Source organism: Falco cherrug, chromosome 9 (genome assembly GCF_023634085.1).
Source record: "Falco cherrug isolate bFalChe1 chromosome 9, bFalChe1.pri, whole genome shotgun sequence".
In the NCBI taxonomy this organism is placed as follows: Eukaryota; Metazoa; Chordata; class Aves; order Falconiformes; family Falconidae; genus Falco; species Falco cherrug.
In genome coordinates this window covers 21,102,272-21,167,907 of record NC_073705.1, presented here as the reverse complement: position 1 = coordinate 21,167,907, position 65,636 = coordinate 21,102,272, and the positions used below count along the sequence as shown (strand labels likewise).

The following is a 65,636-nucleotide window of genomic DNA, read 5'->3' as shown; positions in this document are numbered from 1 at the left end:
GTTAACACCTGACATGCTAACAAACTGCCCCATTTTATCTACTGGGAATCTTCTCATTTAACAAAGGGCAGACCCCTTCTATGCTACGCACCAGGAAGGAACATAAATGTCCTGGTATGTACAGAAGAATAGAAGAACTGGTACGTGGACCCGTTAAAAACCTTTCTGTTGAGGGATTGTGTAAGAAATGTACACAAACAAGTTTCCCATTAAACTTCTCTAGCAAAGTCAGTAAGTATCCAAAGCTTTATATCACAAACTTTATATTCTGACTCATGATCACTTCACCATGTCATACATATCCTTTCATTAATTTATAAATGTCTGTATAGAAGTAGTTCAGGTCCCTGCCTCCATGACCTTGTCTGGAAAGCAGTTCCAGAGCTTTGCACAGATTACCAAGAACCTTCTTTTAAATTTCTAATTTATTCATAATTGTTTGTAAGTATCTGATCTTGAAATAGTGTTATCCTTTAACCTAAAAGTCTTCTTCCCTCACGTCTACCCCCACACATACTTATAAAGATATAACCATATGCCCTTTCAAGCGTTGTTTTGCCAGATAAGCTATTTACATCACAGCTGAGAAAATAGGTACTCCTTTTCCCCTAACCATCCCACTCTGCACCTGCTGTGAATCAATGTGGGTCATGAGAACTGTAAACAACATTCTGAGAGTTGTCTTACCAATGCCTTGTAAAGCAGTATTAACACTTTATTGTCTTCACTGAAAATCATTCATGTAATATATTCTGAAACTGCCTCACGGCCATGGCATAATGATGGTTCATAATCACCATACAGCGGAGTAATGCGCTATACCTCTTCCCTTTACTATTGCCAGCAATTATCAAGACATTACCTTACTCCAAAAGAATACAATGTTAATTCCCAATCACCCAGCTCTACTTTCCATACTATTACGTTTCCATTTTGTCAGTCCATAAGGTCATTTATTTTTTTCTGATATGCTATTCATAGTCCAGTTTTGTGCCATCTCTCAATGCCGTATCTATTCCCCTACATTTACCAAGTTCAAAAATACTACTTAAATCAGTGCCGAGATCAGTCCTAGAGGAATTCTACTAGCAAACTCCTTTCATTTTGATGTTTCCATTTTTAACAGAACCATCTTTTAATATAACCCTTTACGCAGTTCCTCTTCCACCTTACAATTCTTTCATTAAAGCCCACCTTCTCCACCTTAAATAACTTCCCCCAAGGAACAATATAATGCCTTTTGTTGATCAAGGTAGATTAGGTTTACTGCATTACTCTTCTCTGGGACAATTATCTTATCAAAGAAAGATATTAAGTTAGTGTGATATGATCTGCCCTTGATAAAACCATGTTGTAGTTATTCCCACTCTCCATTTGCTCCAGGTCCTTGAAAATTTTTCCCTTCAGAATCTACTCAAAGTCCTTCCTTAGTGTTGAGGTCAAACTACCGCATCCACATTTTATTTGACCACCTCTTTTCCCTTTTATGAATACAGGGAATAACTTTATTATTCTTTAGTTGTATTGAGCTAGCCCTGAATTGAACAGATACACATAAAATCCCTGCAAATGCATTCTGTGCTAATCAGCATTTGTGGATACTTTCAGTGCCCTGAGATGGGTGTTGTTTAAACCTCTCTGTTTCATCACAGTAAGTAGGCTAGGTTTGGCTGATGGCTCGCTTACAGAAACTTAATTGATTTGCTTCATTCCCTTAAGCACCTTTTTACTATTCTTGTTCAATATATTATCCCCACTGAAAAATGAAACAAAGCATTCATTTGCTATTTCAATTGTACCTAGAATGTAGTTAACCTCCATTTAATTTCTGGTATTCTATGTTTCCTTACTTCTTACTTCTGTACTCCCTTTTACTAATCTGTTTGAAGAACCATTTCATATTTGGTTTAATTGGGCAAGCCATCTCATCTAAATTTTTGGCCATGCTGATATTTTTTTATCACTTTTGAGATCATCCGTTATGAACTAGGAAAGCGTGTGGTGTGTGATACAGAGAAGACTGACACATCTCTAACCCTTATCTCCTTTAGCACTCCCCAGAAAATTGAATTGTGCCTTCGTGCAAAATTACACTAACTTCAACAAGAAGTATGGAGTACTGACCACAACACGGAAATAATTTAGGTGTGTTCATGCTGATAGGACCTCATCCTTTTCAGCTTACAAATTTGCAGGAACCATTAAAAGATATTTCTGAATAGCTAGAGCCTGTCTTAAAAAATTCACCGAGGACTGGGAAGTTCCCAGAGAAATATGACATGCTAAACTTAGTGTTTGTCTTTATTCTCTGGCAGAATATTACACCAGACAGATTAAATTTTAAGAAAAGTACTAGGACAAATTATTAAACAATTGAACTGCAGATACTTGGAAGAAAAATAAACAAATATAAAACACCATTCAACTTTGGTTTGTCATGAACCGATCATGTCACACTATTTAACTTACTTCTCTGATATGGCAGCTGGCCAGAAGGGTGAAAGTGATACAGTAAATGGGTTGTACCTTGACATTGATAAAGGACTTTGACACCGACACTGGATTTTCATAGTCTTGTGTCATATTCTCGTAAATAAACTATTTTCTAAATCCAGATTGTTGCAAAATAGAAGGTCATACTGGGGGAAGAGCCATCTCAAACCTATTTTTTTCTTACATTCCTTGGGCTTCTTCTGCTGGCCATTGTCACAGAGAGGCTGGGTACTCCTTTGGGCTGAGCTAGCAGAACCATCGCCCTGATCTCCCGCAAGGTCTGCAGTATTCACTGCTATCAAGAGTGCATAGCTGATTGAAAACTTGCTCTTGGTGAATAGCTTTTGATTATTTACTCTTCAGGACTTCACAAAAGGGATCCCACAGAAGTCTGAGCCAGATCCAACGTGGAGTTTTTACCATCTTGGAAGATGGAATAGAGAGTGTACTTACAAAATGTGCACAAGTCAGTGTATAGTATTGAGGAGGGGACAGACGCTGGGGAAGGGAAACAGAGTGTTTTGGAAGAAAGAATCAGAATTCAGAATACCGTGACACATGGGAAAGATTGTGTGGAAGATTCACTAAGGGCAAAAGCAACACAGTACATTTAACGACAATAAATCTAATGCACACATGAAGGATAAGGAATGCTTGACCAAGCAGCTGCCCAGCAGAAAAGGATCTAAGAACACCAAAAATGGTGAATATGGGGAAAGAAACAAGGGAAAGAGACTAAGAAAACATGACTGATGCATAAAGGGTTGAGGAACTGAGTGTGTTTACTCTGGCTAATAAGCACAGGACAGGGAGAGCCAGGCAGGACAGCCATCTGCCAGATCTTCCTGAAAAGCTCTGCCTGTGCAGAAGTTCGCTCTCCCCATGAGTCAGGGGTGCTTTTTCAGACCCAACTGTAGAGATAAAACAGACAATCCCATGCTATGCTTTCCAGCTCTCCTTGCCTATGAGTCTCGTGTCATCGACTCCGTGTGTCCTAGTGGATTAATCCTATAAATAAAGATTGCAAATATAAATATGTGTCTGCATCAGGCTCTTCATCATTAACTCCTTTGGTTAATGAACTTTTTTTTTTTTTCTTTTGGCAGCACTGGAAGATCTAACAGCATTCACAATCAACAATTGGTTCTAAACTGGTATTTAAGCTATGTGTATTGCTTTTAGCAATGGAAAAGGAGGGTTAAAACCACCATCGACAACAGCATAGTTATGATTTTTTTAAAAAGAAAGAGGCACAGGCCAAAACATATGTGAAAACACATATGAAAACACAATGTGTTATTCACTTTTATAAATTCTGCAGCTTCAACTATGTATATTAATTTTGTATTCAAAGAACTGACTTACTGAGAGTGTTTAAAATGTTCTGATTTAACTCTCAAAATAAGAAAAATGTCATTATTTTAAAGGAAGCAACATCTTTGCTATTTATTTTAATTCACTTTCCTTATGTTATCTTCTTTCTAAAAAGAGAAGCTGTAAAAAGACAAACCCACAAGAATTATTTACATACTTTTCACACAATCTGTAAATAGACTTCTGAAGAGAAGTCACTGTAATACAATGCAAATTATTATTTCATGAATGTGGCACAATTGATAATACATGCTTACTGCAGCTGTGATTTTCTACTGTACTTGAATTTAATGCTTTTATTATCCTGCCTAGGCACTGAGTCCTGGCATATGTATGCAGATGTGTGCTATGAAGCCTTTGAAAATTTCAGGATTAAAGATAACTAATCTCTCGAATCATCGGTGGGAAGGAATGTGGAAGGGATAGAAGCACAACTTCTATCTATAGGTTCTCATTTTTTATGTCATCTCTAAAAAACATTAAATTGTAGCATAACATCTGTATCAATAGGCAGTTAAGTTTATATAGTGTTATTTATCATTGTTAAGTCTTCATTAAATATGTTCCTCTGCCCACAAAGGGCTGTACAGAAAACAGAGGACACAGTTTTATAGAGATAAATTTATTAGATTGGATTTTACAAAGCAGCTTTTAAAACACGCAGGTAGAACATACTTTTTCCACAATATTCCAGACGAAAGTAGTATTCTGAAAACTGTTCAGATTATTTGGAATTAGTAGGGACAACAGCTTTTTTTCCCTGAATAAATAATTAGAATTCGAAACTTTCTTACAAAACAGTTTGTCACTGAAAAATACCTACCATCTGGCCCAATTTTGGTGAGAGGATCTATGAGACCATGCAGTTTCAATAGTTATGTTAAAAGCAGTCTTTCAGATTCAGGGTAAATGTTTTAGTCAAACTGAGTTAGCCTTTCCTCAAATAGGCAGTACTTCCTTGGTTTGGGCACTTGCATGGAATGGGGAATAATCTCTATTGCTGCCTAATTGAGGCCATGGGCATGTATCCAAGCCTTCCAAATGTCTAAGGAAACTGTTATATCTGTTATATTTTTAAGCAGGAACATGGATGGAACTGTAAAATTAATCTTATGAAAACCATTAGCAGAGAAGCCTAAAAGTGTAATGGATGACCCTTAGTTTCGTATGAGGGTTCTTATCAGCATGCAGAGAAACTCATTTGGCTTTAAAGCATACAGCACAAGTATAACAATCTAACCTAGCACTAAATGATGCCTCCTGTTATGAATAAAGACAATAAAGCAGTTCCATTTTAGTCATCTACACATTTTTCCTACAATTGCAGCATCAAGTAGAAACAGAGCTTAAAGAACAAATATAAACATTTTAAAATCTCCTGAAATACTTTAGAAGAAATAATGACAGCTGCTCATCCAATAATTTAGCAGCATTGTGTATGAACTTCTGAGAATCAATTGAAATGGAAATATATTTTTTTTTACTTTGATGAACTAACTTTAAAATTATTACTTTTTATGTTTCATTGTTCATTCAGATTTTTCTATGATTAAGATAAAATGTATGTGACAAAAAGAGATAAGCTAGCGTACTGGCATTATATGGTTATAGGAAAAATACCATACTTGATTAAAATGAAGTATTTTCAACAGATTGTTTAATGCATTTTAATCTAAGATTACATCTTTTGCATGAAAGTCCCAGTTCTCAAAATGTTTCTTTAACAGCCCTTTATTCAGAAGATTTAACGGCACCCATCTTCTCATAAGACATTACAACATAATGGATAACTCATTTACATTTCTGCTAATAAAAAAATTTTAAAAATCTCTTTTATAAATGGAAGATACAAACAATTACATTCTAAATAGTGTTTTTTTCACTGTGCTGTAGATTCCACTGGGTGCCAACTTAGTAATAACAGTATTGATGTAAAGCAAACTGCAGTTTTCCAGCCAAATTAAAAAAAATTACTACAAAAATGTAAAGCCAAGGCAGTATTTTGTACTGTGATATGCACTCCAGATCTGAAAAGCTCTTTCTCCATTAGAGAAGTTACTACCATTATGCCAAGATAAATAAGAGTCTGATAAATGTTTCAAAATGAGCACCTCATTTGTCGCTTATCCAAATACTACAGAACAGCAAAGTAAAGAAGTGTTAGGAAAGATGCAGTAAAAGAGATGACTAAAATACGTGTAAGACTCTAAAAGACTACAGAGGAACAACTTGGACAACTATATAACAGCACAGTTACCAATCAGCAGAGAAAGCAGGTGTTGCGTGATTATAACAAAAGGCAATAGAAAACTTATATTTAAAAACATGAAAGATTAATCTTTGCTTTTGTAATCCAGAGGGATCCAATGAAGCCTTTCCAGATGGAATTAAACAAAATCTTGGATACAAGACTCAAACGGAGATATCACAATGCAAACAGCAGGCTCTGTCCTTATAAAGAACATCTGTTGTGAAGTTGTTTACATTCCTACCAAAGTGGAAAAGAGTATAGTTAATTTTCCATTGCAGCCAGACATGTTAAGGGGAGTACAAAGTTACTTAGTGTGTTTTTTAATTAACACACCCAGCTTTTCACTAACTCACAATTCTGTCACCTGAAGAAACAGACAGATAGGGATTTCAGGCACAGAGAAACGTTTTGTATTCATTTGCATATAATTTGTCAGGGATTTATTTCTACATTTTCCATTATTTTATATTTTATTATATGAATTTTTGTAGGTCATTCCCTCCCCGTTACAAGAAGGAAACAGGGTTTTCATTCGTGAGTCCCTTGCTGAGCAGTCTACTAGAAATGGAGAGCTTCCAGTCTGTGGGTTAGTGGTTTGCTCTCTCTTCCAGAGATAACTACTAGACTGCATTTAACCTGAGTTCCTCAGGGATTTAGAGATAGATCATAAATTATAGGTTATTACTGCATTTTAATGTTCCTCTTCTCTGCTGTCTTGCTGTAGTTTTGCAGAAGTAGCTGAGTTCCTTCTTGTTCTTTCTTTTTCTCTTTTTCTTTTCTTTTTATTACTAGGAACTCAAATATATTCAAGCAGAGACCACCAAGTGCTTGTTCTGCTGTTCCTGCGCTCCCCACTTTCCACCCAGCCTGGGCAGGAGACAGGCAATGGAAGAGACATAACAGCTCCATCCTCCCCTGTGGTGCAATGGGTGGCCAGCACGAGGGGGAAAACAACCACACAAAATGCTCTTGATTTGCATTAAAACCACTTTATTACATATTACCATTTTACACTGCTTGCTGTATTTTAACAATGAGTTTTTAAATAGTAGAGCTAATGCTTTGATTTTAAAAAACATATTATGAAATTAATTTTGAATAAGTCTGCTATTTTTTATGCTTACTTACACCAAATAATTACTGGGTGCACATGTGCCCGCACACGCACACACGCGCACGGCTTTATTCCTTCATATAAGGCAGAAAAATGTTAGTGCAAAAATAGATGGTAAATATAAAGCACACCAAGAGCAAAGAAAGACCAAAGCAATGTAGGTTGAGAAGGTTTGCTATAAATACAGCTTTTCGAAAGTAAGCAGTATAGCTTGCATATGGAAAAAATAACATTAACAGTGCTTAAGGACAAAGCAACTACAATCCTCTAATTTCTAGCTTCTAATATATATATATTCAGGGTGAAGACTGTATAACATCCTCTATTTTTTACCCTGCCACTTCTTTACCTTTTCTTCTTTCATTTTTGGCTTTCAGATAAACAATTTTTGAAACAATCTGAGCATATATGATTTAGAAATAAATTACAATAATAAATATTTTTATAGTGACTTGAAATTACAAACAAAATTTTTCTTTTCTTCTTCCTACACAAACTAGAGAAAAAACTTGTAGAAGAAACTTTACTATTAGCACAGCAGCCTGATTACAAAGGCCAATTACTAATTTTGAAGTACACTAGAAAGACATGACCTGATTACAGCACAGTGATTAAGATACAGATATAGATTAAGATTAGGATGTACTGATATGACTGACAGAATAAAATTAAAGTCACCTTTCTAACAGCTAGTGATTTACAAAGATCTTATACTTTGCAAAAGTTGGAGTCAAACAAAGGCAGTTCACATTTTACTCTTATTCTGAAACATTTAGGTTCACACCATCTCATCCATTTCATGGGAGCCAGGCAACTGCATGCCTTTGAAGTAATGGCCTTGATCCCGATTCTGAAAGCACTTGTATGTGTTTCATATGCACGGTCCCTTTATACAATCCTGAGTTGTTATTGTGAGTTATTTACCATGTAAAAAGCAAGCACATGGCAAATAGCTGCAGGAGTCAAAAGCTATGAAGTTTTAATGTCAAATACTTGTACTGCTTTGAATTTTTTCAGTCTCTGAAGGAATCTTCTCCAGAATTGTTAATCACTCTGAATGGTCATTCTCAGACAGTGAGAAAGTACAGTTGGAGCCAGACTCTTCTTTCTAGGGAGAGCAGTTCCTTTGCCATAATTAGAGGCACTGAAGCACCCTCCACAAAACACAGTCATTTCTTTAATAAGTGACACTGAACACTATCCCAGCCTACAGAAGCTTTCTAGTTTGAAACACAAAAGCAGTCAAGTCTCAAAAACTTCAAAGAAAGCTTTTCATTTATTTTCTCCTTGATCCACTGATAGAGCAGTTAATTTTCTAGAATTTTTTTAAATTACTTTTTCACTCATCAGACCTGTGTAACAAATCACTGTCTCAATCACCAAATGTTCCCATTTGACTCATCTGCTTTCCCTTTGGCCTTTGGTTAGAAAGCTTCATTTCTGAAACACTTTTTAAATTCACTTTTGTGAACTCTTCTCCTTTAGTTGCAATTTGTTCTATTAAAAAAAAATAAAAATTTACATTTCCTGCAACATAATGTGCTAGGTTCAGGTTTTTAAATTTCATCAGATCCCACATTTTCTTTCTTAAATAGAGCAATGTCTTTTCTTTAAAAAGCACTATTTTATAGCACACTATAAGCTGTAACATGGTGCCTTTTAAGCAGTAAATGTTATAACAAAATATTTTTCCAGAATTCTCAGACTCATTCTTAGAACTTAGAATGGCTTTTTCACTAATTAGACATTTGTACTCTCATATATATTGTTTTGCATTTTACAAAGATTTTCTCTATCTAATTTCTGAACTTTGCTGCTGCCTATCTATTCTAAGACAGACCTCTTCTGAGGAAAACTCTAACAAGACAGGACTGTCAATAATCCTAATCTTTTTCAGTGTTAAAAAGGCTGGAAGGCTATAAGGTTCCACTCCTCCAGGCTTTTTCTGCCCTAAAGCAAACAGGCCAACTTCACACAGGTATTCCCTGCAGGAAATGTAGTTAATAATTTTCAAGATGTAGGAACAAACCCTGGAATACGAATTACATTTTTAACTGGGTATTTACATTCCTAGGCATACCATCCAGTAATGTGCAAACTAGAAAGTTGCAGAAGCTCAGAGCACAGTAAATTCGTACACAAGTATGCTCCAGAAGAGTGTACAATGGGCTGTCTTATGATCTTTGCTTACTGGGACCAACTGGAACGGAAACACTGTCATTTTACATTAGTGGTGAAACGCAGCTGAGTTGGGTCTGATCAGCGCTACTTAAGTTTGATGTAGTCATGCTTACCATCTTCTTCTGCATGAGAGCAGATTTTAGCCTACTTCCTTAGCATCTAAGGTTAGATATCGATCTTCAAAAGACAAATAAATCTGAGCAGATATAATATTTTAAAAGGATGGTGTTCATGCCATTAAAAAAAAAGGAATAGAAAAAGCAGCTTCTGAGCAGCACAAAACCAGTATAAAGTGTGTGGTCCTAGAGGAATAAAGCCATAGCTGTTTGATCCAAACTCTGCAGACTCCATGTCGGAACCAGCATTTCACAGATGAGCACAAGTTCCCATCTCCTGTGTTTCCCGTGTGGGCTCCCCGGGCCAGTCATTCATGTTTCCCTCTGCCCAAGTTCACCCTCACCCCCCTACCCTCTGCAGCCCACATGTCTCACCCATCCTCTTCCTCCTCTGCCGCATCCAATCTTCTGGGGTTGCTTCCCTCTGTGGTTTGGGGTTTATTTCCTGACCCCAGGGAGGCAGAGGCCAGAGGGGAGAGCCAAGTGTGCCGAGCCCTGAGGGATGGGGCTGTGGCTGGGCCCAGCCTCACCTTCCTCCAGGGCATCCTGGCTTCAACCAACCAACCCCCTGCAAAGGCAGCAAGGCCCAGAGAGCCCACAGATTCCACGAGAAGACAAGAAATGAACCTGGATGCTTTGTTCCAGCAAATAGAGCTCACAGAGAAGCAGGCGAGGGAGAAAAGGCACCTCATCCAGCAAGGTCTGCCTGATGGCCGCCATTCTGTGGGGCCGGGGTCAGCACTGACCACACTTCATGGCCCCTCCATGTCCTGGGGCAAGGGCAGGGTGGCCCCATGGTTCTGTCATGAGGGGACCTTTGTTGGTGAAAGCTTGGCATCAGCCAGGCTGGCTGCTTCTTGCCAATGGCATGGGTTTATAAGAATGTAACTTTTACAAACCCAAAGTGTTTTCTTACAGATTTTTGTTGTGTTGCAGTTAAATTCAACATAAATAAGAGTTATGAAAAAATTAACCAAATAAAAGAAGAGCTGAGCACTGCAAAAATGAAATTAGAAACCAAGGTAAGCAGGCACGTTTATAGTACACATAATAATGAAATATATTGTTTATAAACACGTGACCTATTCTTTCAGGTACATTCATTAACATTTTCAAGGAGTTTGCTTTACCTACTGAATAACACATCACTGAGAAAACGTAGACCGTGTGTTTCTGTGGTGAAAAAAAGATCTGTCAAGGTCTTTCCCCTCTCACAGAGCTCACCTTTCAGGCTGGCCTCTGGCTGTGTTCAGGGGCTCGCTCACCTCAGGGGTATCACCTCAGATAATGCTTCCAAGGTCTGGAAACACTGGTGATGGCACAAGTGCATGTGGAAGTCACCCCTGTCCTGCAGGCAGCGCTTGGCAGGGAGCCCACCATGGTGCCAGGGCGGTCCGAGCCCAGGACGCAGCCCCAGGCATGGGCCACAGGCAGGCCCGCTGTCCAGGAGCCATGGGAGAATTTCTCCTAACAGCCCTGGCGCTTGTCAGCCTTCCCTTTGGAGGCTGGGAAGCCATCCCTCTGTTGCCCACTGCCCTTCACTACAGGCCTTTCACGGAAAACACACAGAAACATTCCCTGTGTTTACTTCACAGGATCTGGAGTGGCATGCTGAAGATCCCCCTGTGAGCCTGGGCTCACAGTTAGCGCTCGTAAGGCCTAGGAGTTTTTCTAGGGATGCTGAAGACAGAGAAAAGTTTCCGAATCTATTTAGTGTTTTTAAGATTTTATTACGCTTTCCATTTAACCAAACTGCAGATGTCTTTTCAGATTAAGCTTCCAATTTTGCAGAGCTTTTCACCATTAATACTTGTGGTTACCAATGATTTAAAAAAACATTTGCTTATGCCTGAAAATAAAGTCTAAATATCATCCCTTGTGCTCTTAAGTGTCTGTGCTGGCAGAATGTTTGTGCACAACAGGAAAGCATATGGAGCCTCCTTTGAAGTAGGAACTGTTGTATCCTATCGCTTAAATAAACATCTTCAAGAACCTTTAGAGGATTGCCTTAACTAGTTCTGAAAAGAAATGTTTGGGGCATGATTTTCATCCTTCCAAAACCAGACTTTTCTGCCTTTTGTAAAAGACTATGTAATACGTATAGTAAATATCAACATTACTGCAAGGGGGTCAGTATAAAAGAGAACTCTTTTACAAATAATTACTGGTTGCAGATTGAGACTCTAATCACACAAGCAGTTATTCTCAATCTCAAAGCCCCAAAGTGCTTTAAAATAGCAACTTATTTAACCAACGCAGATTATATCTGGATGTTGCTTGTTAGGTAATGTCCTTTGTAGGCTTGCTCATAAATTTATTTATGAACATCACAATTTTATGTTTATAATACTTATTTGTTATTGATGCATTGTGATTTATAATCAGGGTTTATGTGGTAGGTACAGAAGGTCCCAAGCGTAGAGCCATTACTGTAAATGACTAATGGGAAGAGCTGAAGAACTATTCCTAATTAAATCTTATGTGCTTTACCCATCAGGATTAACAATATACTCACTGATGTTCACAAAAAATATATTTTACTTGCTTGCTTAGTGTGACTTTGATTCATTTATAGATAGAAAATGATACAGAAAACAAGTGGAATGGGAAAATGCATTTCAGTCAGACTGTATTTAGGTTTAAAGGTTATATAGCTGTTGAAAGTATTTCAAGTGATCTGTTTTTCAGTACAGGAATTAAGTTTACATATGTCTACAATAGTTTATGTAATTCAAATAATACTAAACAATGCTGTCAGCTCATGCTGTTCAATGCATCCCACACCAAACAACTGCACTTTTGTGTAAGTATTACATATCCAAGCACATGCACGCAGAGCAGCTTACGCCTGACCAAGCAGATGAGACTGAGTTCAAAAGTGTTTTGACATCTATTTCACAGAGGCTGCCTGTGGTCAATCAAAGATTCCTAGGAAACGTTACTTTTTTACTCTGTCCTGTAAAATCAGGTAGCATGTAATTAGAACCCGAATTGTAGCATTTTGCTTTTCATGGCTCAGTGATTTCTTCAAAAAAACCTGTTGCAAATGCATAGATTAAGTTTTGTTCAGTAGTGTAATACAGCAATGTAAAACCATCTACTCTCTCTGAATTAATATGTAAAAATAAAATATTTCTGAGGCAAGCACTTCCTGGACGCTTAGCATGCCGGACATACCAGAGATAAGGAAAAAATCTGGTCCTTTCCTTTCTGACTCTCACATTCTAGTCTTAGGTCATTTGATTCCACTATCCTCCTCCTTTTTTGAACAGATGCACTTCATCTGCACCCTCTCCGAAATCATCTGTATTATTTCATTTTACAAACTTTTCATTTTTACCTCTGTAATATCACTCTTACTTGGTCTTTTCTGCTTCTGCACACACAAACAGTCATGCATCAGCCTGATTATTCAATTTACTTCCCAATACTTACCCTGTGCCTTTACAGTCTGTGGGCAATTCTGCTAACTTTACTTTCCCTACTCATTGTTCTGAGCATTATAGTCTGAGTCATTCTCTTAACCTCCTTTTCTCCATTTCATCAGATGAATGATTCTCATCCTTTAAGACTCTTCAGCGCTTAGCTCTTCCCTATTCATCTGCTGTTACAGTTTATCCCACCATATATCTTAACTTAGGTTAGACAGCGATACAGCAGATGTGCTGGAAAATTGAGAAGAACGCTTCAGCAAATTTTGAAAATGCAATGGTTAAACAGCATACCCTTCTATCAGATAAGCTACTGTTTTAAATTAATAAAACTAACAATAAAGCTGTATGCAAAATAGAATTTTGGGGCTGGGGGGTGGCAGGGGTTATGGTCAAACTGCCTTTAACCAATTTCCATTACACTTCCATGGCTAAGAATTCCAGAAATTGCTCAGAAAAATATCTTTCACATATGCAATATTAGCATTGCAGAGTTGATGATGTGTACAGCCACTCAGTCAAAACAATGATGTTGCACCTCTGTCCCTCTGATATTATTTTCTGATTTGGTATGTGATGAGATTTACACAATTAAATCGAGGACACTGTATTATGTTGGGTACAAGATCCCATGTAATCAATATTTTTCCTGGGTTTAACCTGGAAATATGTCTCCTAAACTGAGCTGACTTTAAAATGTCATTTTAGACAGATGGGCTAGCATTAAATGTGGCTTTTCAATAAAGGATGCTTTTCAAAACTTAGTAGTATATTGGAAGATTATTCAAGGAAAAAAGAGCTGCTGCGCTTTTACTAGTCCAGCAGCTATGCCAGCTGTGTTTTTACTGGACCAAGACCCTTATGTACAATATCAAAGTATATGAAACAATAAAACAATTACCTTACTCTACAATCTTTTTTTTTTTTTTTTTTTTTTCCTCTTGGCAGGTTCAGCAACTGTCTGAAAAACAATTCTACTTAGAAATTCTGAGGAAACGTGAAGACAGCTTAGAAAAACAGAAAGCTGAACTTACTAAGCAAAAGAGCACTCTTCTTAAAATCTTTGTATGTTTCCAGCTATGGTATTCAGACAATGTTTGTCTACTGTATGAGAGCAGTCAGCTTTAAAATTTGAATGTGGAAGTAATGTTTTAAAACTGGAAAATATTTGTATTTATTTATTCTAGCATACTTAATGTAAATGTAGATAAATTTTCACTTTTAACTTAAGCCCGTGATCTAAGATAATGTATGCTGCAGTTTATCTGGAAAGCTGATTTAACATTCTTGACTTCATTTTCTAACATGTGCTGTTGTATGACTGAACTCCAATTCTGACACATTATTTCCTTGATCAAAGAAAACAAACAAAGTCTGACCTTAAATTGGACTCGCTCATCCACAAAGCATATTGAGAAGTATCAAAGTTAAAACTCAGGGAGACCAACACCACATTTTAGGATCCCTGACATACCACACGATCTCATTGATGCTAGACACACCTAGCCACTTCTTAAAAGGTAGCTACTTGCAACATACACAGGCAAGCTTTTCAGTCCTCTCTTGTGCTAACCTGAATATTGCCTTCCTCTTACCTCATTGTGGATCCTTGGATCTCTAGACATCAAGAAGTGCCACAGATGAGTAGTCTTCTCTGCATAGGTATTTATGCCTTAAATTAACAGAGCTAAATTTTAAAGATTCAGCATGAATAACCTGTATTAACCCTAAATCTTTAGACAGATATTCTTTTAATTAAATATTTCTTCAGCTTCCAAAGTATTCCCAATCTTAAGTATACAAAGAAAAAAGGGAAAAATAAATATCATAGAAAAATCATTTAGCTATAAAAGCTGAATATCCTGTGAAGTGTGAAGTTTCTTTTAATTGTAACCAGTCAAGCTTGATGTAAAGGTTATAATTTCTTTCTTCCTGTGTATAAGGGTCATTTCATTTTATTTAATTTAGCAATCAGTTAAGATTTTTAAAAAGGAACTTAATAATGCCTTTCTCTTTAGAATATTTTTTCCAGGAAATGAAACAGTGACTTCCTATCAACTATAGCTTTCTTGGTAATTACTGAGGGAGTTAAAGTTAGTCTGCATTCTGCAGAGGTGTAAACACCACCTTTATTTCCTTTAATAACAATTTAAAAAAAGAGTGCCCATACTGTGCTACTGACTTTAAACAGAACTTTCTGCTAATTTCAATACAGAGTTGAACTGAAAAACTGCTGGCACAAGTCTGTAATATAACGTAGTGATTTTTAAAACATTTTTTTATTAAGAATATATCCTTCACTTTTTCAGAAGAAGGAAAGTTCAAACAACAGATAAAATTATAGACCTGTACACCATTTTCATATTCTAGTAAGTCAGGAAAAGTAAATATACTACATTTATACCACAAGTTTAAGGATAAACAACATTGTGTTTCAGTCTGCTTGGCTTAACAAAGATTTTTTTTCACCTGAACATTCAGTTTTCCCTTTCCTTTTGTCAGACAGATGCAAAGAGAAAAATGACTGAAGAGGAAGAGAATTTTACTAGGGAATTAACAGAGTTTAACAATGAATATGGACTAACAAGTAATAGAGACCTTCTGATTAAGAAAAAAGTCAAGACTGAAATAAATGATTTAGAGAATGAGGCAACTCTGTTGAAAAATGGTAAATCTTATATTAAACCATTTATCTTGAATTACCAGAGAATAAATATGTATCAGTAAAACATAACTGGGCAACACAATAATTCTAATTCCATTCCCTTGCTGTCTGGAACTTCCTCTTAGCAGTAAACTGGAAGTGTGATCTGTCAAACCATGTCACACAACAATAGTTAAAGCCTCTTCTGTTCCCTATCCCCTTCAGTCCTTTCTGACTATGAGTACCATGAGGGGAAGAAGCAGCCCTGCAGAAGTGTCTCCCAACGTCTAACGTTAGTTGGCACAGAGGTGCACTGTTACACACCGCATACTACATTAGGTTGGCACCGAGTATAATCACCTGTGGTTGAACTATGTAAATTTACTTAGCTTCCAAAGAATGATATGTACAAATGTCTTGTAGGACTGGTCTTTTACTGCCACAGTATAACTTTATCTTTGAGTTAAGACACAAAATACGAGATTTCTCAGAACAGTCAAACTAAAAGCAAGGAGATAGGAGTCACCATGGATCACAAGCTGAACATGAGACAATGACATCAGAAAGCCAACACTATACTGAGACATAAACATAATTCTGGCCTCTAAGACATGCAAAATGATCCTTTACTCTATTTGGGGCAGTTAAGCTCTTAGCTGGAGTACTGTGCATCTAGCTTTGGGTGTTACACTTCAGGAAAAAATGTGGATCAGCTGGAAAGAATCCACATGGGACCAGTGAGAGTGATCAGAGATGTGGACAATATAAGCAGTAAAAAAATGAAAGAATTTGGACTATTTAATCTATGAAGGAAAAGACTGATGGAAGATGGACATCAGTCTTCAAATTGTTAAAGGATTCTGTAAAAATGAAATCAATGTATTCTTCATACCTATATTGAACTGAATAAAAAGTAACTAGTGTAAACTACAGTAAGGGAGAGACTCACTGGCTGTTTAGAATTCTAAAAGCAGTGAACAACTGAAACGCTCTGCCATATGAGATTCCATTACCGAAGAAATTAGGAGTCTCCATTGCCAAAGGTCTTTAAAAATAAGTTAAACAAGCTTCTGTCAGAAATGACAGAGGTACAGATGATCCTGCCTTCAAAAGGCTGGATGCAATTAGATGACCCCTCAAAGTCCTTTCCAGTCTCATGATTCTATAATTCACCAAGTGCACAGGCATTTGAATTCCCAATATCTGATGTAAAGTTACTGAAATATGACTATCTATTTGAGATCATACTTGGTGGTGCCTTCTTTCTGTATTTCCTGTGGCTCTGATTCTGATCTACAACTGAAAAGAAGTCTTTATTTGGTGACACCTGTTACTTTTAATGATTAATTTTTACGTATTCAGTCAGATCTGATCAGTCAAATGATCAGTAGGACATGAAAGGTAGCTAACATTCTTCTCTAGGTTCAGTTGCTGTCTTGATTCCATCCTTTTAAATTGCACCTTTCTGGGGGTACAACTTGCCTGTCTTTCTGTCTGCTACAGCCCTGAACACACTGACAACACTAAAAAGAAAAGTTTAAGTAACTCATAACAAAGAAATTATGTAAGGACCTCCAGTTGTTAGAGATACAATCACAATTAATTCCAGATGCTGTCAATGGTCAGGTTCAAATGTACATAATGCTAAACTCAAAGAGGGGTTTTTTTCAGTCATGGTGAGAGATGTCTGCTGAGATGAGTCTCTTCACCACCTATTCATAAATCATCTTCCTTTATAGCCGAAGTAACTCTAAAGCAAAACAGTCTTTTTCATCCCCAGTCAACAAAATATGTCAAACATCTTAATAATAGTAAAAAACCATTTCCTTTCATAGTTATGAATACATTATATGACATAACTACCTGTGAACTGCGTTGTTGGGTTTTTTTATATCACTGATTTGAATTGAATTTAGGTTTATATTTAAGGTTCTTTCTGACTAGCTGAAGATTGCTAGAAGTAGTTAAGAATATTTAAGATTATATCAGGAAGACTAAAACTGCAATGCATTTTAATTTAAAAATACATTTTTTGTAGAAATGGAGTCAATGGAACATGAAAACGTTCAGTTAAATGCACTCCAGCTGCAGAAGAATGAATTAAAGCAGAATTTATTTACTCTCCAAAGCGAACTCAGAGGTACGCCTGAAAATCACTTGTTATGATAATTATTTGTGGCTTGACAAATGCTTCTGAAAAAATCTTCTCTGTCAACTTATTTTTCTCAAGAAAGATATCATCAAAACAAGATTTTAATATATTTTTACATTACGTAATGCATAATGTTTAAACATGTTTATAACAAATATTATGGATTTCAATAAGATTTATTTTAAATGCCAGTGGTACTGAGGTCTACACATTGGCTGAATCATAAGCTATAAATAAGAAAAAGAAATTTTTGCTTTTGCTGGTAAATCATATACTTAAATGGAGAATCTGGTGTTTCAAAGTGAATTTAACATAAATATTGTTTAAAAACCATTAACCTATAATTAAAGAAAGTCACTAAAATTCAAATGTTTAACAAGCAACATGGCTTGGACTGATAAAGGCAGATTTGGTCTAGGCAGTAGTTGTAAATTCTGAGTTTTAAATTGAACTATCATCATTTCTTTACTGACATTTGTGTGCTCAGGTAGGAAAGTTTGTGTGTAAAAAAAGTCTACAAAGCAAGCTGGGAAAAATGTGTCAAATACACAGGAAACCCTATAAAAGAAAAAACTAAAAAGACACAGAGGGAACCAAGAAAGGTTCTGTGTCAAAGGTGATCACAAGCAATAGGGAAGATTTTTAAATGTGGATTAAAAAATGTAATCTAGAAGTGGTTTAGTAACTTATTTACAAATGTGTAAATAACATGTCACTGAAGAAGAGCTAAGAAAGACAGGCTGTAAATATGGGCATAAATTGGGAAAAGGAACAAAATTTTCTGGAAGATTGTAATATGCATAACAAATACAATAATAAAATTAATCATGTTCTTTATTTAGATGCCTTTACCCTACAAACAGTTTCACAAAGAAATATGAAAAAAGTTAAATTTAGAAAATGTAGGAAGTTTTGAATATGGATGGTTAATGTATAACGCAATTGTTGTTTTATGTTTAGACCTAGAGAAAGTAATCAGGGAGGCTGAAAGAATGACAAAAGATTTAGAAGCAGAAAAAGTTCATGTCACTGGAAAACCTCAGGCTGATCCTGAATGTTTAAGGTAAGACTCAGATTAATAAGTTCCTATATTTAATTTTAGGCTTGAAACTGCAGACCAGTTTTGGTAGCAATGACTGTTTTACCTTTCCTGTACAATATTTCATTGAAATCAAGAGAATTTTCGAAAACCAAATGAAATCATCTGGTTTTATTACAGAACACAAATTCCTGTTGTTTATTTACAGCTTTTCACCCTTACATGCATACTCCAACAAACTAAAAACTGAAAGTGTTTGCAAGGAAATCAATCAAACTTGGAGGAAGAGCAAAAGACTGGTCCTTGGGTGGAAGGCCAGTTCTTAAGTTTTTGTAAAAACAGTGGTGACACACAAAGTACCGATGAACTACCCAGTGCTATACGTACTGCTGCTGACTGGCTGTACAGCCCTCCCCAGAGACCGACTGCAATGGAATGGATCAGCCACAATAACCTCCTTGGGTCAGGTGGGCTTTGTGTTGAAGCTACGGAATGTAGATTCATTTTCTCTATGAACTCTACCATCAGTTCTAGTTTGCCTTCTAATTAAGTTAATGTAGAACAGAATTTTGAAGATTTAACCAAGACAGAAGAATTGGCACAGTTTCCCTTAATAGTAAATATTGCTTCCCAGGAACTGAGTGGTAATGAGTCTTCTCTTCTCAGTTTGCTTAAGTGTGACATTTATGTTTTCACTATGCAGAAAATAATGTAATGTTTTCAACTGAAAATCTTCCAATCCAGAAAACCCCATATCACAGAATTAACCAACTTTTTCCTGTTTTATAGTGTTCCAGATGAAAATGTCCATAGATAACTAAAAATATTTAATAGGCAATGCAAAGGAACTCCTCCTAGAAAAGCCGGTCCAAAATATTCTGTAATAGAAATTGTTAGGGGGAACACGACTTTTGTTACCATCACATTTTTTTCCCCTATATATTTCTATGGTTTTGACAAAAATAAATAAATACAGTATTTTTTTTCTGAAAACTTCCAATGGAAAAATAAAATTTTGCAGAGAACCCTGATCATTTTCCTGAAATACAGTTTGGTAATGGCCCATTTTTTGCTGAATATAGGTTTTTGAAAGAAAATGATCTATCAGCCCTATTACTAACTCTTTTCAACCTCTTACATAGCGTTGAGACATGGCCAAAATTCCCTCAGCATTAAAATTAATTAGCTCACAATTGTGCATACAGTAGCAAAAACTTTGCATTCAACATATACCTAGAAGACAGTGTAAATAATAATAACAGCAGCAGCAATTCGTTAAGACAGCATGTTATAATTCACTCTTTTACATTATTCATTCCATTGTTATATATTAGGTTTTGTGATACATGAGGTTGTCAACTTCCTTCTAAATATCATGCTTCCCTTGGAATAGTTTACTGCCATGATGCCACTTAATATCCAAATTGGTGTAATTAGTTTTCTATAACAGGTTTCCCGTCTATAAGGTAAAGAAGTAGCCAACACCATATTACTTTAAATCCTCAGCTCTGCCACTGATTGCTATGAGATCCTAGGCAAATCATTCAAATCCATGTATGTCTGATTTTCTGCGTAGTGAAATTAACTCACAGTCCTGTGGAACGATATTTTGGTTTTATCTGGGTGTAAAACACAACAGCGGATAAAACATATTAAATTCTATTAACTAAAAGAAACAGCTAGTGGCATTTACAATCAAAGCAGGAAGGATGATGAGGTGGTTTTTTTATTTCATAAAATACCTCATTTTATGGTCAGGATAAGCTTACATTATTTGATAATTACATGTAGTGCCAAATATAAAGTGCTCCTACTGCCATTAATACTATCAAAAAAGCAAGTGCTCTTTGAGGTGTAATAATATATTGAAGAAATTTTCTTTACATTGAAATATTTTTTAATTTCAGATACTGAACAAAATTTAGGATAGCTTTGCCTAAATCGTACTTTTATGTTGCACTTGCTTTTGATCAGAAAACATCAATGCTTTATAGAGAGAGACAGCCCTGATTAAGTTAACTCAAATGCCAGGAGCAGCATAGCTATGTCATTGTACTTCCATGTTAGCACTAATAGGTTCTGCTTTTCAGTAGAGCCAAGCAGGTGATCCTTGTTTGTCTACTTCTGTATGTCATAGCGCTGTGCTGTTTAGAATTATACCAAACCTTCTCAGGCTCATACAACTCTATCAATTTTTTTTAAAACAAATCCTGCACATCACTTCTTGGTTGGGACTACTGAATTAAGAGAATGAAAGGGAATTTAAAGTAGTATATGCTTTTAATAGTGCAGTACATAAATAGTCCCTGTTGAGGTACCTGATTACCCTCCAGTACCTACAAGGATGTCATCAAGAAGATGGAGCCAGGATCTGCACAATGCTGTACAGCGGGTGAACAAAAGGCAAAAAGCAGAAGTTGAAACAAGAGGGGTTTAGAATAGATTTAAGGAAAATATGTGTATTGTAAGGATAGTATAGCCAATAAAAAGGTTGCCCAGAGAGGCTGAAGAGTTTTCATCCTCAGAAGTTTTCAGACTTCACTGGATAAAGCCCCAAGTAACCTTGTCTGACCTTGTAGCTGACCCTGCTTTGAGAAGGACACTGGGCTAGATGACCTCCTGACATCTCTCCAGTCTGAATTATCCAATGAACAAACTAACATTGTGGGTTGCACAGCCCATAGATCAATACATATGCATTGGCTTGTTCGTACACTGCTCAGAGGCAGCATTATCTGCAACAAACCAGTCATCTCCACACTGCCTAGCATTTGCGGACATCTTATCTGCTCTGGTCCCTTTGTAGTGTCTCTGTGATGTTAAGATATAACGTTGTGTATCTACACGTATTTTCCATCCAAAATCCATGACATACTGAAAGGAGTTATGTCCAATGCAGCAGAGTGCTGGTTCAAAATGAAAATACCTACCATGTGTGTTGCATGCCCTGTGATGTGCCACAGAAGGATTTGAGGGACCACGGCTGCTTACGCAGGGCTTGCCAATACTTCACTCAAAGATCTTCTCCAGAAAAACTACCCTGTCCGCTCCTGCAGATGCCTTCTGAATGGAATTGGAGAATAGAGAAGAATTCATGTAGTGTCAGTGAGAAAAACTGAAGTAGCAGGCACCTGAGGTGAACCAGGAAGACCTCCTGGCAGTCTAGATACACCTTTGACACTTGCAAAGGATCTTTTACAGCCAAAGAGCCGATTAATACAATATTACATATACTAGCATATATCTTAATATGAGTCCGTTTTGGTCATGTTAAAATCAATATGATTGAACTGACTGAAAAACAACCCTTTTTAGCCTAACAAGATAAGCCTTTTTCCCTCTACAGAATCTATTGCAAGAATAGTATTTTAGTTTTCATAGATATTAAATATGATTTTCAGTAAAAAGAAGAATATTTTGACACAAGGAATGTGAATCAAAAATAAGTTTTTTTCCCTATGAAATAAGCACAATTTTTTTTTCTTTTTTTACAGAGCAGGAAACCACAAGACTCATTTAGATGGCAAAAGTACCAATGTTTTCAATGCTTCCTTAAAACAAATGTGAGAGACAATCAGCATCAATAACCTGATATATGTAGCTCCCAGGTCACCCTGTATGTCTGCTATTGTATCACATACCTTGTCCCAGCTTAAAAATCAATATCAAAAGTAGCTGGCAAGGCAAGAATCTTCATTACAATTAGGTATATATCTTAAAGTAAATTGCATTTCAGCTGAAGAGTGTAGCCAGCTAATTCAAATTATAGCAATTCATCTTTGATCTGAGAAAAATGCCCTATACCATGTCTGCAGTTTCATAAAATTTCTCCCAAATCCATCAAAGAATTACAAAAGGTCACAAGAAGCACATACAAGTAATTCTAACCAGCTGTTGGTACTGCAGTTACAGGCTTGTTCTAATATACATCAAATACAGGAAAAAGCTAACCAAAATTTGAATGTTAAACACAGATATAGTTATGGATAAGACACGGTACCCTCTTACTCAAAGTAGGCACCCTGGAAACTGTCTCACTATACAGGTGAATAATTCAAAGAAATAAAGAAAAGAGGGAATTTTTCAGAAAATTTTAATTTTTAAACAGCTGTTCTGCCAGTGCCACCCCCAAACACAAAACAGCAGGAAAGAACTCTGGCATCAGCCGTCTTGAGTCACATTTCCCTGGCAGGTAGCAAGTTGCATCACATAAGTGGAACAATACAGGAGTCAGGCAGAAACTAACTGATACCAGTAAATTCTTAGCTAAATCATTTCACTATTCTATTCATTGTAATTACTTACTATATTAATTATCTTCTTTCACATTTTAATTTTAAATTTATATGTTGCCCTAAGTAAAGCAACCTAGAAATAATTTTAATTAAAGTTTATTTAGACTACTACCAGACACTTTTTACCTCCAATTGGTATTTTTCACACTGTTTTAAAGGTAGACTAAGGATAAAACTTTTCTTTGAAACCTGGATTTCTGTTCTACTTCAGAAAAAAAGTAGCAGAAGGGGAATACATGAAGTCAGCTTACTTTTTAAATAGTTCAAGGCTTTGATTACTTGCCTGATTCCTAAAAGTACAGTATTTCTTCTTGTACCTTATAAGACAGAAAAAGAATCTGTTACCAAAATTAGGAAGGAAAAAGCAATGCTTTCTTTCATACAAATCATACAGGAAACATGCATGGTTCTGGTGGTTTAAAAAAAATAATATATATTTGCAATTTAATTTTATGTTAAATTTTATAATCAGGAAATAGCAATCTCTGGACTAATATATGTGGTTCAAAATGAGGTTTTTAATGACAATCTCCTCATCGATTTTTTAAGCTTTTCTTTTTAATAGCAGTGCCTAGGGGAACTATTACAGTTTGAATTACGTTAAAATAGGTTTCCATTATAAATTGCAGTATGGATTTACAAAAAGTAGATCAAATCTGACTAATGATATCTTCCTTTGATAAGACAACCGATTGGTGAGACAAGAAAATGCAGATGCCATTTATCTATACATTAGTCAAGTATACTATGTTATCCTGCATGGGAAACTACTGGTAAACCTGGAGAAGACATATTAAAAATTTTAAGTAAGGAGATGACCAATAGTAACAGCAATAGGTCTGAAAAAAGAAATTTTGGGGCTTGAAGAAGGTAACTACAGTCACAGCCAGCCTTGCTTAGTGTTTTAAATAACAACTGTAGAATAGAAATCAAGACAATAGTATAAAACAATTGAAAAACTCTAGACTTTTTAGAGTGGAGTTGCTAAAAAAGTGGAGGAATACAACTATGCAAGTTCACGTACTTGTACAAAACTAAGGATTCCAATAATAGGTACCTGGAAGCAAAGGAAAAGAGAGGCCTGAGCATACTATGTAATCAAAGACAACTATAAACATCAAAAGTAAATATAGCTGTGGAAGAGGTAAAACCAAGAGGTATTTCCAACGAAAACCAGGAGAGCGTAAGAATACTGTGTACAAATCTCTGACCTACTTTTCAAGAAACATGCATTCAACCTGGAACACGAGCAGAGAATAGAGAGTCCACACTGCAGAAGGAAACAAGGATAATTCTAAATCCTTCTTACCTCTGAGAAGTTATACAGTATACATGAAACAAAGCAGTACAGAATAGAGATGCTAATTTCAGCAACAGGGTAGCCTTATTAATATATCCAAATTGAGATCTAATTTTCCATGCACAGTAGAAAAATGAAAATATTTGAACTAGAAGAATCATTGACCCATATTTATTTTCCCTGCCTTTCAATAGGAATCTTATTGACCTCTAGAAACATATTTCGGTTTTGATGTCTCTGATGCCTGTATGTTTAATATTTATTTTCCCATGTAACTTGTTCTTACAGTTCTATGGAAAGAAGTCATTATAACTTTGGTTTGCTATCTGCATAAAAGCAAATCTCATCCTAAATGTGCAGTTTAATTCAGTGTGCCTTAACCTTTCCATGTTTATTCATCTATAATAATACATTCCTGAAAGATTTCTTGTGATATTTTATGTATTTGGGGAATATAAATTCAAAAAAAAACCCAAGCAAACAAAAAAACCAACCCAGGCTTTTAAAGATCTGTAGCTAATTCTATAAATAATTACCTGATAGCATTTACAAAATGTAAGATTTAATCAATGATAATTATATATTTTACAATCAGCATTTGATCCAGAGCAGTAAAAGCTGAAATTTTTTTTGTTTTACCTAAGGTATTTCTATTTATTTTAATTTACATTTAATTCCCATTGTTATGTAGCCTAGTACCTTTGTTTGCTTTCATCTTGCAAGCATTTATTATTACTACTAAATCACTTTCTTAATTTTTATTCTATTTCTGCTCCATCAAGCACATACTATTATAATTTAACTGTTCAGCTCAAGTGCTTGAATTTATATTTTGGGATACTGAATTTCATTTAGGATTCATTTTCTCCCATCCTCTATCAATTGATAATAGTCTGAAATTTATTGACTTCTTCAGCTGTATCAATAGTATTTGGTTTTGTGGTGTCAGCAAATTGTAGATACCCAGCAAAATCTTGCTCTCACTATAGAAACATACACATTAATTTAGTCCCAGTACTGAACTGAGACTGAATGGCTCAGTGCATTAGCTCTTCCTTGGCTTGAGACAATTAACCAAAGTCTTCTATACTTTTCTTCAGTCTCAATAAAGTCTTCAAACCTTGATAAATATTTTTCCTGATATTTATGCTAAAAATTCAGGAAAATTGACATAGATACTCTCGTTTATATATAACTTCTCAGGGAACATAATTTTGTACCATAAATTCTATGCTTTGTATATCAGTGTAAAGCAATTCCATTTTATAATACACTCTAATGTTTTCCTTTGTATTTATGGTTAAAAAAATCAAATGGTGGTCATAAACAAGGCAACGACAAGAAGAAAAATACAAAAAAAATATTTTACTTGTCTCAGCAAAACATAACCAAGAGACAGTCTGCTGCTTCTGCAACTCCAGCAATAACCAGGTAGGGTTTTTCATTCCCACCTAGGAAAAAAAGGCTCTAAAATCACGTATTCACCCTGCCTTCTACTCCAACTATTTTTTCTTTGGGACATCTTTACATAAAATTATTCTTGGATATTCAGTAGCAAGTTTGGGCTGCTGAAGTCTTGATCCAGTAACCTGAATCTGTGGATTATTTTTTTGAAGAAACCTGTTAGGCAATAACATTATTTTCATCATAGTTCAATTCATAATACCAGCATGTATTGATTTCACCATTATTTTTCCTACTTGCTTCTGCATATGCAGCTGAAATTCAAGAAGAGTGTGTATCAGCCACAAACGCCAATGATATTTAATAGCTGTGCTCATTTTGAAGCTGCAAAATCAATGATCTTCAGTGACCTCCCCCTCCTTCATTTCTTTATCACTTCTGGCATTCAAGAGTAATGGAAAATGGACTACTGACAGCAGAGCTCAGCCTTGGGCAAGCCAGCATCCAAAACAATCCTGATGCTGTTGTCCCACCTACTTGATTTAAGGTTAGGTTTTGCCATCACTATTTGAACATTTTTCAAAGGAATAGTCAAACCTCCTTTCACAAATAATGGCATTTCAACTCCAGCTGTTCATTAGAGCCCATTACCTGTGATGCTGTAACTCACCAATACACTGCTAATCCAGTGCAATAACTTTTTAAAAAGATGAATTTTATGGTCATCAAGGAGACCAAAATGTTAAAAATAAAACAAAACCAAAAAAAAAAAAAAGGATATGCAAGGCCAAATGCTAATGTGGTTTTTCAGATATTTTCTTTTTAACAGATTTGCTTTTTATCATAGTTTTAAGAAGGGTATAGTTGTCATGTTAATCCTTGTTCTGACAAAAGGTACATCTCTTCCCATTTCCAAAGGTGACAGAAAACCTGCCCTCCATCTAGACAATATAGTTTCATTAATAATTGGTTTGCACATTCAATCTGATAGTGGAAAGATGAATATGAATATCCTGCTTATCTTAAATGTAAAATGAAAAAACTAAGTCTGCTTCCAGGTTAAGCATTTTTTTTTAATAGTTCCATTGTCTCACATTCCTTCTGGTAAAACTTCATCATTTATTCAGTAACTCAGGCGTCTCCAATGCATTAATTGTGTAGACTGTAACCTAACAGACAGCTCTTGTTTTGCGAGTATGATATTCCTGGCACATACTGTAATTATCTAGCTTCCAAATAGGAAGGAAGATCTGAAAGCAGAATCAATTGATTAATGTAAAATTTAAACATCACATTTGAATGAATGTCTTTTATCACCACTAACCCATGCTAAGTAAGAAGTTGTACTGTCACCACATTTAAAAGTTTTAAAAAATATTTTAAATAATATTTTAAAATCCATATGCAAAACATTACGGATTCAAAGCACATCATCCATAGTAATTAATTCACAATCCCAAGACACAGATAAGCAACTCCTACTGCTTATCTTCTAGTTGTTCTATCCTTAATGCACACCTAACATGGACTGGTATCATTCTTAGCTGACAACTAGCAAACAGACTATGCATCAATTTTACAATGTGGAAGACAATGAGAGAGCACTTTCTCTGAGATTAACGGAATATGTCTTTTCCTAAAGTAATTTAAGCAAAGGAGAGCTTTTGTTTGTCTTAAACAAATTAGGGTTGTAATATCACGCTAGCAGAGAACACAGAGCGTAAAAAGATGAGGAGGCAAGGCAATGATGTCAATTTAATCAAGATCAGAAACTGATCTTAGACCTTGACATGAACTTCTCTCAGTGAAAATGGTCTGTAAACTGGCAATGTACTACAGTACAGTGAATATATTGTTTCTTTAAGTGTAGTTCAAAATTTTCTTTTGTTTGAACACTTGTATGTATTTTGAATGCAGGAAGAATATTTCTGAAAGAAGAGGCATTTACTCCTTTGTAATACAAACACACAGATCCCATACTGTTTCCATATTGATGGTGAGATACTTATATTCTCCTCAGGAACAGCAAAATTAACTTACAGTCCAGCCTTATGCTGCTATTCTAATGCCACATGGTGACTAAGCTGCTCCTCTCATATGAAGCTATACCTTTTAATAAAGCCATTTTCTTGTCTTGAAAACAAACTCCAATGTAGTAGGACAGCTAAAGAGTGCACTGTCTGTATAATATGGTTAAATAATTTATTCCCTATTACAGTATATAAAAGAGAATGGTTGCTACCTTCTCTTAACTTCAGAAGAAACAAGGTCCTGCTTTGATGCATAAGTTTTGCTGTTTAATTAGAAGCAGAATATCTACTTTTCTTCCTTTTTTTCAGTCTGTCTATATGTCTCAGAATATTCACATTGTTTGCTGAAAATGTATTAAGGGCAAGCAACTTCAGCTTTCTCATTATGCTTTTCTTACGACAGCCATGGAAAGACTCAGTATAATCTCATCACCTTGTATTCACCAGACTACTAAAAGCTCTGGCATAGATAACTCTTGGCCTACCAAATATTAAAGTACTACAGTCACTGATGTGCAAAGTTTAGGTGTGTCCTTTTAGCAGAACTAATGCTTTTTTGAATGCAAAAATCACTATATTAAAATTAGTCCTAATTGTAGTAAATTTGGAGAATTCCTGGCTAAGACTATTGGGAAACAGTCTGTAAGCACTGAGGAATAATAGGAGCAGCGGGGAGAGAACAGCAGCAACAACAGTGGAGTATGTGCAGGGCATGGAGCAATGACAGCAGAGAAGTGGCTGCACAGGGCCAGGCAGAGGACCCATCTACTCCAACATTCTGTCTCCACCGGTGGCTACACATAGATACCCAGGGAAAGTCAGAACAGTAACAAATGGTACTTCCTAAGTATCAACATTCAAATTCCCATGTTTAAATAAGAAAATGATGACTAATGAGGCCATAAATCTTTCATGATTTATGAAAATGACATAGTCCAGAAATTTGTCTAAGTACTTATTCAAGTTATACTTTGTAAAAACCCATTTTCTGAAGTCCCTCATATTGCCGTCACAACTGCCAGTGCTGAATGAAATCCAGCCGTATGGTGGGAGAGCCACGTATTGGACTGCCAATTACAGAACTAAAATCCTGATCATGCAGATAGATCGATGAGGGTTTTCTCACATAAGTCAAACTGAAAATTGGGACAGAAGCTGCAAAAAAATAGTTACCCAAGCAGTGGTTCTCTGACTCAAAAATGTATTTTGTTTTGGACACAGGCTTAAGAAAGAATTGGAAAATTACAAAGATGATGATTGGGAAAGTATCTGTGAGACTCTTCGAACAGAAATTGAAATTCTGCAAATGGTATGCCATTTTTGTTATGTGTTTTAAGTGTTTGAGAATTTTAGCTTTAAAAGTGTAATTTAAGATGATTAGCAGTGGTTTTAGATAAGCAGCGTTTCATACTATGTACACAGCCAAACAACCTTGCATTGCAGGTGCACTCCAATTCTTATGTTTGTGCCTGTTATATCCAATTGTCCAGGAGTACCATTTCTCACAGAAAAGCGAAGCATAGAAATGAATTTAAAGATGAAGATTTTTAGCACAACAAATACCTATTTGGGGGACTAGTACTAATCATTAGTTTCTTAAAAGCTGCAAAAGATTATGCATTTAGGAGCTAAATTAATCTTTACCTCCAGCTGTCAGTTAAACAGAAAGTAGGAATATGGAGAAACAGAATGATGATAACATCCTTTTATGTAATATTTTATTTTCTCTACTCACAAATTCCTTACAAAAACTTATTAAAGTGTGTTTTTTTCTAAATGTCAATCCTCACTTCGAATTTCTTGATTGTCAGTCTGTGTAACAATACAAAGAGAAAAAGTATTTTGAAGTCCCATTTTTTGAAATACAGGGGTTTTAAAGGTTCCTTTCAGAGTCCCTGATCAAGCTGTATGAAGATGCAGCTGCCACTAGCATCAATAGCAGAATAACAGTCATGGGAAATTTGTATTACTTTTATGATAAGTTTCAAGTTTCTGTTGGAGGAGTGTAACTTACTTATACTTTATCTGTTAATTTTATCATGCTTGTCAAACTTCAGAAACATAAAATACAGCTCAATGTTTAGAAACTTCTCTGTAAAGAACACACTGAACTCATTAGATTTAATTTTCTGTAATTCAATTCCTTTTCTTTTCCAGAATCTATCACAAAAAAAGTCTTCAGACAAGTGAATAACATGTGGCATATGATACAGAGTGTCATAGAAGCTAGTCTTTGAGTACTTTAAAACCATTTTACACAGGCTTTATCAGGTTTGCTTCTATTTTTTCTGATTAAACCACAGTTTGTATCTGCCTTTACTTTTCATTAAGATAAAAAGTTTATTCATTTAAAAGTGGTGGTTTTGTGTTTTATCCTCAAGTTCAATAGCTATCCATCTTTAGTTTCCTCTTTGTTGCCCATGAATGGGCAGTACATAGTCCGGAACATATACAGCTGAGTTCCTGTATTACTAGCGTTATGTACTATTTTTTAGAATGAACACTCGCCTATTTTTAAGGTAGTGATGTGATCTTATTTGAAAGAAAGACTGCTGTTAACATCAAGGAATACTTAACAGGAGCTGTGGCTATTTACTTTATACTTTGACAATGCAATTCTGTAACAAGCCCTCTGAAATAGCTCAGCTCCAGCAATGATACGATTGCTGATGATATGATATCCTGCATGATAGTCCGGAATGGTTTCCAAATCTACTGAGCTGTAGATGCCTCCATTGGTGGTAAGCCAGGCCATTACTTAGCGCTTGTCTTCTGATCACATGAGAAGACGTCTTTTCTTCCTCTCCCACAACCCACAAAATACCGAGTGCTACCTTCAGCACTTGACAGCAAAGATAAAACCGTAATCTAAATGAAAAGTCCCCATTCTAGAGAACTGGTGAAGAATTTCCACTGAATAAGGAACTATATTCATTCAAGCATGTAAGATCTGTAACTGGTACAGCAGTTCCCAACGCCACAGTAGGAACTGACTTTATGATTCAGGTGCTTACAGTAGGACAGTGTAAAAACATTCACTCTGCTCAGCCTCAGTCCACTCTGTGGTCATCATCTCGTCACATCCAATTGTGTGTGGAAATAATTTTCAATCTGCTTCCTACCTGGCTGGTGGGATGGATAATTGCTCAGCACTAGTTTTTATACACCCAGAGCTCTCCAAGCCCCAGAGAGTGTCTGTCACACATATAACCGCAAGAGATGTTTTATTAAGAAGGAAGGAATAAATCACTCTTGGAAGCTGACCAAATTCTGCCTGTGATGGAGAGTTTCTCCCCTTGGGACACAGCTGCAGTTTGAAGTCTGGCAAGGTTTGATCTGCAGCACTGGTATCAAAGAGTATTCTGATCCACTGGGTTAACTAGGATAATTCCAAGAGGTTGAAATTATTCTTAATAACCAGTGCTGTTGGAGCTGATAACCTTATAAGGTGGGGTTTTTTTTCTCTCTTCCCTAAGAGAGACAGATCCTCTTAGGATGTTCTTAATTCTAAACAACTGGGTCCCTCTGATTTCTATGAGACTGTCTGACTCTTAAGGTTAGGCAACTGCTTTTGGGTTTTGATCAATTCCAGGGCACACTGCAAAATGATACAGTTGCGTATCAGAGTGCCTGCAGACAGGTAAAGCAGTACTATTTCTGGGTTTAATTGCTGGAAACAGATATAAATTTGGGATTTGCTAGGATGGCTGAGTTTATCCTGATCATTTTATTCACTTAAGGGAGCTTGCTTATGTTAAGTGTATTGGTTAATCAACCAGGAAAATCCTACTTTTAATTTTTAGGTTTATCCACTTATATTTGCTTTTATTTACAAAAATTCTCACATCTCTATTGAAATGGTCTCATATTTGTATAGTTGTTTGGTCCATATAGATTAAATACTCAGATATGACATGAAATATAACTTATTGGCTTATACCAGCATTCTACATACACATTTCAGTTAAGTGGAATGAGCAATAGCATCCAATAACTATCAATTAATAATATAAATTAATGCCCCTAAGTCACCTAAAAAAAATCTGAGAAAAGAAATATGGCAAGCCTTTTTCAGAGATACTTCAGATTCCAGGAAACCAGCTGCAAGTTCAGTTTTTGGGAGGGGGTTTATTTGTTTTTTGGGGAGCTGTTCGGTTTTTAATAGCTGTGAAGGTCTAAGGTCTTGATTATTGTAGTAGAATTACAGCATAAATATAGAAAAACTTGTAATAACTCAAATGGCTAAAGCTCTCAGAATCAATACAACAACAAAACAAGAATAAAGCTCACAAAAAAAAAGTGAAAACGAAATCAATACAAATCCTGTTGGGCTAAACAAATCCCTCAACAGCTCTGAAAAAAGTATAATGCCAGACTAAACCAGCTGTTGCAGGCTGAATGTAAAACACACTAATTTCTCCAAGTGTAAAAATACATTTGTCACCACTATCTTATGAATAATGTAATTTGGGACCAATATGATATTGCTGTTCAGAATACACTAAGAATTAAGCAGAAGTTTGTGTTTTGTGGATTTTATTTACAGTTCTCAAACCAGGGAGAAGTAATCTTTTAACTAATCAGTGCAAAAGAACCAAATCTTTTGTCACATTTAATAAACATGTTAAAGAACAGAACATTGCCAAATTTTCATTAAAATACAGAGTTGTTGTGAATAATTTATTTCACAGATGACATAATAAGAATTTTTTTTTTAAAGGACAGATTATATGTTATATGCCTTGCATATGAGAATCTAACAGAACCTCTGAGGCCAGAGGAAGTAGTTGTCCCTTTTCATGACCAAAAAAGATGAATCAGAGCCATAGAAATACTTGAAGCAATTAGTGAGAAATAGGAAGACAGTGCAAGAAAAAGGTTATTATTCTAGAGAAAAAAAAAATCTGAGGGAAAACCAGCCATGCTTCCCTATTGGACCTGGGAACAGTTGCTTTTAAGGATCAACAGATAAAAGCTCCCTCATTTTTAAAGGGAGACAAATACTTTCGATTGCTAAATTTACCTTTTACCTGGTAAGGTTTGACAAGCATCAAGTCCTACATCCTTCACAAAAGACTTGATGAATTGCAGCTTTATCTCAGGCTTACACTGACACCGTAGTGCCTCTCCTCTGCTGTGACCACATTCCTAAAACAGAGCTGAACAGCCTGATTTTTTCTCATCATCAAATCACAGTTCCCAGACATGCTTTGTAAAAGGCACTTCCCAGTAGCAGCCTAATACAAAGAGACTGCTGCAATGGAAAATCCAAGATCTATTTGAAAAAAAATCTTATAGGAAAATAATTGAGCCAGGCAATGGACATGAAAAGGCTTGGGGAAAATCACTGAACTTTCAGAAAGAGTTTACCAGCCATGGTGAGTAAGGTCTGACCACAGAGACCCAAAAGAGAAAGCCTGTTGAACCCTGAATCCACAAGTTTATGGGTTTACAAGTCAGCCTTAACAAGTTGTGAGGTAAAGCAAGGACAAACCAAGCTCAGGAGCCAAAGAAACTGGGACACACACTATGCCAAAGTCATGGTCAGACCTCAATACCCCAACAGGCAAGGAGAGAGCACAAACCACAGCAAAGATACAGCTTAACTGCATAAAAAGTGCCCCCAGGACCTAATGTTACTTACACAGATACGTACCTGCTCTTGAAGCAAGGATCAGCTACCACTGGAGGGGTGGGGCATGGCAAAATGCAATTACTTTCTTTCTTATAAAAGGATTTAATCTACCACACTTTCATGTTCTTTTATTTATTAATAGCTGATTCAAAGACTACCAAGAAAACCAATGCAGTATCTGACCACAATAAAATTACTGTTAGCTAATGCAACAGAACCCACATAAATTGTCTCTAACTGGTTGATGTAAATATAATTGAATTGGTAATAGTGCCAAACTAATGTTATAAAATGAAGAACAGCAAGAAAAAAAAAAAAGTCACACTGAAAAAAGTACCTGTACCTGAATGGCAGGCTGAGTCAGTGAGAAAAAAATTGTATGTATGACACAGCAGGCAAACTATCAGTTGAGATCACATGTTGTTCAGCTGATCTAGCTTGTGGGGTCCTCAGTCACTGAGGCAACTGACGGTCTCCAGCTACAGGGCTGGTTGCCTGTGTAGAGCTTGACGGTCTGGCAGTTGACTAATCTATAAAAATTAGATACCAAGGGAAAGGAATATTTGTCTTTAAGACCTGTAACTGAATTACATGCATAGATCAAAAATGGATAAGAAAAGTACCTGCAAGGCCAACCCCTGCCACAAAGGTGTAGTGGTGAACCTGTGAGCACGTATCCTACAAAAATGATAGCAAAGGAAGACCAGAAAGAAAAGGCGTGCTCCAGCACCGTCTCCCTGCTGAAGGATGCCATACCTGACCAGCACTCCCACCTATCTGTAGCACATCCTCCTTGTCCTTCAACAGAAAAAACAGCACTGCTCTTGGATTTGCCATTCACTACATTTCTGCTGCAGAGTCAATCAGATGTAGAATACTCTATCTTCCTATGTAATAGGAGTTACAGACATTAATATTTAGAATAGCTTTGTGTGTGTACCTGTGTGTGTATGTACTAGTTTGCGTCTTTCTGCTCTGATACCTAGCATCCAGTCAATATGAATTTGGATGCAAAAATGGGTATCTATATTGTCATGTTGGTCCAGGTTTAAACTCATACTAACTTAGTACACTAGCTCTGGTGTAGCAAGCCAACAGGCTTACCATAGTCAGCTTTGGTTTGACAGCAATTTGTAACATGAGGAAGGATTTTACCACTGACTGAGCTGAAGTAATAGATGTGGACCTGTCCTGAAGCTTATAGTAAGATAAAACACCTCCACGTGATTTCCATGAAAAAGATATCAGGTTTAATAGGTGTGCTGCACACCCATTTCCAAGGATGACAATCAAATAAACAGATACTGGGTAAAGAGGACTAGCAAAATAGTTCCAGTCCTCTGCTGAACTTAAATGAGCTACTACAGTATGTTAAGTGGGTAAAGGATGAAATTGACTGTCTAACAACTATGCCTTGCTTGTCAATAGAGTAGTTGAGTAAGCAGTAATAGTAGCTCTGGTGCTTTTACTGATTGGAGCTGACATGCAGTGCTTATACAGTCTAGTGATAGCCCAAACTTCCAAATTCCCATCGTTCTTATTGTGTCTGCTAGGATTTGTCAGCCCCCTATTCAAATGACTTTTGTAATTATTTGGTTGTTGATTGGTGAATTTTGGGGACTGCATTTATCAAGTTTTTAGATTTTTTTTATATATTCTTGATACATGGCTGCTGTTAATAGCCCTTTGTGTAGCAAAGCATCTTGAATATGGGCTGAAAAACAATAAACTTTAGTAATACCTTCATCTACAGGACAGTTCTCACCTGGCTCACTGGTAGATCTCCTAAAGCCCCAACTGTCAAAAACACTTACAGACTTTGAGTTCCAAGCAAAGTAGCTGCTAGCTCTGATTCTCTGAAGGGCCAAACTCAAGGCACATCCATCCATCCACATCACCTCCCGTCACTCTGCTGATACACATGAGATTGGGATGTGTTTTCAGCATGAGATTGTCATTAGCAGCAAGCATGTATTTCATTTATTTTTTGACTGAAATTGTATCAGAAAGTATAATACTGCATGACTTTCAATTTTGAAACACTAGATATGTTACACTTAACTATATACCTTCTGCATTTCTTCAGCCAAGTGACTCCCAGACGCGGTTAGTTTCACTACCCCTGTGATTGCTCCCTTCAGCATCAGTCTGTCAACCTGAATAGCTGAGGAACTTAAAAATTTCTTTGTAAGTGTGGAAAATGTGAAGAAGGAGCTGATTTCTTTCTTCCCACTTAATGTCTTGAGTATTTAAAGACAACGCCTATTTGTTTGGAAGGAACAGCTCTACGGTGATCAGTTTTACATATATGTAATTTATCAGGTAGATGAAGTGCCAGAAAAGAGTCTTTATAAGTACACAGCGTATTTCTTGGGGTTTACAGTAATTCTTGCTATTGTGTGCTAATAAACTTCCAGGCAGTTCTGTTGCCATGCCCTACTCGGAGAGGAGCCCATAGCCTCTATTTCACTTTAAAATAGGAAAATGCTGTAATTTATTTAACTAAATTTACTCTAGTGGGAAGAGAACAAGGCCTAGCCAGAAATCAAACTATGGATTGGAATGGTGTTCAGTTCTGTATTCTAAGGAGCATTTGATATAATTTGGTACTGATTAAGTTCCCTTAAACAAAGTCTCCATTTAAGTGCATAAAGATAATTCAGATAACCATAAACTAAACAGTGAACAGTATATTGTGCACAATAAACAGAAAGAAAGAAAATCACCCTGTCTAATATCAGAATTTTATGTCCTTGGATTCTTCATGCTATGGTTCATAAATTCCTTTTACTCTTGATTAAAAGATTTGGATAATCAGGCTATCAGTCAAAAGTGAAAGGATTTGTAAAGGGATGTTTCAGTGCCATCTAGTGGGTTTTTTCATATTAATAAAAAAAAAAGTTCCCTCTTGTATGACAATTAACATTTTATAATTGCAATCAGAAAACATTTTTTGCTGGTGCTATATGCTTCATTTTTCCTCAGTTTTATACACAGTGAGTTTGGAAATATTACCATTAACATACTTGCATCATCTATGTCTAAGCCCACACTACTTCTGTGCAAAAATAGAATAAATATCGTGCAGTGTGGGAATATAATAAACTATATTGCATATGAGGAGGAGGAATCATACTGTGAGCCTGAGACCAACAATCTAGCCAGGTAAAACCCCATCTTTTGGAAAGGAACACAGCTTCTGTTTGAAGATTCCAACACCAGAGATGCATCACAAGTGTTCTGCTGACAAATTGGCATGCTAATCTTTGTCTAATTGATAGTTTGGATGTGTTGGTGGTAGCTTCTAGTCCTTGGTTTTTCTTATTTCTTAAAAAAGTCTTTAAATACATGGTATATTCTCCCTGCATTAGTACTTCCGTGCTACAATCAAGTTACCTTTCAGGCTCTTCTTGGATAAGCTTAACAAATTGCATTCTTTCTGTCCTTCACAGTAAGGCATTTTTCCAGTGCTCAGATAATCTTTGTGGCTTTCTTCTTACACCTTCTCCATTTCTCCCACTGTTAGAAGCACTGACACCTGACCTGTAAGCAATATTCTAGTACTGGCTTCATCAGTGCTTATATAAATGTAAAATTGCCTTCCTACTCCTACACACTGCCTTCCTGAATAGATTTACAAAATCTTGTTAATCCTTTTTACCTCACATATCACTTTAGAAGTCTGTGTTGACTCAGTTGTTCAAGATGATTTATAAGCACTCTCCAAAGTTGCTGTTTTCAAGGATGCTGTCCTCTCCTCTATACTTATAGACTAGATTATTTTCAGACACATAGCTCCACGTGTGAATATATTAAACCAGTAGCTAATTGCATGGGTTTGTTCTGTTTACTAAACTATCCATGATACTCTGTGCAATTTCAGTATCATTATCTATCATGCTGTCAACCCCTGTGTCATCTGTGTATTTTATCCGTGGCAATTTTCTATTTTGGTCCAGTTTATGCATAAAACTGCTGCATCACTTGGGTTTGAACGCCCTTCTTTGGAAGACACAATTATAAACAGCCTCACTGGATGATTATTCCTCACTGGCATTATTTTCAAAGCCATCAGTTTCAGATTTTAATTTGTTGCTTATAGACTGTATGTGCTACAGAGCCAGCTATTGTAAATGAACAGTAGTACATTGTGCTAACTGAACGTCTTCCAGCAGTTAAAGTGTATGGCATCTACACAGCATGATTACATTTGTAATCTCTTGAAGAGTTAAATCAGGCTTATTTCCTATAAAAATGTGCTGATTAGCATTAATTGTATTCCTATAATTTAATTCTTTATTACTAAGATTCTTTGCCATTTCCCACTATTTCACCTGGCATTCATGTCAGGTTAACAGGCCATTTAGCTACAAGTTCTTTTCAAGTACTTGTAAGCTATTCACAGCTTTCGGGCTCCTGCAATTTCCCCAGCACTCCAAAATTAATTTCAAAAGCTGGTTGGTGTGTGTGAAGTGTCTCAGTCAAAGGTGTTTTCTTTATGGACTTTCAGGTGTGAATGATCCAGACTTGATCATCTTAAAAAAACCTTATCCCTAGCAGACACATACTCTTTTTTCTTTTCTTGTTAATGAATTCAGCGGAATGGGTGCATTAACATGCTTCTTTCCAAACACAATATATTGAAGCTCTTTGCCCTTTCTGCATCATTTTAAATGCTGCAATATTAATCAACCCGAGGGGTCCATTTGAAGTGTGTATTTGGGATCACTGCCCCAAAATCTTAGAGAAAATCCACCCGGAGTTGTAAGACCATCAGTCATAATCTTTCACTCCTCTCAAGCTCCTAACGTAAATCTATAGCCACAGCTGCCTGCCATGGAAGCCTGATAACAAAAGTAAAACCAGTGATGCCGTATTACAGAATGAGCCATTGCTGAGATGATGGGCAAACTGTAACACCATATTTGACGTTTCTCTTAGAAGAGTTTACTCTGTCAGAAAAGGTATGTATAGCTTCTAGATATATACTTGCAATATTGCAGCTTATAATTATGCATTTTGCTCATATTTGAACACTTTCCAGTCTCACTAAAGTCCAAGAAATTATGCAACAACCACAAATTTGGCCCTCTAAGTCTGTTCCCTAAGCTTTAAAGACTTGGCTTTTCATGTAGATGAGATCCCTTTGCCCAAATCACACTGGAATTCTAAGTTAGTGAAACTTCTCAGTTATTTCTGTATTTACAGGGGGTTTGATCCTTCTGGTCTCTTTAGATCTGTATCTCTCAAATGAAAGAGATACATAAAAAGAGGAGGCCTGGAAAAAAAAATTGTTTATTAAACTAAGATATATTTAATTCTTTCAGAGTTTAGCTAGAACTCCTATTAATATATTGTTTTATCTCTTTATATGAAATAACTATACATTTTCTATTTTTAGCAAGGGCAAATACAGCTAGTATTAGAGAAAGTTCTGCTGCACGCTGTTAGCTACATTTTTTATTATTTTTCTTATTGACAGAGCATTGAAATAGGACTGGAGAATTAAACACAATAACCAACACAAGTTGAAAGCGTCAACTTGGATAACTTCTTTTTTTAAAAATGATGACAACATCCATTTGTGACTGTGAAATAATTCATTAATAATGACAAAATTAAGGTTCCAATATAAAAAAAAACACTCAAACCCCTTTCAAATGGACATTGTTTTCACATATATTCATTATTATGTATTTATACTAAGGACCAACTTTTCATTTGGCCTTTAGGAATTTTATTTAAATAATCCCTATATCTTTTGAGGATACCTTTAAAAAAATAGACTGTTTCATGAGAGAAGTAGAATGGCACCAAAGTAGTAACCACATGGAAGGAATTAGCCGCACTAGCTGTTTAATCCATACCGTTCTTTGTTAAGATCAGAATGCTAATACTTATGAACTTAGAGATTTACTGTGGTTTTACATACCACAGCATGAGATCAAGAAAATCTACTCTCCTTTTCCAAATTACACTTCAAATATTAACAGGGTGCTCATACAAACCAGCCACTGTTCATTCATATAAACCCACAGCTGCATAATTCAGCAGGAGCGTAGGTGTGTATTACTGTGCTAGGGGAATGACTAATATCTTCAAATTACTATATACATGTGAGAAAATAGGCAGCTAAAGCATGGAAGTCGGTGTACCATTTACAGAAGACTTAGAGGTAGAAAAACAATCATGTTTTGTTTCTGTTTCTTCCATTAATATTAGTTAAATTAAAGCATTAATACAGAGTTATTACTATAGTCAACAAGTACATCAGCTAGATTAATTATTCAGAGGAATTAATTAATAATAAAGACTTCATACAGTATAATGCAGTTGCATTGAAACATGAATTGCACTAGGTGGTAGTATGAACTTGCGCCTCATGAGAAAATGGTCTGGGATTAACAGTAACAGTTGTGATGCTCATTAAAAAAAACCTGCAGTGCTTTTTCCTTTAACCAGAAATACTTTACCTAGGAGAAGCTGCTAAGCTGACTGTAGTAGTAAATACCAAAAAGTGAAGAGATTTTTCAGAAATTGACTTCCAAAAAAGAAATACAACTCAACCTTGTCCCATATTCATGCCTGTACATCTATAACAAACGCATGTGGTGTATCTTAATGCTTCCTTAATACTTACAAACTACATACACAAGGAGGAGACCAAAATATAAATGGGTTCTAATCCTTTTTTCCAGTCCCTTAATCCTTTTTAGGCTCCTTCAAAAAGATTTGTTCATTCTAAGGTTTCTTAATTCACTCACTTGTTTTAGGAAACTTTTCTTGTTTGATTGCCTTACCAACCCATACCCCCAGCACCAGTTTTACTGGGCATCTTTCAGATGCTCGTGCTTTTTCAAACTTGTCCACTAGAGAGCATCACCACCAAATTCAGAACGCACTAAGTTTTGAAAATATGTATATGATCACCAAAATGGCTCAAATTTACCTCTCTGATGGTGGCTCCGTTTCAACACCCCATTGTAGTATTGCTCGTTGAGGTTCAGAGACTTGAAAGCAGATCCCCGGATATGACCCCACATGCATAACGGTAGCCAGGATGCTCCACTAGAGCTCAATGCAAGTTTTATATAGGTAGGCACAGACATAACCTTCGCACAAAAATTATCACCTGTAAATGTAGAGCATTCACATTTATTTGTGGCACCTGGAAGTGAACTGGTGCCACATGGCACAGGCAGATACATGGCAAGAGCCCAAAATCTCCTTTCAGTCACAAGCAGGAAGCCCAGCTGCGTGATGGAGGGATGGCAAACGATGCTCCTGTAGCAAGGCTACAGTCATCCTGAGGGGAGCCGAGTGCATCGTTATGATACTTACACCCGAACCAAAGCAGAGGAATGTGTAGGTGACATGTAGGAAGGGGAGAGGTGATGAGAGTAGACACTGAGCTCAAGTTCTAGGACTAGGAGTGGCTTAGTAGGATGTGCACTGCAGGAGAAGTGAACAAACAAATCAAGGCTGGCATTGTTGGCTCAGCAGTGATTGGGGCAGCTCAAAGAGCATAACAAAGTTGTGCAACTAAGTAGAGAAAGAGTTATGTTAGTTCACTTCCCTTAGGTAACCAGCTGTAAAGAAAAATCATCAATGAAGAAAGCCCAAAACATGCAGACTCTCACCGGAGGACATTATCTGCCTCTGCGCACACTCAGAAATGTAAACCTTAACTCTGGCTTCTGGCTGTAACAATGCCAGAACCAGTGAAAACAAACACTCATCAAATCAGTATATATTCTTATTAATTTTATCAAACAAAATAATACAAATAAATAAAACAATAACAATAATAATAATGCCATGAGAAGGATCCTTCTCAAGTTTCCAGGGAAAATATCTGAACAAACAGATCAGTGAAAATCCTTTTAACAGTTATCTCCAGCTATATCTTCAATACAATTATTTAAAGCAAATGATTCATGCCAGTGCTTCTCAGAGAATACTCAAGCAAATATGATATAAGAAATCAGACATATTTGGAGATCGTGCTACTCTGGGTCTGACTTACTCCTGTTGAACCAAATGCACATAAACAGAGCTTTTAACACCTTTTGGGGATTCAAATAATGTAAACTGCAATTCTCTACCTGATAGAAGATACTAATATATGCCACCTGTATGGATACACTTGTATATGCCACTTCAAAGATCTCAAATGTTCCGATACCTAGCTACATCCTAAACAACATGCAGCAGCCATATGGGTATGTATGATCGCATGCCAACATTGTTATCTACTTGCCAACACTCCTAGCTTTTATTTTATTTAGTTTCAAATATGGTGCTTCAGTAGAATGTGAACTCCATTGAGTAGCAGCATATTATTTTCAAAGAGGATCTGCTTCACTACCAGAAAGGTAGTTTTCAGAGATTTGTCCTTTTTGTCCCTTTTTTTTTTTTTTTTTTGGGGGGGGGGGGGGTTGAGCAATTCAACATACAGTTTCTCACTGTAATTTTTGCAAGGAAACAAGGCATCACAGTTTTACTGTTCAGTCATGAGTAGCAGGAAATTGTAGCACATCTAATTTAAGGTTTAATTCCAATTCTCAAAAAAATTCAACCAGCTTTAACTTTTAATGTGTGAGAACACAGGTATGAGCTAGAATAAATTTCACAGAAGAAATGTCATTGAACAGTAAATACGAAAGGACAAAAATACCAGACCAGTTGTCATCTCTGCTTCCTTTAAATCCTTCTAAGAGACACTGCAACATAGCTTTACCTAGAGAATCCCATTAACTCCTGGCAGCTAATGGGGTAGGCAGTAATGACAACTGTCTCACTCTTTGCTTGGTTCATCACTGTCGGTCTCTGCTTCTTCCATCCCTCCTATTTATTTCAGCTGTTGGCTGCATCAGGACCTAGATCTTTCCCTTTCATGTCTGTGTAGCTCTAGGTGCTGTTGTGATGCCAGTAACCGGCAGCAAGGGTGGTGGAAATGACACTATCAAATTGAGTTAAGAGGTACAAGCAAAAGTGCCCAGAGTTTCATGACCCTCTGTATTAACTTCTGAGCTTTTTTCTCCTGCATAGAATATGTACAGGTGGTTGTTGATCCTGTCCTGAGTAGTAAAATGCTTGCTCTGCGGAGGTGTTTCTACAAGTGTAATTATACTTATTAGCCTCATAGGAAACTCCAAGCACATGTCAAGACCCAAACAATCAAGTTCACAAGAGTGTCTTGCTCTGATTAATACATGCCTGTTACATTTTTTTATCATTTCTAAACCCTCATTAAGTGTTTCAGTACTTCAGGCTCTTAGATACTGGTTTGAAATTAGTGTCTGACAATAAAAACTACTTGCAAATTATTTTTATGTAGATGTTTTGAAGTATTTTCCTTTTAGACAGCTAGTGAATTGATCTGAAAATGCCAGTATTAATAAAATGATACCTCCATGGTAGTCCCAGTGTCTCACAGACTCATGGAATGCCATTGTGTCTCAGGTGTGGAGCTTTGAGTTAATGCAGACTCCAGAGGTGAGAATTGCTGACTTGGTCACTCCTTCTAATTTAGCAAGATTAGCTGCAAGTATCTTGACATGGTACTCATGCAAGGCCTGGCACTATGCACTCCTGCTTCAAGCAAAGCTTCCTAGGAACATCAATAATGCAAATTGGTTACAAAAGTAGAGTGTATTCCCAGTGCTACCACATTATACACTTAATTTATCCCCCCAAAAAACATTATTTGACAAAAGCATCATTTTCAACCCAGCTGACTGCAAGGTGAAAAGGGATGGTGCATGTTGGGTCTCACCCCCATATGTAATGAGAGGATTGCCAGAGCACAGACCCCAGCCTGAGAAACAGAAAGCATTCCTTCCTGGGGCTGATAATCTAGATGAATCATCACGTATAATTAGGGATCAGAGTGTCTTTGCAAATCAACTGAAACTACAGATAAACATTCACATATTAACCCAGCTAACTCTGGAAGGACGTCTCAGCTATTCAGGGAGCCCTCTAATAAAATGAGACCCTGATTCTGTTCACAAAATAATCGTTTTTTGAGGCATATTATCCTCCGGTATAAATTCTCTAAATGTATATATTGCGTCAGTTTGAGGCAAAGGAATGTTTATAGCACAGACAGGTAGAACTCGGCTCGTTTTCTTTGCTGTTTCAGTAACAGACTGTTACTCCTCTGCAGTTCTCTGTTCTGAAGTTGTTCATTGTTAGTACTTTATGGGCAGGGCATGGGGAATGTTTCTTTACTAAAAGAAATCAGTTTATCTTATAATGGGATAGCAAATGTGCCATGACTTTTTTGGCCACAGCAAACTGGCAGTCTTGCATGCGCTCCTCACAGGCTGGGAGGGCTGGAACTGCTTCTCCTCTGGTCCCAGAGCTTCCTGCAATCAGCATTTACATAACGGAGAGAAGGGATGTGTAAATCTTGAAAACACATACTTAACTCATTCTTTGTCTTCAGATTCTGCAGCTGTCTGAAGACAATTCTCTCTTTTTATCACTTGAATTACTCAATTTCAATGGCATTTAAAATTATGCCCAGTAAATTCCTCATTCATGTATCATGCAGACTCACATACACTGAGTTCGCTACACATGTTAAAAGGCACACACGTGCATAGTCCATAAGAAATAATAATTTGGATTATTAAATTTCAGGAGTTTGTAAAGTATTACTGCAGGATATGAGAAAAATTGCAATGATGAAATGCTACTGGGAGAAAGGGCACAGCATAGAAAATCTGTAAATACAAAGCCAAGAACTCTGAAGTACCATTTCCACTGTATTTTGGATTTCATGCCAGTGAATGCACTTCCAGTTATTACAACAAGTGTCATACTAAAAAGGCAAAAAAAAAAGGCCTTTAACTTCCTTATTGCCTTCATTTTGTGTTATAAATTGCAAATTAAAAAAAAAAAAGTATTAGCTTACCCCACCTGGTAAGTTTTATATTTTATAGCAAAGGGAGAATTATTACTTAAAGAAGTGACAGCAGTTAGATGAAGGCCATGAAAAACAATCCCTTTGAAGCATGTTTTTGAGGCTAGCAGGAAGCCTTTCAGAGGAAGAAAAGACATAATTTTCTCAGAACCCCTGAAACTGCCAGCAACTGAGGATGGCCTTTGATTTCTTGGCCAGATGCTCCATCTTTTCAGGTCAGGCTGTGATGCCCGTGAGATGACTGGGCTGAGATCTGCAGCAGCCGGAGGTGATGCAGCAGTCTGTTGGGAGACCCCTGACTTTTTATCACGCCTGACACAGGCTCTGACTGCTGTTCACATCACCAGTAGCCCCAAGGACTTTGAAAAACACGGGCTCTCGGATTTGACTTGCCTGTCTGACAGCGCTTTCTCATCCCGAATGGGTCCTCAAGGCTCTCCTTTGCCTGGACAGAGTCAGCCTAGCGTATCTGTGTTGCCTATGGATAATAGAGCGTGAGATGATGATGTGCCTGGCACATGACCCCCAGCAGTGAAACACTGCAGCTGAGCAAGACAAAATGGTTTGTCTCAGTGGTGGCAGTAGTTCTGGTGAGTCTGGCAATGGCTGCAGTAAATTTCTAATGCAGCCGAAGCGTCATTTGGCTGTCACCTCTTGTAACCGTTGATAATTCTAGCTTTGACCATTAGGTGTTTTACATACATCTCAACCAACTTAAACCGTAGTCTGGCTTGTAGTAACAGAAGGCTGGTAGAAAAGAGAAAATAACAAAACCCCAGACCGGTTGTTTAAAATGTTTACGTATGTTGTATATTGTTAGTGTTGCAAATGACAATAACCAGTGCCCCCTCCTTTGTGTATACCCGCGCTGCTTGTATCAGTCCATGGTTAGCGTGTCCACAGTGAAGTCACAGCATCTTCTCTGCAGAGGAGATGAGGATTAGACATGCATGGTGCAGAGCACATCTAATGTGCTCCAGTGCACCCAGGAAGCAAGTACCTGCTCTGCACACACAAACTGACCATACGCTGCATCTGTAACATGTCCAGTCATGAGACTGAGGAGGACTAATAGCCTAGAAGCCCTTATTTGCCACTTGAAGACTTTATCTCTCTGTCACATAGTTGTTAAAATGCAGCTTAGAAGGGTGCCTAAACAGTAATTTCTTTTTATAAGATTTAACTGATAAATAATCCTAAAACAGGCACAGCTCCATGAAAACCCAAGACCTGCATGCTGCAATTATCTACAAGTGATGTGTTCACAAATCGTCCAACTGGTTTTCAGAAGCATGAAGCCCACACAGAAACCAGTTCTAAAGCTTTTCACTCTGCAGTTCTACACACTTAGCATTTAGTGCCCGCCAGTAACAGATCACTGAAATATTACTGAAATCTGACATTATTTCAGACATTTGTATGCACCTCAGATACAAACCCCAACTATATACACCCTGAAATCAACACTGCAATGCTAGCTTCTATCCTTGCTTATTGAAAACAATGGCAATAACTTCAGCAGTCTTAAAAAGAAGTTGGGTTGGACTCATGATGAAATATTCCAGTTAAACTTACTAGGTCTAATCAGTGTGGTAATGCCTTTATATGTTGCACACTGTGCCAATTGCAACATCCCACTCCCACATTCCTCAGGCTTAAAATGACTTTGTGCTTTGCATCCCTGCCTCGTAACTCTCATTTGAGTAGCCCTTTAAAGAACTTTCTCTGTTCCTCATGACTGTTTTCTTCACAATTATCCAACAAATCTTCAAACCAAAAGGCTTAAAATTGAAATGATGGTGCTCAATTTTTCTGACAGCTTATTCACTGTGATACTGATTTAGCTGACCTGCAAAATACATGGATGCCATCCTGTAGCTTTTTCATTACTTCATTTACAGAAAGATGCTATAAATTATTTACTTTTCTTCATAGTCTACCCTGTATTGGCTGGCCCCTCTCAGATGAGTGTTGAGAGACCTTCTGAAAACATCAGAAGGCTGAGGTAGTGCTTCATGAAAACCTAATTCCAGTAGTGGCCCACAAAATCTTAGAATTCTGAGAGTATTCTTAAGGTATACCAAAAAAACAAACTGACTGGAGTAACAGCAGTATTTAAAAGCAAAATAAAGAAGCCTTCCTGTTTACAGGCAGGCTTGTATCACAAGCAAATATGATAAAACGTAGGTCATCCTTTTGTACAGGGAGTAGCAAAGCCGGTGACAGGCACCAAGCAGACCTCAGGAACCATCCATGGACTGCTGCTCCTTCTGCCAGCCCCTTCCCGGGGTCCTTCTGAGGAAGAAATCTGTAGCTTATCATATGCCTAATCTCCAACTTCAAAGCTCCTCTCCAGTTAAGTCACAAATCAGGGACAAACACAAACCTGTGATCAGGCTGCAAGCGTAGAAGGTGCTACAAAAGCAATACACAGTTTTATTAAAACATTACATGTATTGGCACACCACAGGTAATTAAGAACCTAAAGATACTGACACAAACATAACATCACCTTGACATAAACCTCCTGTACTTGACTGAAGTTAAAGGAAATCTGACGGAAGAGAACCAGCACTTGCAAAATAACACAAGAAAACCCACAGAAACCAGGCCACATATCACATCAAAGGTCCAATAGCAAACCGCTTAATTATTTTATTAGATGTTTCTATTTAAGGACAGCTAACTGCTTGTATAAATTAGTATCATTCTATTGACTTTATCATCCATTTTTAAACATGGACCGTTCTGCTCTGACAATTACAGTCATTTAATGGTTTGAGAAAAATGAGATGTAAGGATATTAACAACCTGATTAAGATTGAAATACAGAGGAGATCTGGTGAGGGACTAGGATATGTGGAATGTCTATGTCTCCATCTTTAGTCCTATCTTTCAGAAATAAATACATAAAATAATTTTATCAACATAGAATAATTCAGCCATCCCACAAGCTGATGTTACTTGTTTAATATAAAATGTCTTCCTTAATTTCAGACAGAAACAGCTCCCCCCCCCCCCAAAAAAAATAAGGGTACTTCTTCTAAAGGCATAGTGCTCCAGTAATTATGCTACCAGATGGGAATTTGTCCCAATTATCTCATATATGATGGCATCCTATTTTACTAATAACCACCAGCTTTAATTCAGAAATACATAATCAAAGGCCTTCAGATAGAGCTTCTATCCCACCACTTCATGTAATCTTTAAACTGCATAACAAAATTCATCATGATCAATTACAATTCATTTACCACAGCATTCTACAGGGCTGTAGAAAATGGCTATGATTAGAATCTTTATTCCATGCTTTCTCATTAATCTGTGAAATCAATTTTATATGGATATCCCTTTTAATTGTCTCTTCTTAAAATAATTTGTAACTTTTCAAAAGTACAAACCCAACAATTTCATGCTAGATGGCTGATGAGAGAAAGAATGAAATAGCAAACGGTTAGGAAAAAGTCCAAAGTTTTACTATTTTCTTTGTTTCTTTTTTGGTTCTGTAGTTAACTAATTTACATCCTGAAATTTAGATCAACACACAAAATTTCTGTAGGCCTTAAAACACCTTGCTGGAGGAGATGTAAAATTTTCTGTTTATATCACATTCTTCGGTTCCTTATTTCATACTTTTAAATTCGATGCTGTCCCCAGAATACGTGTCAAGCACAAGAGTGTTTTATCACAGAAATTATGAAAAGCTGATTCACTTGGAATTCTGTTTGACACAAACTGAGACAACTTCAGGAACAAATTTATTTTGTTTATTAAGACACAAATTTCAGATCTTACCCGGTATACATGAGTCTGTTGAATCCAATCAGTGACTCTGACTCTATGTAGCCTAGACTCTTGCAGTCTGCATGTAGCTGCTGTAGAGACAAGCATAGCCTATTACTGACCAGAAGGTTATTAGAAATTGCACCATTATGATGTGAAAATAATAAAATATATGTCTTCAAGCTTGAAAGCTTGAACTCACTAACACTGCTGGAATCCTTTTCTTCTCTAAGCTGATTCAAGGAGAGGGATATTTTAACTGAAGCACTATGCAAATATGACTTTTTTCCCCTTTTTTACCAATCTAAAGTTGATGTTACTGAGTTTTGCTAAATGAAAGTTAAACAGTACTAACGATGAAAGAGGATGTTAATCTCTGCTCTCTTCCATCAACAGGACATGGATCTCCAGTTTTCTAGCAGCTCTAAACTGACACTGAGTTAAATAACTCTGCAGCATGGTAGTGGGATATTTCAGACCTACCGAGACACGCGAGATACATCCAGGACAAACCAGGCTAGACAGCATAGATTCTTGATTTAGACATTAGAAGGCCAGATGAAACTCAGGGGAACATTTGCCTGCAGTATTCCTTGTGCAGTTTAATCATTCCTCACTCACCCTCTCAGGAGTGCCAGCAAGTGATACAGCAAACCACAGCAAGGTAAGCTGTGAATGAAGGACAGCTAATTACACACTCACATCCCTGCAAATACATATTGCTGTGAGAAAAGCAGGTAGGAGCAAATCCTCTTAAACGGCTTCACTCTATTTTAATTTCTGGGACAAAACATAGTCAGGAGCATTACAGATCAAATCTTGTAATACCTCCAAGCTCACCTCGAGAAGTACAAGAAAAAAATGTGGGCTTCCATGGGAGGTAGGAATAAGTCACACAACAGCTGTTAGTTTAAATGGTATTAAAATAAAAAGTAAGTGGAACTTAACATTTGGTGCTCTCTCTAGCTAAGTGTTTTATTCTATGAGTGATCCCATTGGGATTGGCATCAATATAAGTATTAAAAGCTGGATCACAATGAAGGAACAGCAGATTAAAAGAATAATAATCCCTTCATATCTATTTCAGCAGCCAAGCAGACTGAATAGAAAGGAAAGAATAGAAAAATACTTGCTGGTATTTAAGGTTTTTTATTCAAAAGTGTTAGCTCCTGAGGGAGGGCCTTACAACCGATGTGGTGGAAAAGGTGACCTTTATATTACTGCTACTGCTTATATTAAAAATTATTCATACACTACCCAAATTATTCATACATGCCCCACAATGTGCAGAGGTTGGTAGATGGGCAGGTCCCTCTCCAGATTAAGACATGACAAGTGGGTACAATTACAATTAAAGGGAAAAAAAAAAAGTATAAACAGCCCTGCACAATAACTTGAATTAATTATCTCTATTAGTCCTATTTTTCATCATAACACTATACACACTGTACCTCATCATGTAAGTTCCTCTCCTGCAGATGTTGCTACAGAAGGGAGCTTTTAGGAGGGACTGCACAAAGCTGTGGTTGAGCTGCAGAAAGAACCTTACTCCACCTTTGGCAACTTTACCCCTCAAGAAAACACATTCGTTGACAAAACTTCGGGACAGAAGGAATTTTCCATACTGTTTTTTGTTAATGGAAGGCAAAACACTAATGTTCATCTACTCCAGCTGAATGGAACAAGCAGTCATTTCCCCACATCCTCTGGCGTAGGAGGGGAAACCAGAAATCAGCCTGGGAAAGAGAGGGGTGTGTGAATGTGGTCTATAAAACAAAGAGGATCATGGAGAAGGCAAATACAAAATGACTTGTTAATTGTCTTCCATGCTAGTGACGGGGGGCATTAAACAAAGCTGACATTGGCATATCTCAAGACAAGTGAAATGAGATATGATTCTTCTCACAATTGCATAATTGCAATGTGTTTGATACAGAACCCTGGGTGTGCTAGAAGTGTGCATGAGATCAAGGACAGCTTGGACAAATTCATGGAAGAGAAATTCTCAAGAACTTTTAAGGAATGGAGAGTCAGCACTTTGTTTCTTACTCCTTCCTACCCAGGTGCCAAATAATACTGAAGTAGTTAACCCCATAAAGCAAGACATTTTCTAGAAGCCAACACGGAAGTGCTGACATCTAACAATGTTGCTGAGCTATGAGTTTTCCTGGTATTAGTAAACTAGCATAGAAAACCCATTTCATGCTTGTCTGCTGGACTGAATCCTCTGACTTTATTAGTTACAAATATCATGTTGCCTTGCTTTCCCAGTAACCTTGTCTTAAACACTGGAGGAGAGCTGTGGTGTCACAACGACTGCTGACAGGAAGCATGAATGTCACTAACTAATCACTTCATGTGTTCTGAGAAAAGCCTAGAGAAATTAAACTTCAGCTGCTTCTCAAGACTAGCTGGAATGATGATTTATAAGAATTGCATGTAGACATTTGCATCTGGGCCATGAGACAGTGATGCTCTCATAGGAAAAATCAAAAGCCCTTAAATATCTTGTCATTCTAATTTTAACTTGGCAATATCACTGAATCTTGCAAGTGCTCTAAAATCTTCACCACCAGACTGCTGCTGGAGTCCATCCTGCAGCAGGGCATTGAGGTACCCTTTGGGACTATCATACCAAGTTCCAGTAAGGCTTCTGAATGTATTTCTTGAGCTCCCTAGAGAGTATATGCACCAAAATACTTTAAATAGGTAAAATCTGTGAATTCACATTAACGAGAATAATTTATTGAATCAACTAGTTTAGTTTAAAAGTTTGAGTGACCTGTTTCTGCAGTAAACTCTCCTTCTGAAGTGGGAAGAAATTAGGATAGTAGGAAGTGAGGTTTGGGTCCAATATTATATATAACAGAATTAAATCAGAAGCAGGTAATGTAGCTTAGATACTAATTTCCTGTGGGGCCCTTAAATTCTGAAAAATCAGCCTTTCTGAGTTTGCCTATGAACTCTTAGAGATATAAAAACCAAGCATCCACTTCCTTTGAATGTGATTCTATATCACAGTTCTGAGCACCTATTAACTACCACAGAATCCAGTTTTGGCCAGGATGACCTAGGATTACTCAGAAGCAGATTTTTTTGGTGTGTTTCTTTTAACCATTTCTTCCAAAGACCTGGTCAGGATTTTAATTTGCTGAATTCTATTGGTGGCTGGTTAACCGACCATTGTGCACCTTAATAACAGGCTTTAATTATTGAGTAGTAAATAACTTGAATTTTAACATGAATAATTCAACATTTTACTGGACTAACTTAGTCCTGAAGAAATGAAAAAAACAAACTCTCTAAGCTAGACACTAACCTTCCTTCTGAATTTTCTTCTAGGGTTATGGAGCACAGAGATCAAGGATCTAGTTGCTTCTACAGTCTGCATCTAAGAAATTAACCTTTCAAGGCTAGCTATGGGAAAAAAAAAAGCAGGAAAAAAAAAAAACAACAGAATAAAAAAAAGCCTGGAAAAGTTTTTGTACCTAGCACTTTTAAGAATCACTTTAATTCAGTTGATCAGGCCAGGCTGGATGAGTCTTGAAGCAACCTGGTCTAGTGGCAGGTGTCCCTGCCCATGGCAGTGGGGTTGGAACTAGATGATCTTTAAGGTCCCTTCCAACCCAAACCATTCTGTGATTCTATGACATTTGTATGTGCTAGATGTGAGATAAGTCATCAGTTAATGGGAAGGATTATACCAGGAGTCTCCCCTTTCTGTACACCCTTGCCTTAGGATGTGCCAATAGTCACCAAAATATATTTAAAGGTTTTAACATCAAAATGTTGAGATGTGAGTTTCTCATTTGTGTCTACACCGAATCATAGAATGGTTTAGGTTAGAAAAGACCCACATACAGGAATAAAGATTTCTTGGAAAGCCTCATAAAAAAATGATAGCATAATAGTATGACAACAATATAGTACTATGAGAAAAGACATCATTACCAAAACACTAAAAACTAAAATTACTGCAATTAATACAATTTAATTCTGAAAATTCGTGGTGATTGGATGTGGTGACAATCTGCCCAAGGAGCTATTCTCCCCTGTTTAAAAGCATTTCTGCCATCTTTTCAAAAAAAGGTCAGGTAATTCATCCACTAGCAAAATTACAGATGAGAGATGAACAAATAACAGACTGAGCAATTTAATTTTTTTTTATCATTTTTCATTTTTTTCTCTTCTTTCTGCCTTTTATCAGGCAACAGCTTAAACCTCACAAACATACATCCTAACTCAACCCAAAAGACCTTGTTTGTGTCTTGCTGTTGTAATGGTAGACTTAACTATCGAATACAAACGTGAAAATTTTGCTTAACCCTGTAAATTATTTAAGGCAGGGATCAGCTCCAGGAAAGATGATTTTGCTATTAAAACTCTGGAGTGGGACCCAAAAGGCTGTGGCTATGCTAAAGCTTTCCGGAGTGATGCTACACCACTTGAATCCCAACTCAGCATCACAAAGAGATGAGCAGCCCAGCTGATGGCAAGAGCTTGTCCTTGATCCTGAAAGGCTGTGTTTGTTTAGTGTTTACATCACTCTTCTGAGTGCTTTTTAGCTTTAAAAATAATTACTGATGGATGACAGCAACACCCTATTTGAAACTTTGCATTAAAAAGGTGGAGTCACGCAGCAACTGGTCTGACCTGGTCTGTGTTATCTCAGATGAAGCATGCCTGACACAGGGACATTTCCTTTGGCGCCAGCCAACAAAATCACAGGTGCAGCTGGGAACCCAGGCACTGGGAAGCAGTGGTGGGGTGAGCGTCCCTCCACCACGTGCCCTTGGAGGGCAGGCACGGCACCGTCCTGCTTCGTGCCAGGCTCCTCAAAGACCTTGCTGCCATCGGCTGAGAGGTGGACCCAAAGAACTTGCTCTGAGCTTTGCCAAGGTAAAACGGGATACGCTGGAGCCAAGAACATCTAAGGAGCCGAAATAAAGTGCACCGTGATAAGTTGTGGGGCATTTGGTGCATGGCTGTAGGAGAGGGGGTGGAAGCAGGACATGCTTGAACCTGCAGTGGGTTTCACAGGGATGAACTCCTTGCCCCTACAGTATATTACGGACTGCAGGAGACTGGGGGTGGAGAGGTCAGGAAAGGGATGCAGGGCTGTGTCTGTGCAGGACTCATTGGGGGATCAGGGCCTGATATTAGAGTGTTCTAAGAATGACCTCTCCTTTGAAGTTAAGTTACTAGTAGTAGTAGTAGTAGTGAGACTACAGCTAAAAGGCCTTCCCTACCTCACCTCGAAATAAATGGTTCAATTTACTCCAATGCTTACCTATCAGCTGGTGATTAAGTGATCAAGCAGATCAGGGCTGATAAGCACACATGGCTGATAGCAATGATCCAAATGGGTTTTCCAGACTATCGATATCATTTAGAAACACAAATTAAGTTTGTTCCTGGGTTCTTTCAAATACAATCTCTGAATAGCAGCTCTATGAATAACTTTTATCTTAAACGCCAGAGGAAACTTCACTCAAAAATGTTGTTGAAAATCCTTTAAGAATTTAATTTTCTTGCCCATAAATTGCAGCTCTAGAGAAAAAAGAACCCAAAACTTCTGTTTGTCAAGTCAGGGAGACAGTCTTTGAGAGATTCTTATATGATATCCTGCATATGCAAATTCTTGGCAAACAGAAAGAATCTCAAAGCTATTTTCTTGAAACCTTGTTACCTTTAAGAAAATGCTGATATTTTGCATCCAACTCATTAAATGCCTGAAGCACTCCTATGGCCACTATGACTTTTTTAATCAGTCAAGAAAACTTTTAGGTGAATTCCAGATTATATTTTTAATTATGTTTGAATTGCGTTCTTATTTGCTTTAGATGTTTGTGGTATGGATCACTACTCTTTTTCTTCTTGATGCAGCCAGAGGTAAGACACATAGCTGATAAAGTCTATAAACAGTAAAAATCATTGTGTGCAGCTCACACCAAAGTATATCTATACTTTAGAATATATAGTTTATAGTGGTTTATAGTGGTTTAGAACAGATTTAAAATATTTCCTCATTAGGAACACTGAGTTATGTCATGTCTTTCCCACATTTAACCTATTACTTTTTAATTCTGTAAAGGTTTTTGCAGCTAGCAAACAGAATGGGAATTAGAAAGATATTTTTATATATTAATTGACACTAAAATTCTTCCAGAACAGTTTCCTCTACCTGCCCTTAATCCACACGAGCATTTATGGTAGCTCCAACACTTGTAATGCCAGCCTAGGCGCTTACTCTTCACAGTGTTATTCAGAGAACAAGAACATAGTCCTGGTCTGAAACACCTCTTTACCACTAGAAAAGAATAGCTCAACAGGGACTGGCACATACGGCAGAGAGAAACAGAAAGACACAATCCAAAAGTTTGCTGGCATCAGCGGAAAGACCCCTGTAAAAAATAAATGACTGGCTCATGTGTGGAGTTTCCAGCTGCAGCTCCATGATTAAATCTCTTTCTCTAGACGTATTTCCAGTATGTATCACCCTACCCCTGTGTTTCGTACAGAGTAACGAGTAAGTAAATCGCAGTCTAATGTAGTATGACCCTGTCACCTATCCGAGTAACAATAGCTTCTCATTGTTTTCACACCTTTTTAATAGCAATGAAAATTATTTGGGATTTCACAGCTGTTGTGCTGTAATAGTGGGTAACAATGACATTTAATGGCAACACCCGTATATCATATTTGCATCATTACTGTGTTAAAGCCATAATAGAAATTGGGAAACTGTAGTCCCTCAAGCACAGACCGCACTTCCTGAGGCTGTGCTTGGCTCTAGGCTTCCACTCAAACTCCACTTTATTGCTTCCTAAAATCTTACGGTGATAAAAAACCAAGGAAGATGTTTAAGGTACCTTGTGGAGCAATCAGAATTGCTTCATGAATTATTGCACAAGAAGTAACAATTTAGATAATCCCTGGAGCATTAGGACTAATTTGAAGGACAGCTCTGCACCGGCAGCAAAAGCTGGTTTGTTCTCTGAATCCATAAAGGATCAAGATTTTATCATCTTTTTCCAATGGCTGTGTTAACAATATTTTTGACCAAACAAACCCTGCATTCTCCTGAGTTCATCAAACTGAGGTCTACACTATGTCTGCAGCAATAATCAGTCTGGAAGTTCAAGGTCCTGCTACACGCACAAGAGTGCAACTGAGACACTTAACACAGAACAAACACAAGTGCCACCCTAACCTGAACCAGCCCTTTTCTGCTTTCCTGGTATAGGCACCCTCCTGCCAGCTTCTTGTAAGGTGGCGGCAGCCTGACCTGCTGCATTCCCAGAACACTAACATTCTGCTTTGTGAAACCTAGGAAGGGAAGTTTGCTACAAAAGGCTTGGATGCTTTACAGACAGTCCCCCTTGGTCTGGGATCCCAGGGAGACAACTGGCAGGCTTGCCCAGCTCTCCAGAAAATGTGAACACAAAGTTCTTTCTTTACACTAGAGACAACATCCTGAAATATCAGGTAAGAAACTGCTTTGGGTTTATATACTGATAGCATACAACACATTCAACAAATTATACAGACAGTTTCTTTTGTGCTCATAAGTCTCCCAGGAGAATCCCAAATTCTATTTTACACACAAACAGCCCATCATTATTTTCTTCCTTTTTTCTTTTTCCTCATTTCAGCTCTCTGATGAGCCAGGTATATACACAACATATTAATTGCAGCCTTCTAACACAAGTCATCTGAGACATTTTGGACATATTTTATGTACTTCTCTACAGTAAGCTAATGGCCCAAATCCAGTTCCAGGTCTAGCATTATAAAGCCAGAGGCAGAGAAGGCAGTATAAAAGGAAAGCTCATTTTGCCTCCTGTGTGTCCCCAGATTAAAAATGTGCTGCAGGCCCATACACACAATGCAACGCAGGGATGTGGTTCATACATGTGATTACTGGGTCCTATGAACTACATACAGCTGGTCTCAGGGGCTCTGCTTACGTGGTAGCCAACACTGAGCCCTAAGAGTAGGTGGATAGTTAAGAGTGAAGATCACCAGAGAAGGTATTTCTGTTCACGAGAGAGAGGAAGGGAAATCGGATGAAAAATGAAAGGGAAGATTAGAAAGGAAAACAGAAGACTAAATAAAAAACGAAGGAGAGAAAGAAATTATATGTGGAAGAAGAGGGAAATAACCAAAAAGAGAATGAAATCAGGATGGATAAAGAAAATAAACAAACATTAAATGTTTTTTGGAAGACTGGGACTGAGGGAAAATGGAAATTCAAAAGCATGGAGAGAGCTTGGAGGTTTCTCTTATGGAGAGCTGAACTAGGTCATCCCTCATGATGACACATCAGATAGAGAAGCACAGAGACAGCAGGCTTTGGAGCTAGATGGAAGAAAAAAAGTAATAATGTGAAGTTATCTACAACATCTGCAGACTAATGGCAGTGAGAGAAAGCTCCGGACTGTGACAGAGTGACAGATGAAAGTAGCTAAAATGAGCCTGCAAGACTGTTTAGGATGGATCAAATGGGGAATGTACTGAACGACACCAGCAGGATGCTCAAGGTGTTGGAGGTGTCTGAGCTGGGCTCACCCATAACATGAAGCAGTTTTCTGGGGCTATAGACTAGTCTGGTGAAAGAAGAGAAATGACCATCAGAGAGTGTGAATTTCACTTGGACAAAGAGCAAGAAAAATTAAGCAAATGAATATGAAGGGGGGGGGGGAGGGGGGTTGTTGGCTTACATTACATGAAAAAGGCTTCATAGTTGTTGGGATTTTTTTTATAAACAGCAGTCACAAACAATGGAAGTGTTTAATGATTTCTCCTGTTTGAGTCACCTCAGAACAAGTCCAACATCTCTAGCTAAGAGGAGCTATGAGGTTTTAACTTTAATCAATCTTTCACTGAAGGTGAGCTATGTGCTAATTAGTGCATGACATCTCCATTTAAGCTTACAAAACCATAACAAAAAATAAGAGCCAAGTTTTGAAACAACCTAGTATTCAGAATTTCTTTAAAAGAGAAAAATGCTTTTTTTCTCAATAATCCCCCAAATACCTACAGCCTCTGACATTGTAAGCCTGGTGGGCTTTCTCATAAAATATAAATAAGCTTAGTGAGGAAGGTCTTGTCTTCAAAGAAAAAAGTAAGAAAAGCAGGTATAGATTCAAAGTCAACCACATAATACCTTGCAGAAGATGCTATCTTTGTATTTCTGTGGCCAAGTTTGATAAAATCTTGTATTTACATGGTATGTTGTACCAGTATATCTCAAAGCATTGTGCAAAAGGCACCAGTATCATTAGTTCTATTAACTAGAGGAAGTGAATCATTTGTTGAAGCAATTAATTGATATCCCCCAGCAAGACAGTTTACAAGAGAGGAAAAAGACCCTTTTCGTCAGAGCCAAGAACTATGCCTTAACCGTTGGGCTACTTTGCCCTGTATCAAAACGTACACTGGGATGGAGCAGTCACATCCTCATTGTGTTGTTTGTTGGTTCTTGTTGGGTTTTTTTTGACACAGAAAATATCTGCTACAAATCCTTCAACTATCAAAGCTTCAAATTTCCGAACACACAGGAAAACTCGCTTCATCATACATGGCCACCTCGCTGGAGCAGACCTCCCCTGGATAACCAACATGTGCAGGGTACAGTATGACTATTGTCTGACAAACATTTTACTTACATTTGAAAGTGCACATACCCACATCACATCAACTGGCATAAAATCCCCATATAAATTTTACTCATTGGTTCTCTTGTTAATTCAGGATATATATGAGGGGGAAAAAAGAAAGAAGCTCAGTTCCACATGACCACCCTCTTGTTCCTCCCTTCAGCCTTCTTCTAAATGGCCTTTTGCTGCAATCACCTCCACAAAAAAAGCTATAATTAATTGATTTCTCAACTCCCTGCCAATAACAAAGGTGGAAAAAAGTAATTTTTCTCTACCTCAGCAAAAGGTCAAAATAAACATTTCTGTTTGAGTGAGCCATTTGAGCTAATAAAAAGACAATATTTTGATCAACAGATTGGTTTCATTTTGTTTAGGCACATTTCAAAAATGAAATTGTTTCAGAGTGAAAAATCAGAATGTTCCATTGCCAGAAGTGCATAAATAGAATATTTTGGTTAAAATAGATGAATTCTGGGGCTAAACAATCCAAGCACATGAAAAAAAAAGTTTGTGAATCCTTTTAGATGATCCAAGCATATAAATTTTGAAGAATAACACTTGGACGATAAAAAAGAAGTTATACCATCCTCTTTATCTAACTGGGGTACTGTCATTAAGGGAAGTTGATACCTTAAACCCAAGCAAATCATCTGGAATGGAAAACAGAACGGAAGCAAGTTTCTGCATGTCTTTATAGTGTTCAAATCACTGCCTCCACTCTGCCTCCTTGTGTTGATTCTTCAGTATTAGTAGGAATTAATACTCTAAAGACATGTCTTTTTTACCAGTCACATAAACGAAGTGAGATGCCAGCCATAGCAAAACAAAATACTGTTTGCACATACCCTGCTACAGTTGTAATTCATGCCTGTTGGCATCTGTTCCTCTGCTTCCGTGTTTTCCACCAGTTCATGTTTCACACTGAAGACGTGAACTGCATTTTGACTGATTGGAGAGGTGGCTCTAGCGGTTTGTACACCGACGCAGTTAACAACGTCCGCATTGTGGGGGCCGAGCTGGTCTACCTGGTGAACCTTCTGGAGGTAAACCCATCTGTGGAACGTGAAAGTTGGTAGATAGTTTGTATGGTAAAGGCTGGATTTGGGGTGGCACTTTGAGGTTTGAGGCAATAGTCAGGAAGTACCGAGGTAGTCAATAATGCAGCTGAAAACATTGTTAGAAGTCCCTAATCCTGCATGAATGGAAATACCTACTTCAGGGTCAGCCCATGGATAAGCATGTCCCTAAAGGCTTACAGGCCATAGTTCTTGAAAGTTTTGCCCATGATGGGCTTTTTGCTGGATAACACATCAGAATCGAGACTATCTAACAGCATTGGCAGGGTGCAGAGTGGCAACAGAGGACCAGTGCAGGTAAACCACCAACGCAGGTAAAACACCAGTGCAGGTAAAACACCAGTGCAGGTTAAACACCCCTCTGTGAGCCACGCACGCTGCCTCGCACTGGAGCTGAACGGCAACGCAAAGCAACTCCTGCAGCCACCACCACCACCAGGCTTCCCATGCAGAAGCTCAGCTGAGCCTGGCACACCAGCAGCATCCCTGGCACGATTCTCCCCGTCCTGCAGGACATGTGTGGTGGAACATCTCCATAGCAGGACAGCAGCTTGGTTCACACGGAGGGTATGCCACAGGGAAAGGCACTGAAAACTCCTTCACCGCAGACCACTGTCCTGACCAGACAGACGGGTTCGGGGGTGAGGCAGTGGGGATAAGCCATCAGTGCAAATGTAGGGGAGCTACCTGCAGAAATTCCCTTTTCTTTCTTTTCTATCATAAGGGCCACTTCCTGACGGAGGTTACTCCCTTCCAGAGGTGTGATATAAGAGCAGTGGGATGAGTTGGGAATTGCTTCTCTTTAGGTACAGATCCCACCACCCACAACAGTAACTTCCCAGCCAAGACAGTCCCCTCCATCACCCCTGGTCTGGCCGTGTCCTGGCACAGCACGGGGCCATGATGCAGTACCACAGGCTTGTATCGCCTGCTTAACACGCTTGTTTTTTTCCTTTCCATACATCTTCACAGAAAGACTATGGCTACTCTCCTGCCAACATTCATTTCATCGGCCATAGTCTGGGAGCACATGCTGCAGGGGAGGCAGGGAGAAGGAAACCTGGCATTGGAAGAATAACAGGTACTGAAGCTATTTCACCTGATGACGTTTTATATTATCATGCAGTTCAGGAGGGCTGAAGAATCACTTCTGCCTTATGAACACACCATACAGGCTGCAACATGCTGGTTTGTCATAATTAAGAGTATACAGTTAGCATGGCAGCATACAAACAAAGCCACGTCCTAGCACATACCATGCATGTCACAGGTCAGTGTTCGCAGCTCTGAAAAGTCTCAACCGCAACAGATCAGAAAGCCTTAACTGTCCTGACTGTGGCTAAATAGTGGCCACCTTTCACAGGTCACAAGTCCCAGGGAGCACTCGGTTATGATTTTTTAATGCTATAAAAGAACAGGAACAAAATACTGTATTACATGTGGGATAACAGACCTGTAAAACACTAGCAACTCATTGCCATGTTAGGTTTTAAAAGCCCACTCTAACACGACTTTTCAGCAGTTCAAAAGATTGAAAATCTGAAATGAAAAATTTAAACCCCTCAATCTAGTGTGTCAGGATAAGACAGCAAATACTGTGTGGTGTCAGGACACCCTGAAAAGGACCACAGCTATTTGTCACAGAGCTACAGAGAGAGACACACTGTCATGGCATGGTCACACATCACTTTTTTTAAAGGCTCACTATTTTCTGTTTTTCTTTCTCCTCCAGTCAGTTCTTTTCTCTGCAGAGACATTGCTTTGACTAAGCTGTGTGTGCTGTAAGCAGTCACATAAGCAATTCAGGGAAACTGGGATCAGAACTGTGTTGCTTTAAGCCCCAAGAATGCTCACTGACACTGAAGTGAAGGGGTAACATTTTCAATCAGGTTCTTTTGGAAATAAAAATAGATTTTTTTGACCAAATAAAAATTCTCAAACAAATCTACGTGCTTAGAGCAGCATATCAAGATTTCGTATTTTTCACTAACATGCAAAAACCACCTCCAAACCTCTTCTTATAACATTGTTCAGCAAAAGTAAGCAAAGCACCCACCAGCATTTTACTGTGCTGCAGTGTCTCCAGGCACCTTTCCATTAAAACCTTTCTTGTTTTGCTGGCTGTGGATCACAAAACGTATTTTTATATGTCAGGCAAAGACAGAAATCTAATAACATACATTGTACACACACTGTATGTTATGATATACATAATTACTTACTCAGTCAGATGTGTCTCCATTCATTTAGGTTTGGATCCAGCTGGGCCCCTTTTTCAGTACACTCCCACAATGGTTAGGCTGGATCCTTCAGACGCAGAATTTGTTGATATAATTCATACTCACGCTGGTCATCTTTTCTTTGATTTTGGTAAGTTTTTGCACAAGGCTGACACCAACACAGAGGTTGGCCACAGCACACCTGATAGTGGTCAGCCTCCGTTCATCATGCATTTCAGCTCCAGGGATTCTCCAGACTTGTGGCCACCTGGATTTTTACCCGAACGGTGGCAAGAAGATGCCAGGATGCAAGCAGCTTCGTGTACCTCCTGCAAGTAGGAATATCAATGACCTTATGAAAGGTAAATATATCTTAAGGTAATACCTCATTATAAGCCATAGTTAGAAATAAAGGCTAGGTTAAGGTAAAGCCTTCTGAATGTATGCATTATTTATATAGCTCAGATTATGAGCAGGGAGAGAATCCTCAAAAATGGAAGACTTAAACCTGCCTGTGAAATACCCTTCAATTTTCTTTTGTACTAACCAAGGCAAATTCCAGATAGAAACTTTGGTTAAAGCATGCAGACTTGTTCATCACAATCATTATAAAAGCCGGCCACTGTGCTGGCAGACTGATCTCACTGGGAATTCCATACATGAAGGACCAGTAAAATTTCATTCAAGGGTAATCCAAAAATGAGTATTTTAAAATCTGAGCTTCTCTTCTCCCTAGAAAGACATCAGCCCCAGTATTACTGGGGTTAGACATACTCATCCACGCCATTAGCAGCTTTAGTGTCTTCAAAGGGAACAGCACAAGATTAAAAATATAGAAGATGATAAAATGACAGCTCCATTGATAGTTCACGTTCTAAGAAAGCTGAGCAGTTAATCAGGATTACCTTGTCATCCAGTACAACAGAAGCCCCAAATCCTGTCTTCTGATCATAACCCACAGAAATAAGAATATCTGTTATTCACAGCCAAATTTTTTGAAATCTCTATCACTAGTTTAGTAATGTGATTTCAAAAACACTGTCTTAAAACTGTTTGGAGAACTTAGTAACAAAGAGGACTGAAAGCTGGCTGTGCACAGTCACTCAGAACCAAAACACTTTCCAATTGGACTGCATAAGGTTATCTGCACTTTCAAGCAAAAAATTTAAATACTTTCCAGAGACATTTCACAAGGCTGTTTGCAATGTTCTGTGGTGAAGGAGAAGCTCAGCTCTAATGAACACAAGCACTTTCTTCTTTCCTGCACTGACGGCTTATAAATTTCACTCTGATGGGAAAATGTACTTGTTTCAAATAATTCTGACAAAATCAAGGACGCACTGCCAAAACATCTTGCTTTTCAAAGTGTTTCACATAATCACTTACTGTCAAATGACTGCAGATTTTCTAGAGCTTAAAAACATTAAAAGCCACTGAATTTAAAATAATTACTACAATTACCTTTAATTCTAGAAATGAGTGGAAACTGTGGTTTCACACAATACCATGTTGTGATAATGGTAAGCAAATGAAAACTATTTCATAGTAACTACTATATGCCTTACAAAAGCTGTACAAATTATTATGAATTATTCCAGACTTTGACATATCAAAGGGAAATTCTCCTAAATCATCCTTGGTTCTCATGCTAAATTAAAAGCAGTTAAGTACACATAGCAGGATAGGAGGCTGCACGAGGTCCACCTTGGTGCATCTCCACCTTTTTTAACTCAGTATGAGCACAAGAACACAGGGATTAGAACCTAGGCTCTTCCCCTACAAAAATATATGTAGCCATAAGTTCACTTTATACTATAAATCCAAAAAATTCACACTTTAAACATCTTTTAATTACTACTACTTTTAAACTCTGAGATGTCACTATATGTCCAAAGGCTTCTGAGGAAAAAAAACCCACAAGTGTTACTTTGGCATGGACTTTACATTAATGTATAGCTTTCCTCTTTTTTATTTGGGCTTTTTTCCAGAATATAGATCTATCGGATGTGGACATAAAAGAAGTCTACGGTATTATGCTGAGAGTATTATCATTCCAAATGGATTTGTTGGGTATCAGTGTGAAACATACCGAGCCTTTGTATTGGTAAGTATCAGGTACGTATTTATCTGAGATTATAGCCCTATCTTCTTCTCTTAATAATTTCTGGGACAACTTCTACATAAGATAAAGGGTGGGGGCTATGCAGACTCACTGACTACCTTCATCCAGACCATACCCCCCAAAAAAAGGTAAAATGTAAAAGCAGCGAACTTGGAAAAAATTAGAATAAATATCAGAGAAATAATAAATATGAACACCAAAAACAGTTAACAAAGGGAGAGATGAGTTGAGTAAGAGAGCAAAGAGAGGCAGTGGCTGGGCTCACCTTTTGTGCAGGTCAGCAGTAAAGGACACTGGTTGAAGGAAGTCCATCTAAATCTGGTGGAACCCATCATCAAGGAGACAGCCTCTAGGTTTTAGAAATGTTTGAACATTTCATAAGCAAAAAACGTTCCCATATGGAGCAGGGGAGATATTTATACAGCACAACATTGCTCACACAACCCTCAGGTGGTACAAGAAAGAAGGCAGCCTAATGTCCTGGCGTGTCATGCCTTACATAACTGGTCTTTTAGTGGACCAGTTCTGGCAATGCAGCTGAGGACTGGTCAAAGAGGAAGAGAAGTCTGAATTTATTTCCATCTGCTCCCAAAAGGAATTATTATGATACTGCAGAAAAGTTGTTAGTGTTTGTAGCAATATTGCCACATAGATTTAAAGTTTGATGTCATTCAGTACTTGAAAACCTCAACCCTGTACGATGTAGTGATGCAAGGGAAATGGTTTTTTTCAGTCTCATAATAAACAAATGATGATGATAATTTAGCTTTTTGTTCCTCATTGTCCCTCTAATGCCCAAATAGCCAAGGGATCCACAAATACCAGTTCCTACAGAACTTCCAAAATATCAAAATTGAACTATCTAAACATAACAATGCTATTTTTTCCAGCTGCAGTTGAATCACTTTTACTGAAAATTTACATGCTTTTCTGTTTGATTTTTTAAAGGATATCGAGGTCTTGGTCTGAATGTTTGATCTGTGTAGGTAGATTAATTTCATTAAGGTTCTACAAGGATAATAAAGGCTGAAAAGCAGACAGTACACATGCCAAAACAAGACCCTGAGCTTCAGTGTTCCTAAGCTTAAACATCTTCACCATGCAAGTGAGATGTCCAGCCAGACCTCCTTGCGAACACAGTTACCCACCCTGTAATTAGCAGACAAACTTTCAAAGGACCCTACGAAAGGTGATTACCTATATTTTATAGATCACGTAGTAATGCACATGTATTGAGGTATTTACTTATAGTCTTTGCAAGAGCGTAAGGAATTAGACCAGATTTTCAACCTTTTTCTCTCTGATTTTCAACCAGATGAGATAAGCTGACTGGTCATCTCAGCTCCTTTTTTCACCACACCAATAAAGACTGAAGATATAAGCTGAACTCAGAAGCAAGTACCCTTTCAAAAAAGCTGGGAAAAAGCTGAAATACCTTCATTTCTTAAACTTTAAGCAGTGGGCTTAAAACAGATAATGTCTTGTAACACACATTGTTATTTTTCCCCAGGGAGATTGCTTCCCATGTCCGAAGGAAGGATGCCCACTGATGGGTCATTATGCTGATAGGTTTTTACATAAAACTGAGAAAGAACAACAGAAGGTTTATTTAAACACAGGGCCCTCCCCTCCATATGCGCGTAAGTGCTTACTTTGGGTAGTGAATTCTAAAGTGGTAATGAATTTTGGGTGAACAAATACCTTACACTTCTACAGAGAGCTGCTGGAGCTAATGAGCGGCACTCCGTACAAAATCTAGAGTTTCAAGTGTGTTAGAAACGTGCAGTACCAGCACTGTCTGGGGAAGGCTGTGGTAATTATATGAACAGATCAACTGATGCTGACCTCCGAGTCCGAGTTAGAAACCCTGCTAAAATTTTGTCAATGAGATGATGGCTTCAAAAAGTCTATAAAGCTGAAGGTAGGAGGAATGTTATTCTGCATAAAATTTCAAATAAAAAAGTTCTATTGTTTTTATTGACAAAAACTTATAAACCTGGATCATTTCAGGTTATTTTTGCAAAGCTCATCAAGCCAAAATATCAGGGGCTAATAACAAGTATAGTTTTAATTTTGATTAATGTAGAAGCAGCCACAAAACTGGGAAATAAGAAAATTCACAAATAAATTGTAATTCATCACAGGTGATGAACTGCAGAGACAATAAATAAGGGAGGGTCTTCGAGGTCCTTACTCACTAGACACTAAAATATGGAAGAAAAATTAAGGACAAAAGTAATTTTATATCATGTCTCCATAAGAGCAAAAAATAATAAAAAAATATTTGAGTTTAGAGAACCCAGCCAGTTCTCAAATCTGAATACATTAATTTCAACATTTGCAAACTTTTTATAGAAATTATAGCCTGAAACCAAATATAAC

At 37.4% G+C, this 65,636-nt stretch overlaps 2 protein-coding genes across 2 annotated transcripts in view; both read left to right on the top strand.

Annotated features, from left to right (window-relative positions):
• Positions 1 to 10,150: 10,150 nt before the first annotated feature.
• On the top strand, positions 10,151 to 30,014 carry CCDC172 (coiled-coil domain containing 172). The gene is made up of 8 exons (XM_005443868.2): positions 10,151 to 10,229; positions 10,466 to 10,551; positions 13,909 to 14,025; positions 15,463 to 15,628; positions 17,643 to 17,744; positions 18,717 to 18,819; positions 29,046 to 29,133; positions 29,982 to 30,014. The coding sequence occupies exons 1-8, from the start codon at positions 10,151 to 10,153 to the stop codon at positions 30,012 to 30,014; spliced, it is 774 nt and encodes a 257-aa protein (XP_005443925.1).
• Positions 30,015 to 54,018: 24,004 nt separating this feature from the next.
• LOC102051721 (pancreatic lipase-related protein 2-like) overlaps positions 54,019 to 65,636 on the top strand; it is a 19,329-nt gene continuing 7,711 nt past the window's right edge. Inside the window, 9 exon segments of the mRNA XM_055720615.1 lie at positions 54,019 to 54,067; positions 55,509 to 55,663; positions 57,683 to 57,808; positions 58,746 to 58,880; positions 59,886 to 59,994; positions 61,164 to 61,283; positions 61,372 to 61,494; positions 63,121 to 63,236; positions 64,765 to 64,894. Of these exon segments, the coding sequence (XP_055576590.1) occupies positions 54,019 to 54,067; positions 55,509 to 55,663; positions 57,683 to 57,808; positions 58,746 to 58,880; positions 59,886 to 59,994; positions 61,164 to 61,283; positions 61,372 to 61,494; positions 63,121 to 63,236; positions 64,765 to 64,894 (1,063 nt within the window).

Bases quoted from the DNA above. Each gene is read 5' to 3' on its own strand.
- CCDC172 (XM_005443868.2), top strand. From the start codon at position 10,151: ATGAACCTGGATGCTTTGTTCCAGCAAATAGAGCTCACAGAGAAGCAG. The intron at 10,230-10,465 runs GTCTGCCTGATG...GTTGTGTTGCAG, and splicing joins AAGGCACCTCATCCAGCAAG to TTAAATTCAACATAAATAAG. The intron at 17,745-18,716 runs GTACGCCTGAAA...TTTTATGTTTAG, and splicing joins TCTCCAAAGCGAACTCAGAG to ACCTAGAGAAAGTAATCAGG.